This window comes from Parasteatoda tepidariorum, chromosome 8 (genome assembly GCF_043381705.1).
Source record: "Parasteatoda tepidariorum isolate YZ-2023 chromosome 8, CAS_Ptep_4.0, whole genome shotgun sequence".
NCBI lineage: Eukaryota > Metazoa > Arthropoda > Arachnida > Araneae > Theridiidae > Parasteatoda > Parasteatoda tepidariorum.
In genome coordinates, this window is record NC_092211.1 from 61,819,118 (window position 1) to 61,880,771 (window position 61,654).

At 29.6% G+C, this 61,654-nt stretch overlaps 2 protein-coding genes across 6 annotated transcripts; both read right to left on the reverse strand.

Moving 5' to 3' along the window:
* Positions 1-419: 419 nt before the first annotated feature.
* On the reverse strand, positions 420-33,670 carry LOC107447079 (calcium-activated chloride channel regulator 1). 2 transcript variants are annotated; one of them, XM_043052277.2, is made up of 14 exons: positions 33,358-33,670; positions 28,576-28,831; positions 27,115-27,259; positions 25,929-26,037; positions 25,419-25,549; positions 21,425-21,539; positions 20,431-20,655; positions 18,608-18,949; positions 17,342-17,545; positions 14,807-14,941; positions 13,422-13,566; positions 10,940-11,059; positions 8,799-8,993; positions 420-2,250 (listed from the first exon to the last, which is right to left on the reverse strand). In XM_043052277.2, the coding sequence occupies exons 1-14, from the start codon at positions 33,508-33,510 to the stop codon at positions 1,508-1,510; spliced, it is 3,018 nt and encodes a 1,005-aa protein (XP_042908211.1). In that variant the 5' UTR covers positions 33,511-33,670; the 3' UTR covers positions 420-1,507. The 2 variants fall into 2 exon arrangements, with proteins under 2 accessions (XP_042908211.1, XP_042908209.1); XM_043052275.2 differs by lacking the exon at positions 420-2,250 and adding an exon at positions 4,021-6,960.
* Positions 33,671-38,881: 5,211 nt separating this feature from the next.
* LOC107447082 (cyclic GMP-AMP synthase-like receptor) lies at positions 38,882-60,190 on the reverse strand. Of its 4 annotated transcripts, none has more exons than XM_043052282.2 (8): positions 60,057-60,190; positions 57,437-57,500; positions 50,196-50,516; positions 45,985-46,182; positions 45,662-45,826; positions 42,958-43,113; positions 41,135-41,266; positions 38,882-39,491 (listed from the first exon to the last, which is right to left on the reverse strand). In XM_043052282.2, the coding sequence occupies exons 2-8, from the start codon at positions 57,467-57,469 to the stop codon at positions 39,297-39,299; spliced, it is 1,200 nt and encodes a 399-aa protein (XP_042908216.1). In that variant the 5' UTR covers positions 57,470-57,500; positions 60,057-60,190; the 3' UTR covers positions 38,882-39,296. The 4 variants fall into 4 exon arrangements, with proteins under 4 accessions (XP_042908216.1, XP_042908222.1, XP_042908228.1 ...); XM_043052288.2 differs by lacking the exon at positions 60,057-60,190 and adding an exon at positions 59,574-59,910; XM_043052294.2 differs by lacking the exon at positions 42,958-43,113.
* Positions 60,191-61,654: the final 1,464 nt, after the last annotated feature.

The window sequence follows — 61,654 nt, forward strand, 5'->3', positions numbered from 1 at the left end:
CCAAAACTTTAGTGAGTTATGCCCTCAAAGCTAATAATAAAGATGAGAAAATGTGTCATTTTTATGAAACAAAATCAAGGTTGTAGTTATAAAAACCTGTGCGGTTTAAAGTGAATTGAAATAAGCTTAGAAATTTTTTTTATGTTAGTTGTGTAGGATGTTCTAATTAATTTTATGTTTTCAAGGCTGCAATTTGATCATATTTAAGAATAGCATGTTGTTTAATCTTAGTGCTATTTATATAACTCTTAATGTTATTTTTAATTATTTTTTGACTAAAAATTATCAGCCTTTTTTAAACAGTCATTTAATAAAAAAGTAATATAGTGGTAGAAAAATTGATGTATTGATTCTTATTTGTAATATCGTTATATAATTTTGACCATGTTTAGGAGACATGAATGTTAAGGAGGCAAATGTTTCATAAATAAATATAGAATCTTTATAAATATAGCTTTAAAAGTACTTGCTACTCAGGATACATTTTTCTAAAAAGTTATTTTTCTAAAATACATTTTTCAGTAACTAAAATTCAATTATAAATGCTTTAATGCATACATTAGAGAAAAACCAATGAGATTATTCTTATTACATGTATACAAAATGCTTATTTAGAAACTTGGTTAAGCATCATGAAATAATGATCTTACTAAATGTTTTCTTGATTAATTCTTTATGGTAAGTCCAATCTTCCTATTCAAAAGCAGTGCTTAGTAATACTATAATGTAATATGTAATAAAAAGTGTTCTTTTGCTTTCTTTAATCTATATTTTTGACATTTTTTTCAAACTTATTTAATATTGAACCTAATTCCAACTCTTGCTTAATTTCAAGAAATAAATGTTGAAATTGGATTAAATGCCTTAGATGTTTTCTTTTCTTGGCCCACTTATTAATTCTAATCAAGAGAAATGTATAGAATCATTCTTAAATTAGCCCAATCGCAAATAGAACGGTTCTGATTTGTATTTTTATAATTATATACTGTAAAAATTGTCTATCTGGTTTTGAAGACTTTTTTTTTTATCACAAGAGTTCAGAAATGTAAAAACTTCATTTTTGCCAAGTATTTTAAAAATATACATTATGGCGGTGCTTAGAAAATACCCTTTATGCTGATTAAAATGTAATGTGCTAAATGCATTTAAAAGCATCTTGCACACAACCTAAGTCTTTTTTCTACCGGATTGTTGTGCGTATATAGCACATTAATTTTTCTGATGTTTTTCACTGATTGAACTGCTGGAATTTTGACATCAGTTTCCTTTTTATGTGTACTGGAGCCCTTTATACTGATTAAAATCTAATGTGCTAAATGCATTTAGTAGCATCTTACACACAATCCAAGTCTTTCTCTACTGGATTATTGTGTTTATATGGCACATTAATTTGTCTGATGCTTTTCACGGATTGAACCGCTGGAATTCTGACATTAGTTTCCTTCTTATGTACTGGAGCCCTTTATACTGATTAAAGTTAAACATGCTATATGCATTTAGAAGCATCTTACTCACAACCCAAGTCTTTTTCTACTTGATTATTGCGTGTATATGGCACATTAATTTGTCTGATGTTTTTCACTGATTGAACTGCTGGGATTCTGACATTAGTTTCCTTTTTATGTACTGGAGCGTATATTACTTGTGAATTAGATGTATGTACGTTTTGCTCCGGCATATGTATTTCATCAGTAAATTCATAATTATCTATTTCTGTATTATCACTTGCACAATTTGATTGTTCTGCATTCATATCTTTATTCTCATGCGGATTTCTAATCGGAGCTTTATCTTCATGTGATTCAATGTGTTTGCGATACCTCCGGAAACAAAACAGCCATATGATCAGATTGATTATCAATAAAAGTATAAGTACTACGACACCTATCCCTCCTAGTATTCTATACCACTTGGTGTGCTCGTCGTTGTTTGGAATAATCAAATTCATTGTTGTTGCCTCTGTGAATATTTCTGTGATTGTATCTGTGGTTTCATTTTCATTGCCTATGAAAACTTGTATTATGTTTGAAAGTCTTCCCTTGTTTTTATGAGCATCTGATGCTCTGAGGGCAACAAAATGAATGCTCGCATTGTCAAGATCCATTAGTTTAAATTCTAGAGTCTCTTTTTCTCCAGCAAGTTGAGGAGTAAAGTTTTCAGGAAGTAGCAATATTTTCGGAGGATATTTTTGTAGCATATGTTCCTGTAGGTCTTTCCAGTCTTGTGAAATGTACACTTCATAACTTTCAGCTAGGAAGGAAGAAAAGTTACTTTCAGTTTATTTGGCTATTTTGGTTAATTATCTATAGTAATAAAATGAAGATGTATGTCTGTCCCTCTCCAAAACCATTTGAGCTAGCATCTTGAAATTTGGAGTGAAAGGGGTTATATTACCCCCTGATCCTAAAAATTGCTCAAAGATTTATATTAGATCGGTCAGGAGAGTCATTTAAAAAAAATGGAAATTTCTCATTGATTTAAAACCAGAGTCATTGATTCAAAGGGAATTCCCGACGATTTTAAAGATAGCGTCAGCGATATTTGCTTGCTTATAGCTCTCATTAATCAAAATCTCATTACTGCGCACGTACTTAGGTATGTAATTATTTTTCATTCGTTATGTCAGATAAACTCAATGATCAAGATTGAGCTTTGTTGCAAACGGGGACTACGTCACCGCATTAGTATTTCCTAAGTAATCTGAAACCACGTGAATTTTTTTTTATAATTGTGCTTTTGATAAGCATTTCTATAAAACTAAATTATTTAGCATAAATAACATTTGAAATAAGAAAATTAGTTATGTACTGAAAAGCAAAAATAATAGAAAAATTATACTAATTCATTTAGGAGAAGCGTTGTAAATCGCCATATTATTATTGACACCAATTAATTAATTTTGACAATTGGCACAATTTTAATTAATGCCAAATATACAAATGTAGGGGAAATTAATATATTTGGAACTTATTAAAACTTCTTCAATAGTGTGCAATTTTTATGTAGATACTCAGGAAAGGGGTAAATAGGGATAGGGATATTATAGAGATAGGGATAGCACTAAAAATTGTTTAATCAATTATTAATCAGTTTATAACCTTAACTGATTAACTTATTTTAATCAATTTATAACATTGCATTTATCCTGTTGAATCTTTTTTTTTAAATCCTATATCAGGATACAGAATATTTCAGTAATAATGTGTTTACTGTTATTATTTATATTACATTAATCATTATAAATTTTTGTTGCAAATTTCGAAAAATATACTACATGCTTTTATTTTTTGATTGAATAAAGAGAGCCAATGTATATCTCAAATCGATTTTAGTTAAAGATATCTTAAAATCATTTTATTTTTATATGATATGATAGATTAGGTATTTAGTGAGCTTGGTAGCAGAATTAATGCTACACGGTAGATTTGCTGCACTCGGATTTATTTTAATTTTTTAGACTAAATGAATTAATGCAAATATTTAATCATGGGCTTTGCAAATAAATCCTAGATTTTTTCTATTGTATGCGGATCAATAAAAAGGTTTCTGTATTGGGCTAGTGTGTAAACCAAAACTCTAGTTTACTATAAAGTAATAAGCGAAAGAACTAACAATACAAAAGAATTAAGTTGTGCGGCTTGTACAAACATAAAAATATATGAGGTATATTTATATGTTTTTTTTTTCATTCCCTAATTTTTTCATGTTCATGTATTATAATATAACTTGTTATTTTTTAAAGTTAACTGCATGTTGCAGTTTAAGTTTTTCACTTGAACGATTAAATTATTTTTAAAATTATTTTATTAGAAAAAAAAAATAAATAAATTTAAAAACTAGCAATAAAATTGCAATTATGGATAAAGGCAACAAATCAAGCAAAAATTCTTATTTTCAGTTTTCATTTCTCATTCTTTTGTTTTATTTCGTAAATGTTCACTAGATTTTAAATTGTATCAAAATTGACTGAAATTTGATGTGTTATTGTGCTTGTTTTCTAAATGAAAACACATAAATACGTATGTTCTATGTCTTTATTGGGCATATAAGAAGGCATATTAAGCGTATAACATACATGAATTTTGGCACAATAGTTTTTAAAAGACAGTTTATTTTTAGTAGATTTAACAAAAATTGTCATGCTTATTCTGTCATATACACACAATGCATTTATAATATATTCTAAAATAATGTAAAACAGAGATATTTAGTTGAAATGAAGTTTTACTTGCACAAATTACCTACACCTTTCTAACATGATCACGTTTACACGTTTAAAACATTTCAAAAATCACTACTAAAATAACTTCAAAAAAAAAAAAAAAAATTACTATTAGTGTGCATTTATACAGATATTGTTAGTGCATTTTCGTTGGTTAAATTCTGCTGCAGCTCAACATGTATGACACTTGGTGTGAGTTTTAAGGTCACTTGTACTTGTTATTGTTTTTTTTTTAAAGCATATTGTTTTGTTGTTTTTGATAAATGTTTTTATTGTTCTGATTTTAAATAATTTTGATTCGTTAAAATAACAGTAAATAATTATAAACTTGAATTATTTTTAACACAGTTACATTTTTTACACATTAATTATTTTTCTAAAAGAAAAATCATATTATGTCAAGCTGTTGGTCAATTTCCCCCTGAATTTACGTTTTCTTGAAAAATGGCGGTTACGGTGAAAAATAGTGAATCATTCTCGAGATAAATGGGTCGAAATAAAATTTTTACTTTATTTTACGCGTTAATAATCATGTTACAAACTCTCATATTAATGATCATCAGTATTTAATTTTTTTTTTAAATTTGTGAATATAATATCTAGATTGTATCATCCATTGTATTTGATCACCATCCTAATTTCTGAAGCTTAAAAATGAATTAATAAATAAAAAAATTCAAATTTGTAAATTTGCGTGCTGCACATAGCACTTAGAAAATTTATTAAATTTTTAATTATTTACTTAGGACAAACTTTAATTTAAAAATAAGATTAATGGTGTTCGATAAATGAATTAAGATAAAAACGATAGTATTAAACAATCAGTACAATGAATTTTGTTCTTTTGTATTTAAAGTAATGTTAGATTTTCTTAAAATGTTTGTAGGCATCATTACATAATAGTCACTTGACACGAGTTATTTTCATCCCAATTTACGCATTTTTTATTTTTAATATAACGTTGATAGTGTTGACATTTAACCCTCCCTTCAAACCTAAAAAGTGACTGGGACTAGGATCAGTGAAGTGTATTATTTGGTTATACTTATCATCTTATCAGTTAATCTAAATTCTAGTTATGCGTTAGTTTGGGATTTTATTTTATAAGCTAAATATTTCGATACGTGATTACAATACTTTAGACTAGTATCATCATCTTAATTAAATATTGATGTAAGTGAGTAAAATTACGTTGAATTTCTCAAAAATTAAATTATGTCAAGCGAACATACTATTGTTCGAAGGTTTTGGAAGCTCTTCAACTGGAGAATTTAATTTTTCATCGTTTTCGCTAAGTATTCTAGCAAATCTGGAAAGTGATCGAATCGTATTTATTGGCAAAGTAATTAATTTGAAATCTAGTTCTATGCTTTAGGATTTTATTTTATTTTCTATGCTTTTCGATGTGTGATACGAATACCTTGGATTAGTATCATCACCTTCACTTGTTGAATGTTGATTTAAGTCAGTAAAGTTACTTTGAATTTTCTTAAATCGAACTCTGCCAAGAGAATATACTATTGGCTTGTTATTACTGTTCGAAGGTTTTTGGGGCTCAGCTACTGGAGAATTCAGTTCTTCCTCGTGTTCATTAAATATTCTTGTAAATCTGGAAAGTGATCAAATTGTATTTATTGGCAAAGTAATTAATTTGAAACCTAGTTCTGTACTTTAGGATTTTGTTTTATTTGCTATGCTTTTCGATGTGTGATAAGAATTTCTTGGATTAGTATCATCACCTTCACTTGTTGAATGTTGATTTAAGTCAGTAAAGTTACTTTGAATTTTCTTAAATCAAACTCTGCCAAGAGAATATACTATTGGATTGTCATTACTGTTCGAAGGTTTTTGGGGCTCAGCCACTGGAGAATTCAGTTCTTCCCCGTTTTCGTTAAATATTCTTGCAAATCTGGCAAGTGATCGAGTAGTATTTACTGGCAAAGTATCAACTAATTTGAATCCCAGTTCTGTGTTACTTTGGGATATTGTTTTATCTGCTATGCTTTTCGATGTGTGATAAGAATACCTTGGACTAACATCATAACCTTCGTTTGTTGAATATTGATTTATGTCAGTAAAGTTGCGTAAAGAAACACTCAAGTCTGTTTCACTTTGATCTATAGATTGAGACTCCTGGTTACGAGCTAGGTTCATATTGTAAGCTATGTTCATATTGTAAGGTGGACGTAAAGAATTTTTTTTCGAAATTGTTTTTGGATCTTTCTTTTTTCTCATAAAGCAACAACAAATTATTATGTTGATCAATATAAACAACAGTAAAATTCCTCCTGCTGAAGACAAAATTATAATGAATTTTGTATCTGACAAAATCTCCTTCCAAGATCTGTCCGTCTTTGTATCGGGCGTTGAACTTATTAAAAATACTGTTGAACTATGCATATCTTCCGTGGATGTGACATTCACATCATCTGTAACGCTTTCATTATTCGTAACAGTTACTCCAGTACTTACTTCTGGGATAATTACTTTAGTCCCTTTCATAAAGACTTGAACAGTATTTGAAATTTTTGCCCTGTTACCACTGGCATCTTTTGCTCTTAGAGCTACGTAATAAAGAGCATCGTCATCGTTTCTTGGAAATTTAAATTGAAATATTTCTTTTCTCCCGCTGTTCTGGGGAGTTTGTGTCGTTTTTAAAGTCACGGTTTCTTCTGAATCGAAATACATATCCATTAGATTAGCTGGATGATTTGTTGCCTTAATTTCATATGCCGATGCTGAAAAATATTTAAAAGCTTTAAACTTCAAGAATACCTGTTCTTTAGTGACAATGAGATCACATTATGAAAACAATTTGCAAATTTAATTTATTAAATTTTGTGTATCCCTAAAAATATTAAAATGTTCTAAATGTTTCTAAAATGTTCGCTAAAAAATGCTCATATGAACAAATGCGAAATTTTTTAATTTTCATCGAAACTTTCTTTATATCCGGCTGAACTTTTTAATTTTTGAATAACTCTTGAGGCTTGTTGTTCAGATAAATATACCAAGACGTTTCTTGTATAATCATCAGCTTTTTTTCAACCCAGTAAATAAGGGAAAAAAATTAAATAAAGATTTCTAATTGACGATTTACAGAAAAACGTTACCGAAGCTGCATCAACAATGAAACAATTTGAAATCGATTGCCTAAACATTGCATTCTTTTTATCATGATTTTTTCCGTTTTCTTTTATAAATAAATTATAGTATGCAAAATAATTTTCCAGAGTGAATAATTTTACTCTTTAATTAATATATTTATAGAATTTGTGAACAATAAATTCTTTAGATTTGGAAAAATTGCCATTGCTAGAAGAAAATGGCATTGCTCCTGGAAGAATACGAAACGGACAAACGATAAATTCGATTATGGAGGCTTCTATGTGATAGATGTTAGTTTATATTCGATGATTGTGTCGTTTTGTTGAATTTTTATCAATCGTATTTAAGTGCATTTTTAAATTAATTGAATGTGGTGACAATCTATGTTAATGTATCCTAAATCAAAAGTTATACTTATATGAGAATGCAATGAACTTTTCCTCTTATTTGTTGTTGTTCTTCAAGACGATAGTATTTTTAAAAGTAAGTTACGTAAATTCTTTTTAAAATTTGTCTTCCTTACAAATTATTTTTAAAATATAGCATATGTAACATAAAACATAACATATAACAAATGTGTATAACGCGTGTAATACGTATTTAATGTTTTATAATATTGTGGAAACCTTAAAATTTTTTATCGTGCTTATATTATAAAACTTATCAGTAATAGGAAAATTGTTCTATAAAATCAATTATAAAACGTAACCAATTCATTAAGAGAAGAAATTTTGCACCAATGAACACAACAAATTGACTTCAAATTGACAAATCTGTATAAAAAATGCCTAGTGTTTAAAAATTACTTCGTGTTCTAAAAACAAAATGGCGGAGGCGATATTCCGTATCAAGTATTATATTGTGGAAACTTTAAAATATTTATTATGAGTTTAAACGTATCAAAAGTAATTTTTTTTCTTATCTGTGTTAGTTTTTAAAATTTATTCTCGACAGGAAAATTAATATATAAAATTAATTATAGAACAAAACCAATCATAGGTAAGAAATTTTTCGTACCTGAAATCGATTGGTGTTGTGGTTTGTGAAATATTGCTCTATTTGATGAAAAATCACGCGAAAGTTATACTTCAATTATACTATGCCTGTATAGCATGCTTGTTATGTACTGAGTGGTCCGTGGTAGCACAGCGGTTAGAGAATTGGATTTCGGTCCAGAAGGGCTAGGGTTCGATCTTCGACTCCGCTATGACGCACTGAGTACATGGAACATTTAGAGCAAAAATCCTTTCCTCTTAGGTCTATGCGTAAATTGAGGAAGTCGCTTCGGAAGTCGCACCTTTACCCTTGTGGTGCTCTTTTGTCAAACGAAAGGCTCACTTTCCTGACTCAATTTCTAAAAGCCGAATGGCTGGTGAGCCTGGCTTGTTCAAGTGTCATTAAAATCAACAATTGACTGGGAAAATGGTAATGGAGTAAATGGTTTAAAGAAATATACTTAGAAAATCACCTTTTCCAAAATCGTAATCATTTCCTGGTGCTGTCCATTGTAGAGTAACTGTGCTGTTGACGTGAATAATTTGAGATACTTTGAGATCTGCTACTCTGTTGGGAGGTAAAATGTCTACATCTGGAACCTTTGCTGTTACGCTAAATGAGCCAATGATTTTTCTTTGTGTCTTTTCAGGTTCGACATAGTTTTCTCCTGTTTCAAAAATTGAATGAAAAATTTTATTCCAAAGCAATTACTTTAACGTCATCAGACGCTTTTTATATCATGTCAACTTAATTTGACAGTATTCCAGGAAATGCACTCTCAGAAAAAATTTATTTAAAACATTTTGAAAAACAACCTTTTCATGGTAAAAAAAAGAAATAAATAAAAAAAGTAATAAATAAGAAAATAAATAACTAAATAATAAAAAAAGTAATAAATAAAATACTGCATGTAACTTATGAAAATCGTTCTTATAAAGTCTCTGCTAATTTTCCAGGGATTATGTTCATTTCAAATATTTTTAAAATGTGTTGCTAGAACTCTTATAAATTTTTTTTTATAGAAAGCAGATAATAAGTCGGTGGCTTATTTGGTGTTCTTATTGTTATTCGAAAACCACCGATTCTTCATCTTCTTTCTTTAAAAAAAATTATAAGAAATTCCAGCAAGACATTTTAGAATTATTTAAACTGAACACAATACCTTGAAAATTAGCCGAGACTATGTAAAAACTATTTTTATAAATTACTCGCAATATTTTATGTACTACTTTTCCGTGCTGACCCATAGAAAAGCTTTTTTTTTCAAGAACTTTTCAAAATTATTATATTGCTTATTATTTTGTGCTAGTATTCATTACGTTTTTGAGTTAAATATTGTACCTTATTTTTTTGCTCATAATCACTTTCAAAAGCACAAATATAAACAAAATAAACACGTGGTTTCAGATAACTTTAGAAACGCTAATTCGGTAACGTAGCACCGATTCACATATCAATCTCGTTGATGGCTGATCTTGGTAAAAATTAATTAAACATTAAAGAGCATATGATAAAATCTTAAATAGAATTGTTTACAATTTCATTTATAACAATAGCTAATGTTAAACTAAAGCGTTTTACAAACATTTCACACGAACGGAATATTTGAAATTTTTAAACGATTTTTCGTGTCGGATGCTAAAATTGCTCATCGGAGTCAATGACCTAAATTTCAGAACCCTAGCTCCAATGATTGTGGAATAATAAGAGATTCAAAATAACGTTTCGAGACAGGGGTAGACAAAATACTGAATAAATACAAAAGAAAAGTTGAAAAAAGATACAGCTTAGATTTGAAACATAATATTACTTTGAACCATAATAACGTACAAATTTGCTGCAATGTTCATGAAATATAAAACTGAACCGCTCTTCTATTCAAATATAACAGAAGTATGGAGAAATCAAGTTGAGAAAAGGGATTAAATTACATGATAATGAATGTTCAATTGGGCTCTTTATAAGGATTAAAGTTAATTTTAATGATAGTGATTCTACATGATCTAAAACTTCTAACAGTTTGTAGAACATATGAAATGCTTGATTTCTACAAGGGAAGTCTGAACAAGACTGCAAAAATTTTAAGGGAAGTAGGGCACATAATAAGGTATAAGAATCGCCTAGGAACTAATGACAGGAAATGTCATCGTACGTCGCTTAAGGCTCTTTCCTATTATGAACTGTTTCTTCGCGTGTCTTTGAAAAGGTACTTTTATTTTCCGAAATTATGTTAATTTCATGTTTTATATTAATTATTGTCGAAAATAGCATTTAAATTAGTTCATTATTAGATTTTTAATCCTAATTGAAAGGTTTGGCGAGCTTGTCAAGTTAGACTCCAAATCAGTAAGTTATGATTAAAAATCTAATACTGAACCAGTTTAAATAATGTTTTCGACACTAATCATAATTAAACACGAAACTAAGATAAATTAGATAAATAAAAGTACCTATTCACAGACACGCGAAGAAAAAGTTCACAATAAGACCAGGCCATTTTTTTAAATTGAATATTAGTCATATTTTTTGATTAAATCATAAAAAGCTTAAAATTTTTAAAACAAAATATCTTTTAATTATAAATTTTATCGATAAAAAATTATCGGTTTTTACCATTTTTTGAATTTGCAGGTCCTGCAATTTTTACTACGACTCCTACAGCATACGTTCCTTTTTCTTTGTATGATACAAAATATCGACTATAAATTCCATCACCAGATTTAACATCAGGATCTAAAAGTATTTAATTTTTTTAATATATTAATATACATATTAGAATAGTTTGTAACATTCCAATCTCTTCTAGATATTATCTTTTAAGTTGAAGATATTTATTTATACATTCTTTTATACAGCTTGTACTTACAATTACAAAATTCATTTACTGAAAGATAATTTTATGGATATTTTTTAAGGATTTATTATACTTCATTGTGCAGTAAAAATTTATTGCATTAATCATTTAATCCGAAATCTACAAACCAATTTAAATTAGTTAAGTAGTTCTTAAAAAATAACAATTTAATTTTTTAGAATATGAAATAAGATGAAGTCAATGCCTTATTTAAGCTACAAAATCTTACCTATACTTTTTATACATACGTTTAGGACATTCATTTAAAGCGTTTTTTTCGTTAAAACCGCAAGTAGGAGAAAAAGGGTTTCCTGAAATAGCGTTTATCAATACGATACTTTTGTGTTATTTGGAAATTAAATTTTCTACCAAACTTGCAGCTTCCTTACAAGACAACATAAGCAAAACAAATTTTCATTATTTAATTTTTTGAAAAAAAATTTCTTGGTGGAAAAATTATTAAATGGTGCCATTTAAAAAAAATACTTTCGAATCGATTGGCTTGGCTTTCAAATCGATTGGCTTTTGAATCGTTTGGCTTTCGAAACGATTGGCTCATTTCATATCTGAAATGAGATTATTACCCTATTTAAAATACTAGATATGAAATACTTTCGACCACCAGGTCTCTTTTTCGAGGAAAAATTCCAGTTTCTAGATTCGTAAATTGTCTTTTGAGACATTAAAAATTATAATAAGTTTAATAAGTACAATCGTATTAACAAATGTGGGTCGGTATAACAAAAGAAGTGCTCACAGAGCACTGATAATACTAAGTTCAAATCTTCGCGATGGCTGTTTATTTCGTTGACCACAGTGCTAGATTACTCACGGAATAAAATTCCATAGGCACCTGGTTAATCGTGAGTGATTTTGGTGGCTTTCTTTAGTAATCAAACCCAAATTCTGGAAAATGCCATTGGAAAAATATTCTCCTCTAAAATTCTAATATATGACGTGTAAGTTACCTTGTCTCCTGTGTTAAGTGTAAGACTACGGATTTGAAAATTTTAAAACACGCACTTTTCTGCGTTATGAAATGACTGTTCAACGACAGTAAGAGTGAAGAGTCAGTATAAAAAATTTACTATCACCGTCATGATAGACTTCTATCTTTATGGTGCTCAAAATTACCTCAGAACAACAGAAGCTGCAATTTACCTCCTTATGACTACGTTGACCAACACATCCTGGACTGCTTGGGTCATTCCAGGGACGATTTACACGCTGCTCCAGACAGTTGGAAGATCAGCCACAACAAAAACAACTATCACCGTGAATAATATTTTCAAAAAATTCTTTTTTTTCTCCATATACTGGAAAAGTTTTATTACTTGAAAAATTTTAACGCAACTTTGAAATTATTTTCCTTATAAGGCCAATTTCTAAGTAGTTTGATACAGAAATAATTATGTAATAAATAATTATTATTAACGTTGTAAAATAATAATAATTTTTAACGGTTCACAATCGTTATTTATTTAAAGTATAAGATTGGTGTTTAGATAAAATGTTGTTGTTATATGACTGTTGCTTTTGCATGACTGTTGTTTGAAATAAAATGCACGATACCTGTTAACGTACAAACCTATTTATTTATTTCTTGGCACCATAGTCCATTTTGAACTATGGCCTTTGTAACAGTTCCGCTCCTCATTTTTAATTTCTTATTTTCAAGCTCTGAAGGTCTCTCTCAGCCTCAACATCAATTCCTCTGTTTTCTCCATTTTCTTTGACCTTAACGATATTTTTGTGCATTGGCTGTCATCCATTCTCCAACGATTTGCCTTTTTCCAACTTTATATAATTTATTAGTTTCTTTTCTTTAAACAGAGTTTGGATTGCATGGCTGAATCGTTTCATCGCGAATCACATCACCCTCTCTGACTGGTCCCAAATGGCTTTCAAGATTTTACACTCAATGATAAATAACATTTTTTATGTTTTTGAATCAAGATCCAAATCCTTGAACCATAGATTACCGTTGGTCTGAACACAGACATATAAATCTTGAGTTTTGTTTTCCGTGTTAATATACACAATATGTGCCCCATTGTGGCACATCAAATTTAGCCTGCCTTATATTTTTTAAAAGACGAATATCAAATTTTTCTGCTAACATATAAATTACTAATGAATGTTTTCATTTTTAACAAAAATCATATTTTTATAAGAACAAAACACACTTACGTTAATGATGATTAAATTATTTGTTTTGTAATGTTAAAGTAAAATTCTCACCACCATTCCCGTTGTCTAGGAGCTCAACTTCTGTAGGTATATTCATGCCAGGTCCAGTAATTTGAGCAATTACTCGTACAGTATTTTCTTGATACGACCCTGAGATCTCTGCATAAATTATTAAAACATTTTGCCCTGGTGTGATCTGAAATGAGTAATTTTTTGTGGCTTCAGAGATGGTTGTGAAAAAGGAATAAAAGATATGCGAGACTGATGCGTTTTTAACAGCTCAAGAATAGCTAGTTAGGAAATTTAAATTTTTTTTTTGAAAAAGCGAAATTCTGCTTATTAACAAAAAAAAAAAAAAAAAAAAAAAAAAAAAAAAAAAANAAAAGAAAAGGAAAAAAAAAAAATTGGTAACACAACCGATTTCTTCCTGTGAGGCACATCATAAGGAGGGAGCACTCCGTAACAGGAAATATTCTCCATCTTAACTGATTACTTGTAACTCGCGAAGAAAAATACGTGATTAGGCCCACCCATGGGATTTAATTCACATGATTGTGCTTGGTACATTTCAGCAATGGAATGCCTGTAAGTGACGTTGCGTGGTTATCTCAATCCTGATTGGTTATTGAAACATGGCATTTGTTTACGCTGGCAACTGTTCTTCCCATTCTATTTCGAGTTAGTCAAGCCGTTCAATTATCAATTTTCTTAAGTGACACATTCTATATTCCTTCACAAAGATTTCAATTTTCTCACTATATATTTCTTACTTAACATAAAGACAGATACAGCTATAAGCGACGTCGCATGTGTGTGTCGAACCTGATTGGCTTCTGAATCGTGGCATAAACGAATGTCACAATTTACCCTCCACGACGTCGCTTGCAGGTATCCAATTGGTTCGCTTTTTAATCATGAACTGTTGTTTCATATGCCTTTGAACAGATACTTTTCTTTATCAAAATTACGAGTTTTTTTAAAAATTATTAAAAAATTGCATTTAAATAGTTTCTTTAGTGTTAGTTGTTTTTATCGTAATTTAATAATTTGGCGATGAACTTAACAAGCTCGCCAAATCATTCAATTATGATAAAAAAAAGCTATTTTTTTAAACTATTTGAATGCACTTTTCAAAAATATGTATTAAAAAGCATACAATTATCATAAAATTATTATATTTTATGTAAATAAAAGTATCAGTTCAAGAACATAATGACTAATACTATATGCAAAGGAAAGCACGCTTAGCTGCGTACGGTCTCTGGTTATTATGGTTACTGTGCAAATTCCCTACCTACCTATAAAGCTTTTACCCCTGGGACATAATATAACAATCTTTTAGAAGCAGCATGTTTCTTTCAGAAATAAATACAACATTAGTATTGTAACTGTTACAAAATTACCTATAATGGAAAATATTCGATATATTTACTTACAGTATATTGGTTTAACCATCCTTTCAAAGAAATGGCGTTTGTAGAAGACGAGAGTTTGTAAAGGATTGCTGAAGCAGAACAAACTGGATTATTGACACCATCTTTGACTTCGAATTTGTACGTCCACATTTTTGGCTTAAAATTAAGAAAAAATAAGTAATAAATAAATAAATAAATAAAGAATGAAGGAAATAAATAACTAAATAAAAAAAAATGTTACAAATGTTCTAATTTTGCTTCAAAAACAGATACCGAAAATTTATTACATAACTGATTTCTAGACTCTTTCTAGAATAGTTGGAAATACAATTTCGGAAGTAATTTTATTGAGTAATATATTTGTATATTGAGTATGGTTAGCACAAATGAATGATCCGATTTTAAATATTTATCTTTTCGAAATTAATACACATTTTACAATAAGAAATACATGATATTGTTTAAAATTCTAAATTTTTTGTCTCATACGTACAATGTGTGATCCTTTTGTTACATGACAAACATATAATTTATAATCAAGTTTTTTTCCACACATTTTGCAGTCATAACTTGTATTAGCATCAAACACAAAGTTACAGTTGAAGTCACTGTGGTTGGCCTAGCCATGAGTTATTGAGGTGCCTGGGTTACAGACTCTTAATCCTCCTTCTGATCATTTAAAGCAAAGGGCATGACTCAAATGAAGTTAGGCATATCAGTAGTGCAATTAAAAATAAGTTAGAAGTTTCTTCATAAAAATTTAAATTAATTGAAACAGTGAGTTAAATAAAAAAAAATAATGGTGAGTTCAGTTAAATGGCAATGGTATATTTAAAAGAGCTCCAATGTAAAAACAGAAGCATGAGAGAAATGAATAAGATAATAAAATATCCTTTTTTATATTTATATTAAAACATAATCGCTATGTAAAATATCCTGACTGTATTTTTTTTTTAGTTGAAATTAATCAGAAGGTGGCTGAGCAGGATGGTATATCGATTGACCATAAGTTCTTATTGGCTATTATTTGGCTATAGACTTGGCTTGTAGCAGTCCATTATTTTGTATTACTTAAGGTTATAATAAGTGAAAAATATCCTATTTTACATTTAAACAATTTATAGTTATGTAATACAGCTAGGTAAAATCTTCTAATCACCGCTCACTTGAAAACAATATTTTTTCAAATATCTACTTATTTGCAATTATTTAGATTTAAGAAAAGCAGTTTCATAGATGGAATGTCTTTAATTTGCAAAATCAATTGTTGATAAATTTTTGAGTGTGAATTTTCAAAAGACTTTTTTTTGGATTTTATATTTTGGTTAAGATAGATATAATTCCGATTGTCTAACAGATTTTTTTAAGCAACAATTAAACCGTTTTTTAAAATTAAAAATACCGAAATATATTTTTATTAGTAATTAGTAATATAGTTAAATAATTAGAAATATAGTTATTAGTGCGTATTAAAAAATATATATTCGAGAGACATCGGTGTCCCATCAGCTTCAAAGGGAGAAACTTTGTAGCCATCAGGGATTGATTAAAATGTTTACTGTCATCACTTATGGAGCTGCAGTATTGATTTGTCTTCTCTAGTTTGTTTGAATTTCAGTTCAAGATTTTCCCGTGGCGATACCATGGATGGTCATGAACTGATTGAAGCTAGTATTGTTATCATCCCCACATGATATTTGAGCACTCTAATTACTTAGAAAGTTATCGGGTTTCTTATGAACAATAAATTTCATTTGGAGATAGACAAATTTTGTTTATAGCGTTCAGGAAAAGATTCACGCTTGCTTTGTTGTCAGGTGCAAAGCTATAGTTGAGATTTTATTGCTTTAATTTGTCAGAAAATGGTCATAATGGACTGTGAAAATTTCACTGTCTCAAATATAAAGTTTTTCGTTATTGAATGCAGTAAATATTTCGTCAATTTTAAATTTCTTTAGCTAAGAGAAAATCAATATTGATTTTTCTTTCTTTCTTGTCCTTTATAAGATTCAATGCTATTTTCATAAAAAAAAGTTTAATATCACTTTTAAGGAACTGAAGAGATCTTTTTAAATGAAGGTAAAATGAAAATTTATATCATAGTAGTAAGCGTTTTTAAGTAAAACTAAGTATATGCAAAACTAAGTACTACAATTATTTTATAAAATATACATTCTAAATATATTTTTTAAAAAAATACTAATTTTGTACTCAACCATAATTTTTTTTAAAGAAATCTCGTCACCGAAAATGATTTTTTTTAAGACGTCGACTTAAAAATAATTCTATATAAGTTAGTTCACAACTGATAAAATAAACAAATACACTACTTTTCACTTATAAAGTTAGCATGTTGAGTCTTATTAAATAGGATTTTTTTTTAATTTAAAAAAAGTGCAGAGAGAATGGTGTTTTTTTTGGAAGGGGGAGAGGTTACAAATATGAAGCAGATTTAATTAGCTTAGTAACAAGTAAGGTTTAGTAAAGTATTTAGACATCACTAGTGAGGCTTAACTATTACAAATAAGTATAATATTACACATCTAGAAAACTTACCTCCACCTCATCTGTTAAATCAGTAACAGTTCCACATTTAAAAGTAGCTATGTATTCTTCATCCCAAGAAGAACAGTTGGGCTCACGAGTTATTTGACCTCTGAGGTCACAATGCATAATGTAAACTAACTTCCCTTTAGTAACAGATGGAGTAGAAAATGTATCTGTTATTGAAGAGACAGTTTTGTACGTCACTTCATGTACCTAAAATTTAAAAAAATAATGTTACAAATTTTTTAATAGTCATAAGAAAATATTATCACAGACTTACAATACATTTCATTAGGCTTTCTAAAACAGAACGGAGAAAAAATTGCTAGAAATCAATAACAATTTATGACGGTTTGGTATTGTGCTGAAATCGAAAGAGAACTGTTTTTGTTCAAAGTTTATTTTTTAAAAAAATGACTTTAAAATGTTATAGTCATGATAAGAAATTGTTTTTGATCCATTTTACTCTATTAGTTTAATCCACAAATTTTTTTTCGTAATATTAATTTTCATCAGCAACATTGTTTAATTTTGATTGTAATTTTGTTTTATCTTTCTATCTAATCCTGAAAAATAAAAACAGGGATGGTTAAGTTCATTAACGAACTTTTTACAATTTGTTTTTCGTTAAAACAAACCATTTACAAAATATTTCACCAAAACATGGAAATTTAAAAAAAAAAAAATTCCTGTGAAAACAGATTTTTTCACTAAAATATTCTACCTTGAAAATGGACTCATCATTTTATATTTTGTTTTAAAATCTTAAATGATGTTTCAAAACTACTAGCAATTGACTTACATTGCTTTATTTGTGTTGAAATTGCGGTGATAACCAGTTTCTCTTGTTATATTCACATTCTGAAAGTTATATAAGGCCACAGATTTACCTAAGACAAGAATCAGCCTTTTTTAAAAAAGATATTACTCAAATTGGACATAACACTGTCCCACTATTTCTAGACGGAGTCACCAAATTTTACCAATTTCGATGTGTTTTGAATTTTACTTTAACAATATTAATTAAAAAAAAGCTATTACTATTAGTCTGTCGTCTTGATCGCCGTAGAATGAAGTTATAAACTCAAGATTTTACATTTCATTATGTTACAGGTCAAGAGCACAAGAAAATAAATTAGTTGCATAAAAAAATCTGGTATTTGATATCCACTATTAGTTTTAGCTAAATGTTTGTAAACTTTGAAAGATACAGACGTGATATTTCAGAGAAATGTTTTTATTTCATTATAATTAATTGGTAAAGTATGCCCTTACCACTATAATTTTGTCATCTACTTCCAAAGGACTTTTGACCGCAGCAGAGAGGATGACATTCAGTTGTTCAAATAATAAAACATTTGGTACCAATCTGTCAGTAATCTCTGTTCGATAAGGTTTAGGCAATGAATGCAAAAACCCGCCAGTGGATCGCACTGCATTTACTAAATCAGTGGGCAAGACATCAGTTTCTGTATCTTCTATAAAAATTAGATGAAGTTGAACTTTCGGATAATTTTGTATTGTTTTCACGAGCTCTGATATTTTTTGACCAATGAGCGCACTTTCCCAAGCGATGAGGATGACTATTGGAGAAGGATGCGTTTTAAACTGTGATGCCTAAGAAACAGAAAAAAAGAAGATAAAATAAGATTTTATCCATAAAAGTATTTTTGAACTGAGACTAAGATTTTATTTATCACACTTAAAATTTGGAGGATGAAGAGTTTGAGAGTATGCATCTCCCTCATCAAATGGTACCCGGTCTTGATTCGAAAATCAAAAATTTTTTATGTATTTAATATATATATATATATANAGGCAAATTATGTTTCTCTTTTCTATTTTATATTTTTTCTTAAATAAATATTTATTTTCTAATATTATTTATGGCCAACTTTTTAAATTATCCAGTTTAATATTACCTTGCTCACATCCATTTTGGGCCCATCCTTGGTAACTAACAAATCAATGCACAGCATAACAAATCAGTTCAGCAATGCAGTAAGAACGGAAATTCCTTTAGTTACACTCAATTTGCGCTTTTTTTTTTCATATTTTGTAATCTAGCAATCTTATTGCGAAAATACTTTTAAATCGTTCTTAAAAAATTTCCCGTTCATGTAAGTACATCTGATTTCGCTACTCGCTTTATAGTTTTTGTTTTGTTTTATACTATTTTTTCTTTTTCTTATATTTTATTTTCTGTTTATTGCGTGTTATTTTTACTTATTGTGTTCTATTTTATTTGTAGTAATTTTTGTAAAAAAATTTTTTTGACTGCTCCTTGCACTATTGTATTAATATATTTTGCTTTGGCTATATTTATACAATATCAGAAAGCGCTCTTTTTTGCGGATATAATGGTGTGGGCTGATGAAAAGATTATATCTTTTATTTTCCGGTTTTTTTTCAAAAATTTTTTTCACCCCCCTTTTTTCAATCAGTTGTTTGTTATTTTTTTCATTAATTATTATTCCCCCCCCTTTTGCATATGTCTATAATTTTCCTTTGTTTTATATTCTTTTTGAACTTATATATAGATATATATATATACATATACAGGGCCCACTCTAAGGATTTCAAATTATTAGCCAAATATCAAAGGCTTTCGCTATCTTTCGAAAGTCTTCGCCAAACACAAATCTTATGATTAATTTTTTTCTCACAGAAAACTATTTTACGGTAGTTTATTTGAGGCTTATATTATTTGAACCCAATTCTAATTAGATATGCGATTCATCTACCGAAAATTACTGTTATCTGTTTAGAAAAATTTACTTTTACGTCATTTTGAGGATCGAGTTAAATTTTTTTTTATTTCCAGTAGAAAAAATCCTTTGACAAAACGCAATTTTATTCACCAAATTTACGATTTTTTCGCATTCTGCAAGGTGGTGAATAAATGCTTAGCGCAGGCCCTCTCTCTCTTTCGCTCTTTATATATATCGGATCTCGAGAATTACATATATAGGATTGAAAATAGTCACATTCAATATTTTTTAAAGCTATCCAATGATAACAAACTCGATCTTTCACCCCCTGTAACATATTTTATCGTGTTTTTACACTTTCTCATACTTTTTAAATCTTGAACTTACATTCAAAGCTCTTTGAATTCCACAAAGCAAGCATGCGTTTGTCTTTTTTGTTGTCACTACATGTGAATCCAAAGTTTCAAGCAGTTCATCGTAATCTTCGATGTTCAGGGTAACTGATTCTGAAACATCAGACGAGTCTGAAAACGTCACAAGATTCAGTGCTGATTTTACTGGCACTAGATTCCTTATGAAACGATAGAGAGAATATCGCAGTTCTTGAACAACCTACCGAAAAAAATAAATTAAAATATATGACTTTTGTGAATGTTGAATTGCCATATAATTACAGTAGAAATAGCTATACTTACTGATTCGTGACTTATGTAACTAATGATTGATTTTAACTATGTAAAATAATTTATTTAAATTGTATTAATTTTATTTAAAATAAATTAGTTAAATAAGCAAGAAATATATTTGAGGTATTGATTTTTTCTCATAAATTTGTACAGATTAAAAAAAATCTAATATATTTTGGTATACATAATGTTTTGTTTAAAAAAAACATAGGCTTAAACTGACAATTCTTGCATGCAGGGTTTATCTAATCAAAAAATAAATTTACTTGCTTTTATTAGAGTATGAAAATTTGCCTAGTTATATTGAGTCAACTCCATTTTGCTGACTTGCTATTTTTTTTATTGAAATGTTTCACACAGAAATATCGACAAACATATATCTTAAACATTCATAAAATCTAGAAAAATGTAAAAATTCATTGGCTCTGGTAAAAATATAATCACTATTAAAACAAACGTTAATAGCATAAAAATTGTTAGAATCCTAACTAAACAAGCAATAAAAATATACTTTCATTTATATTAAGTCATCATTATACATAGAACTTTCAAGTATGCGATGCAAAAGCTATCTTTTTACCAGTTAACCAGTGTGACAACTAACCCCAGTATTACCTATATACATATATTCATCAATAAGATATACTCTTTTTTATCTGATAAAATTTTAAAGTTTAATAAACTTTTCCTCTTACCAATGTAATATCTGATGATGCACTGTTTTGAACCGCAAATGTTAACTGAATATTTTCTTCTTTATAACACTTGAAAGTTGGACTTGGTGGAACAGTAAAATTACTAGGTGAATTTCTAAAAATATAAAACGTGCATCAGATCCTTTGTCTTGTGATTAACCTTTTGCTTACGGCTGGTACAATGAGTGGACCAAAATGACATGGCTTCATCATGCTAAGCATGGTAGGCAAAAGATTAATAATAAAAAATGCATTTTAAAATCAATTCTGAACAATGCAGAAGCAAATTTAGTTTTATAAATTTAATTCTAATCATTAAATTTTATTTCAATTACCTATTAAAATTTATTTTTAGTTCAATTATTAAACTTTATTTTTAGTTCAATTAACAAAATTTATTTTTAGTTCAATTATTAGAATTCATTTTTAATTCAATTAAAAAATTTTTTTTAATTCAATTATTAAAATTTATTTTTAATTCAATTAAAAAAATTTATTTTTAGTTCAATTATTAAAATTCATCTTTAGTTCAATTTATAAAATGTATTTTTAGTTCAATTATTAAAATTCATTTTTAGTTCAATTATTAAAATTTATTTTTAGTTCAATTAACAAAAATTATTTTTAGTTCAACTATTAAAATTTATTTTTAGTTCAATTATCAAAATTTATTTTTCATTCAATTATTAAAATTTAATTTTCGAAAAACAATTTAACAAGTGAAAGTAAATAACTCAATCCACTTCATACAATTCAATTAATTGTGCTTAACCTTTTAATTTCGACTGCTTTCACTTCAAGTATTTGCTTGCACATACTAATTACCCTCATTATATAACCTTATTTTATATAACCTTATTTTATGCAACCTTACTTTATACAACTAGAGTTTAGGAAATATAAACTTACAAAGATGCTCTATAAATCATGTTTTTAAATCATCGGGTTTTTAAAATTCCATTTTAAGAGTTTACCAGGATGAAGTTACAATGAAACCTGAGAAGTAGACTACTCGTATATATTGACCACCTGTCTAGGATGACCTCTAATATAAAAACCGAATTTATGCTACTAGTAAAAAATATTAAGGGCTTTTCTAACAAACAGTTCGTAAGCACATGGAACAAAATGAATTTTAAAAATGTTGAAATTAATATGATGTTAAGTTTTTATGTTCTCGTATGTTAAAAAAAATTATTTATTATAAATACATGACGTGCATCATAAAATCGGCATACTTTCACAGTAATATTTAATTTATGTAAGAAATTGAAATTTATTTTGGTACTTAATATAATTTCTATTTGATAAATAAAATTCACGTTAAAGAAGTTTAATTACATTTATATATATTTTAATTAATGTAATAAATGAAAAATATGAATAACATAATCTGAAAAATGATAAAAAAAAAACAGCGAAACATTATTTTCTGTAAGTGACCAATAAAACTGACCAATAAAGCAGCGAACAACAAGTATTCAACTTGCACTGGCTCTATTGTATTAAAAAGTTTCATTTTGTTTGGCATTATTAGACAAATTTATATCCAAATTATTATTGTTCTCCAATTCTAAAAAGTCGTAGAACTATTCGATCGATTTACCGCAATTTCTGTCTTTTATTTTAAATTACATACTTCAATGATAAAGAAAATTGTACTCCTTAAAACTCAGAATTTTTCGACATTATTAAATAAAATAATTAAAAATAATGAATAANGTGAAAGTAAATAACTCAATCCACTTCATACAATTCAGTCAATTGTGCTCAACCTTTTAATTTTCGACTGCTTTCACTTGAAGTATTTGTTTGCACCTACTAATTACCCTCATTATATAACCTTATTTTATGCAACCTTATTTTATACAACTAGAGTTTAGGAAATCTAAACTTTCAAAGATGCTCTATAAATTATTTTTTTTTTAATCGTCGTGATTTTAAAATTCCATTTTAAGAGTTTACGAGGATGAAGTTACAATGAAACCTGAGAAGTAGACTACTCGTATATGTTGACCACCTGTCTAGGATGACCTCTAAAATAAAAACCGAATTTATCCTACTGGTAAAAAATATTAAGGGCTTTTCTAACAAATAGTTCGTAAGCACATGCAACAAAATAAATTTTAGAAATGTTTAAATTAATATGATGTTAAGTTTCTATGTTCTCGTATGTTAAAAATTATTTTTCATTATAAATACATGACGTGCATCATAAAATCGGCATACTTTTTAAACTTATCACTGAAATATTTAATTTATGTAAGAAATTGAAATTCATTTTGGTAGTTAATATAATTTCTATTTGATAAATAAAATTCACGTTAAAGAAGTTTAATTACATTTATATATATTTTAATTAATGTAATAAATGAAAAATATGAATAACATAATCTGAAAAATGATAAAAAAAAAACAGCGAAACATTATTTTCTGTAAGTGACCAATAAAACTGACCAATAAAGCAGCGAACAACAAGTATTCAACTTGCACTGGCTCTATTGTATTAAAAAGTTTCATTTTGTTTGGCATTATTAGACAAATTTATATCCAAATTATTATTGTTCTCCAATTCTAAAAAGTCGTAGAACTATTCGATCGATTTACCGCAATTTCTGTCTTTTATTTTAAATTACATACTTCAATGATAAAGAAAATTGTACTCCTTAAAACTCAGAATTTTTCGACATTATTAAATAAAATAATTAAAAATAATGAATAATTATTAAAATAAGTTTTTACGAGAAATAATCTTCGGATAACTGAATATCAGAATATCCTTCAAAATTTTTTGGATATGCTTTAAAAGTTCTCAAGTTTTAGTGAAATACGCAAAAAGTACGATTGACATTGAGAGTTCAAATTTCGAATTGTGAGTACCCCGTATTTTGAGAATCAGAAATAATTTGTAGAAAAAAAGTATGTTTATTAAAAGAAAGTATTTTTTTTTGTTCATAATTTCGCAGCTTAAAATACATATTTGCTCTAATAAATTAGCATATTTGCGGTAATTTCTCAAACCATTGAGTGATATTCCGATCATTAGACCAAAAGTTATTCAAGTGTTCACTTTTTTATTTTGTACACTGTATATTTCCATAGGTGTAGGTTATTTAAAAACATATTAAATGTAATGCAGATGATATTTTCAGAAATTATTAGATGAGTCCTTGGAATTGATAACCGCACCTTGTATCAGTTTGGTAACTAAATTCCTGCCATTTTTTTTTTTTTAAATTTTAACTTTACGCATGTCGAATGTATTTGGTGTAATGGTTTAGATAATGAAAGCTTAGTTTTACTGGAATCTATGTTCTTTTTTGGAATTTTCTTAAAAATCTATGTTAACTTTATGATTTATGTTATTTTTTATGTTAATTTTTTTGATCTATGTTAATTTTCTGATTACTAAATTGGAATATCAAGTTAAGAAAAATGAGCCTTTTCGATCATTTCATTTTGCTTTTAAGTTAGTTTAGGTTCAGGAAGCTGCGCGTGAAATTCATGCTGTATATGGAAAGGGTGTCGTAGTTGAAAAAAATAGCCCGTGCTTGGGATGCAAAGTTTGAAAATTAAAAACTTAACCTCAAATATGCAATTCGTTCTTACCGTCCACTGAACAGTTGCCGAAATTCGCCAACAGCGACTGAACTGTCTTGGTAAAAAAATTCGCCCCAAAAGGTAAGGAAATTGGCAGAAAAAAATTTAATGCTCATGCACTTCAAATTCTTAGAAATTTTTTTTTTTTTAAAAATGGCTGGAACTAAATTGAAAACCCAATATAAAAAGCCTCTGACATAAGAACTTTTGGGGAGAAATAAAATTTGACGATTGAAAATTATCGAGTATGTGTTTTGATCATAAATTTCGTGCTGTTTACTTACTGTTCGTGCTGTTTAGGCTAAGAAAAGTTATTTACAGAGTGTTTATATGAAAAATATTGCAACTTTTTAATTTTTCGTTCATGATAAGCTATTTGTATCCATTTATTTACTTTCCATGCTTGAAATCATTTGAGTTCTCTATAACGGACCAAACTGTTTTTCCTTCACATAAATTATTGTGGAGTGTTGGCATCACCGGATTATGAGGAAAGCTCTCACTTCCATTGCAAAAGTGGCGTGCCTAAAATTTTAAAATGCAATATTTTAATGGGTTTATGCAACATTAAAACATAAATTATGAAACATACGCAACTTTAAAAAAATCTCAATCAGTTAAATATTAAATTTTTCAAAGTTAACAGTTAAAAAATCTATATAATTAACTAAAATGTTGAAAAATGTTGATAAAAAGTTGCTAATTGTCACTAAAAATAGTGTTTTTGCAATCACTTTGTAAATTTGATGCTTGTCAAAACACCTTTTTCTAAATTATAAGGAAACTAAATAAGTAAATTATTTGTAATTTTGGATTGATGCTTATACTTTACTCAGATAATTTCTAAACATGGTTACAATTCAGTAAAACTATGACATGCTTTGCAACTAAAAACAATATTTACCCCTGTATTGTTTATTTTGAACATTAGTGATGACTTTAAGTCTTCTTTAGGTACAAATTCATCTGGTAGTTTACAGCTCGATAACCCATCATCTTCAGACATTGTCGCGCTATGAAAATAAAGAAATAAAACATTTAAATAAGTATTAAATGCAAACATTTAACAAATTAATGTAAATCAATTTAGCACTTTCCCGTCTGACTAATTTCACAACAATCAAATAATAATCGACAATTTAGGCTATCGAGAGACCATGAAAATAGTCAAACTGATATGGCAAAAAAATGTGTTTAATTGAGATTTTTCATTTACTTCTAGAAATCAATAGAAGTATTATTTTATTATATTTTATGACGGATATTGAACAGTCAATCCAAGTTTGAGTTTACGGCTACGAATGTTCAACTCTGTAGCCTTGTAATTTTAAACCTAATCCAGAAGACAAGGGAATTCCTGGGTCAAGTATTGGGAGAGATTTTAATGGAATCAACCCACATTTGCGTCATATGTAGAGGAAAACAATGAAAACCTCTCTTGATTAGTCTGAAGACTCTAACCAATGATTCGTCTACCATTGAAGATATTTTACGTCAGTACTGTGGTCGGTGCAAGCCGGGCGCGGAATTCTTATCGACCAGCTATCGCTGGGATTCGAACACGGTTCACCTCATTGAGAGGAAAACACTCTATTCCCTACCACGGCTCTAATAAGCATCATTAAAAAGAAGGGAAAAAATAAAATTAACTCTTCTGAGATCTAGTGATTCACTACTGAAAGAGGCAGGACTAGAAACATCAAAAAATTCTTGATTGCTGAGGGAAACGGGGCGTTGAATGCGATTATTATAATTTTGTTTCATCTGGCAATCAAAATTGTTAAATGATTTTTACCACTTCTTCGTCAAGAGTGAGTTGACGGAATTCGATAGGATTCTTATTTATCCCTCGTTTAAGTACTAATTAGCGATCCTAATGTAAACATCTTTTAACTTCTTTTCTAACAAGGAATCAAAATATATATTAAAGGCGGTTATTACGTAACACCTTGTTTTTCCTTTAATTCCTTGACTATTCTAGAAAAGTATTTTAATTGGAGATAATTAATAATTGCCGATAATAATAATCATTTTCAGAATTGATGCGTCATTTCTCCAAAAATCACGTATAATTCTACAAAATACTTTACCTTGCTTCGATCTTTGCATTATAACAACCCACTGGCGACCAAATTTTATTTGGTGATAGATAACAGGCATCCTTTTTAAGAGGAGTTTCTTCAAATACACCATATCTGTAGGTAGACCACTCTTGTACAAACTGTATAGCTAGATCTGTAGATAGAAATTGTTTGAATTACGCTGAAAGTTTGAAACAATGAAAATGTTGTGAAATGATGGATTACAGCAATATATGTAACGGAGCAGAGTATTTTTTTATGAAATACAATTTGTAAAGAAAAGTAATTATAATAATATTAAATAAATAAATATACTCGTAATAACATCTTGTAACTATTACTTACGGTTATGGTTTTATGAATGGTTTAAAAGGTAACTTTCATTATGATTGTCTTAAAAGATACTAACTTAACTAAATAACGGAGTATATTTAAAAAGGAAAGAAAAAAAATAGTAACACTGTTTAACTATTATTCACGCGATATTCATCTTATGAAAATCTGAAGAAGAAATTCTTACTTCGAATATCTCAGAAGAGGGTTGTTTTATAGAATGATTCCATTCCGAATACAATTATTGTAAAATTACTCAACACGTTTCCGAGCATTAAAAAAAAGTCGTTTTTAATAATCGTAACAACCCACACGTGGAGGCTTTTACATCACAAAATGAAAGACATTTTAAAATTTGGGTAACTTCGGAAGATTTTATTTGTATTAATATACTGACGGAGAAAAAATCCAACTTCGAAGATTTGTAATTTTGACCTCGTAATTTTGTTATACAGCAAATTTTTATGTATAACAAAACTATTGTATTTTTTTGAAAAAAGTATACAATAGAGTTTTGGTGGTTAAGAAGCTAATCACAAGTATAATGCCGAAAGTATCAGATAAATATTAAAAATATAGATTACATTATCTTTTTAATCCTTAAAATAACGTTATCTCTACTTGTTTTGTTACTTGACAAAACAAGTAAAAATTTACTATATAACCTCCTGAGAATCAGAATCCAATATATAAGACAACATTTCAGACAATTTTATCACTTAAAAAATAGTTAAAAATTGTGTTTATGTTTATGAAGTGATTTTTTTAATGTAAAAATTACATTGGGATCAACCCTCGTTCATCAGAGGCTTTAATTACAATGTAAAATTTAAAAGAAAACGTAAGAAATATGATTCCAAATATCTTTTTCTGTAATTTTTTGGCTTATAAATATTTTTGTGGCGAAATATGCTATAAGAATATCCCACAACATACAAAAAATATTAAAAATTCACTATTTTTTATGTAAAAATTAATAACAAAAACTTAAATAAGTTTAAATAATCGAATTTTGTTTAAAATGTTCTCGCATTTATGATATTGCTTTCTTAAGATTACAATTTCTGCTGTTATTTCAAACACAGATCAGAGGAGCTTAAATGTCAATTTTCATTTTGAAACGGAAATTTTTTTTACCTTCAGTGTTTCCATCTGTCCAATTCAGTGGCATGTAAATGATATCTCCTTCTTGACCGCATCCTTTGCTATTTTGAGCTTGCAAAGCCCCAGGTAAGTCTGATATGAAGATATTTACTTTTTCTGGAGGTTCTTCTGCACGATCTGAGCAAAATCCTCCCACCCACTGAGGTGGAAGGATTATTATAAATTCTTTAAAATAGGCTCTCTTTTTTGATGCTTGGTATAAGAATTCTGATGATTTTCGCAAAACTTGCTAAAAATGGAAGAAAAAAAATTATTTCCTACTGGAATGTACTTATAGGATGTAATTGGGTACTTGATATTCAAGAAGAAGAAGAAGACGATCACTGAAATACAGACATCTGACCAATGACTTCACAGCTAGCTGGTTGTTTCAAACCAAGATCGCGTGTTAGTATTCTGGATATTCCTAGCTAAGGTCTAACTCAGTTTCTCTACATAAGTTGGGATGTAATCTACCGTGAAGTTAATTAAATACAGGGCCGTATCGCATATCGAATTCCTTAAAATATAATTCTTTCTTGTCTACGTCTTTTATTTAAATTTTATTTATTATTTGCTTATATATTTTATTGTAACCGTGATTATTTTTGTTTGGTTTATTTCGCAACTTCATTTTATAATTTGTTTATGTTCTAAGTGGTTTTGTACTCGTCTTTGTGTTAGGTACGAAATAAACCAAGTTTTCTTTGTGAAAGAATATGGAATGTGTCAAAAAGGAGAATTCATATGTGACTGTCTAAGCTTACTCGAAATAGAATAGAAAGGATAGTTGTTGAGTAAACAAATGCCACGTTTCAACAGCCAATCAGAATCGATACGCATACTGGCATCACTTGCAAGCAACTAATAGTATAGTTTATTGGAAAATACATAAAACTTTATTTTGTGTTGGTTGATAAAACAGAAAAAATATAATCAATACAATTTCGTTACAAAGCCAAAATTTTAAGAATACGATAATTTTTAATTATTGCAATAATTTGTGCATTTTTTGAAAAATTAATTCCACATTTTAAAAAATGTCAGATTTGATCTCTTGAAAGAGGTAGCACAAAATTTGAAGAAACAAGAATTTGCAATTTTGCTTTAAACTGTCGCATGTAGATGAAAGGAGACATTTGTTTTCATAACTAGATACTATGGAACGGGATAGCCTGGTAGGCAACGAGATGGGCTCACGTTTGTGAGAACGGGAGATCGACTGACAACTCCCCGTGTAGTAAATGGTGACTGGTGCTAGTTAAATATGTCAGGTCGCAAAGTCCTCCATGTTCCCATAAAATATTAAACCTCTGGGGGTATTGGATCGGAGATTGATCGTTCAAAATTACGATCTGTGAATGAATGAAGGGATGTATGAATGAGTCCGCCCTATAAACGGGTGTGATGCATGGGTGTGACAGAAGTCAAATTTTTGGCAATAGATGGCGCCACATAAAAAGAAGAACAATCGCACCTACAAATGCCAAAATGGCCAACGACAACAAAAACCAGATGCTACAAGTATAAAAGAACTGCATGTATATATGTTACCGTTAAAGTATGAAATCCGTTATTTTATAGAATACCTAGTTATTTCATAGAATAACGATCTGCAACCCGTCAAAGTGTGAAATAATCTATATCATATATCTCGCACGACAAATACATTTACCATTATTAGATTTATTATTATTCGAAGATTATGTTTCAAAAGATGAAGTTGAGCAGAAAATCTGCAAATTGTGTTTTAATAAACTTAATGTTCAAAGAGAAAGAGAATAATCAGAAAAAAGTTAAGAGATTCAAGCGAAAAAGATGAAATTAATGTCGGATAAATCTCATTCTGAAGCCTCTGTGGGGTTTACCGTCCGTGCCTGAAGTTGACAGAGGAAAAGGTGATACCAAATCTATTTTAGCTATCATCATAAAAATAACCGAAGAAGGAATTTTCCAATTGGGCACAAGAAACGGCCGCATAAAACAATTATTTTCCCGATCCCAGTTCAGCGTCTGCGAACAAAAATTAATTAAAATCGAAGAAGTATTGGATGTCGAAATATAGCTCCGGTCGAATGTTACAGCTCAAAGTTTAGGTACTGGTCTGGGATTTAAAAAATGTTCGTGTAAAACCCAGTGTGTCAATAAAAAACGTTTTTGTTTTAGAAATAATGTTCTTTGTAATACCGAGTGTCATTTTAGTAATCCTTGTTGTAACAAATGATTTCATGGTACGTTTCCAAAAATACCATTTATACGCTGCATAAATTAGATAAATTGTTTATTTTATACTTTAACTGTCTCTCATTAGTTAATTTATAGGAATACCTAGTTATTTCATAGAATAACTTTTTAAAGTGTCAAATTAATAACATATTACACACTTTAACGGACACGATCAGTTATTTCATGGAATAACTAGGTATTCTATGAAATAACTGCATTATATACTTTAACGGTAACATATATATATAAATTATTTTATATGGATAGATTAGATTTTGATGCGAGGAAAGTTTCGCTTCCTTTTTTTTCGCTGTATTCATTAAGCTTGGTTGAAGTGCACTATATTGCGTAATTATGTAAAATGCATCGGGTTCTATGTTACGTAATGCGTCTGTATACTTAACGCATTTGAAAAAAGTGGTTAGTAATATTAAATATTGAAAAAAAAAAATACGAAAAAACAAAACCCCTTCCTGAAAGTTTTTTGAAACTGAAAGAGTGTGTACGTTCTTAAAATAGTTGCATAATAGTATTTTTGCTGTTGTATTTGGTAGAAAAATTTCTGAATATAAATAATTTATAGCAACTTAAACAAATTATAAATTATTAAAAGCAAAGAAAAAGAAAACTTTAACGTCTGAAATGAAAAAATAGTAATAATACTATTTTATCAAACGTACTCTTGATGTGTGCTGCCATCAATAAAATTAAAAAAATAATAATATTTGCACTTAATTTGTGACAAATTTATGTCCGAAAAACAATTCATGTGTTAAAATAATTAAATTAAATGCCCTTAAAACGAACTCTGGGCATAAATAGGTTAATACGCTAAGAATAGGGTTAAAAAGTTTAATCAAACGAAAATTATATACCTATATACTTTATTTATGAAATTATATGATTTTAAGTAAGCAATAACCTTTTGGAACGATAAATCTTTTGCTAAAGGAAATCAAGTTTTATTATAAAATCAAGCTTGATATTATAAAAGAATTTTATTTAATCGCATTTTTTCAACTATCTAATTTCTAGTTAGTCATTAATTAGGAAAAAGAAGACTAAAATGATTATTTACCCATTATCAAACCGTAAGTAAATTCTATATTTTTAAACATTCAAATTTTGAAGAATTTAAACTGCTCTTGCAGGACCAAAGATAACTTTAATTAGTTTAAATATAAAGTATCGTTTAAAAGAGGGTTTGAGAATTTCAAGGTGATGGTAGATCTTTTTTGTTTAGTTCTGTGGCTTAGCAAGGTTTTTTATAATTATAGAAAAAAAAGGGGCAAATTGTCAAGATCAGAAAGAGGAATTCATTTTTTTTTCGGGTAAAAATAAAACACATCGAAATGTTTTTTCGTAACAAGTTATTTCACAATAATATAAATTGCCTAGCAATCTGGATTAAATATATAACCTTTTAGAAAAGTCAGAGAAATTTTTGAAACCCTTGCAAGACCTGAAAAATCCTTAATTTTTTAACACAGTCGGGGGGGGGTAATTTACAAGTTAGAGGAATCTTATATTTCTGAGGAAAAGAGAGAATGTTTCTTAAGACATTTTAAAACTTAATTTCTCTTAAGGCAAAAGAAGCATTTATGTCTCTTGTGCAATAATATTTTTCCAATTTCATCCTTTCGGATAAAAAAAAATTTCTTTGGATTTTATGTGTAATAAAGAGAATACATTAAGTTAGAATTATTATTTTTAATAAGTACAGATTTAGTAAAAACGAGTATTTATGTCTCCGATATTTATACATCATAAAAATTGGAATATAGAAAACTTTTCTAAAAACTGGAAAAACTTTTCAAATACGTATAAAAACAAATAAAATGCTAATCTACTTCGCTCACAAGACTTCACTTTTGTATTCTCTGTAATTTTCTTAATTTAATTATTTTTCTTAATTTATTTTATAGCAGATATATTATTAATTTTTTAAATGTAAATCTTCAATTTACAGTTTAAAATTTTCCTTTTAAGAAAAAGTCAAGAAGAAAGTGCAATATTGTTTAAACATGTGCTCTTAATAAAAGAGTTTATCTTAATGTAATCTTAATGTTAAGTTAATATTTTTCCAATCTTATGCTTCCGGGTAAAAAAAGAATTTCTTTGAAATACTGTGTGTATAAAAGCGAACAAATGAAGTTAAATTTATTTCTTTGATATGTTCGCATTTAGTAAGAAAGAGTATTTATGTATTGGATGTTATTAAACGTACATTACAAAAATTAGTATATAATTACTATTTATCTTAATGTTAAGTTAATATTTATCTGAACTTATAAATTGCAAAAACTGAACTTTGCAAAAAAGTTATTTTGGTTTTTATTTTTAGTATTGAAGTCTTTAAAACGTGGAATATCAGGAAAGTTTAATGAAGGGTTTTGTCAGACGCTATTAGGATTATAATTCACAAGTTGAATAAAACTAATTTTTAGTTAAAAAAATTTATGAAATTATGCACATCTTTCTTGTTTTTCAAAGTTAGAAAACGCCTTTTAATAAACACATTTAAAAATAATGGCGATGAAAAAAATTTACCTTAAGTTTTTCGAACTTGAATGAGGGTTCTTTAATGTGCTCAGAAAATGAAATTGCCACTCCCGTATAAGCGTTTTCTTCAATTAGTATGCTCCACACATTTGTAATGAAACATAAATATAGTACATTGAAAAATAATTTATAAAAGTACATCTTTTAGAAGCACAATTTCAACCAAATCCAAAAGTTTTAAAAAGAACATTTCGAAACATTTTAAATTATTATAAAAAAAACTCTCTTAGTTTATTGTGTTTTAAAAAGTAATTAGATGTTCCTTTCTAACTGAAAATCTGTGTATACATTTCAGGGATATGTGTAATAAAAAAAATGATAATAAAGTTTGTTGCCATGGCAACTGATATGAAATATCTGCTCAATGATAAAATAAGATTAACAGGTTAGCTAAAATAAAAATGAAGACATATATTATTCTTTTTTATATCTCCTTTTTTCTTTTTATCAAGTTTTATTGGGGTTGTTGATATCGTAAATATTTATTTATTCCTGTATTTTGTAAGATGGATAGTTCTTTACTTTTTTTTAGATTAGAAATGAACTCTTAGAATTTACCCAAAGGCCTCAGGGTAAATTTAGCTCAACCTATACTCTGTTTGCGGCTTATGGGTAAAAAGTGACCTACCGAGATTGCTTAAGTCTCCTTTACTGCTCTTCTTGAAAATTTTTCTTTTTCTCTTCTTGACAAATAAAATTGGCAATAAATAAAATTTTCGTCAGATTNTTATCGTTAATATCGTCAATAATGATAATGAATCTAGCGAAGATGATGAAGACAGTGATTATTAAAATCAACATATAAAAATCTCTCATACAGATGGACTAAAAGCTATCGAATGTACTATTGAATATATAGAACAACAAAAAGAGGCGACACCAGCCTTCCTGTTATCCCTAAAAAAGGCGAAGCATTACTACAGAAAAGCGCAAAAGTTACGTAGAACGAAAAACGATTAAGGACCTTTTTTAAGTAAAAACTATTTAATTCTCGTAAAGTATGCTTTTTAAATGTTTTTAAGTAAGCTTTTTAATTATAATATGAATTGTGTGTGGCATACTCGTATACATTTTGTATTTTTTAAATCTTTTACATTTATACCTTCTCTTTTTCTTTCCGTTTTTATACTCTTCGCTTTAACCGAGTTTTTCAGTTATCCGAGTTTGTTGCGGTCCCCATTAACTCGGATAATCGGGACTCTACTGTATTTTGTAAGATGTATAGTCCTTTACTTTTTTTTAGATTAGAAATGAACTCTTAGAATTTATTCAAAGGCCTCAGGGTAAATTTAGCTCAACCTATACTCAGTTTACGGCTTATGGGTAAAAAGTGACCTACCGAGATTGCTTAAGTCACCTTTACTGCTCTTCTTGAAAATTTTTCTTTTTCTCTTCTTGACAAATAAAATTGGCAATAAATAAAATTTTCGTCAGATTCTTTAATTATTATATTTTAAAATGTTTTTTGAATTTGATGCGTAATTTTAACTGCAATAGTTACGAAAATAGTTATGATATGAAATATAGTGTGATTTTTTTTTTACCATATCTGATGCATTCTGAAAGCTTAAATAAACGAAAATCAAATAAAAGTAAAATAAAATTCTCAAAAAATCAAATTTTTTTAAGTTTCTAAAAGGAAAAAAGTAATTAGATATTTCATGCCAAAAATGAAAAACGCTGAGCTCACCACTTTCGAAAAGCATGCGGTTATTTTAGGAGGTGATAGAAGTTTATTTGGAAAGTGATGCACCTCATGCTTTTAGGTTTTGTTTTCATAAAAATAAAACCATTTTAGTAAATGGTAGTGTCCCCTGAAACATAGCTATTGTCTAAATTAAATTTTATCATCAAGAATGGCACGACAACACTTTGAGAGCCTGGGCCTTCCTTAAAAGCTTTTCCCAATCTACTCTTCTCCCAGAAATTGATCTCCAGTTCTTCTCTTTCAGGATAACTATTATAACACTGGGTATATCCTCATTTACCCAGTTTTTACATTTCTTTTTTGGGTATTCCTCTTGGTCATTTTTTGGAGGGTGTCGTATTAAAAACTCACAAAGCTGTTGGCTGTGGACTCATTCTTATTAGCTGCCCCGACCATCTCATTCTATTAAATTTTATGGATATAATATCCTGTCTTGTAAAAATTTTGTAAATTTCGAATTTATATGTTTTTTTCCACATACTATTAGTATCATCGAGAGCACCACCAAAAATTGTTCTCATGACCTTCATTTCAACGATCTCTATTACCTTTTTTTTAATTTTTATTTATTTATCAAGATCCATGTCTCTGAAGCATGGGTCTAAACTCATTTGTTTAAATATCTTGTACAGAAAGATCTTTGTCCTTCTTTTCATTAAAAGCCATTTCAATAACAATTTTAAACCGAAGAAGCAGCGATTGGCTGAGATAATCTTCAATCGGACATAAAATACTTAATTTCCATTCGGAAGATTATTTTCCCCTCCCAAATAGATAGAACAATTTGCCAGATGTTATTCGTAATAGCAGTTACATTCTATTTTGGAAGTTCAGCGGGAATAGTATCTAGTCCTGCCGCTTTGTGACATTTCAGTTCATAAATATTGCATCGAACTTATTCTAGATTTGGAATGTTAACTTACATATCTTCCGTACTATTATAAGTCCGACTTATTTGACCCATGGAAGTTTAATAGGTTGTAAACATTTTCACCCTATTTATCCATAATTTTATTTCTTCCATTAACCATGTTTCCATTTTTATCCTTACGACATTTTTATCGTTGGTTTAAAGTCCTTTCTTCCCTCAATTGATGACCCGGTAGAAAGTTCTGCTTTCATACCTGATCCTAAGATATTCGATTTTGGTAAGTTGGCTCTCGTTGTGGATTTCCCATCCTTCTTTTAATAATTCTTTTTTTTTTTTTTTGAAATGCACTCTCATATTCGTCAACTTTCTGACCTTTTTTCTCTGCCTAACAAACTATTTGAAAATTGTTGTAGAATCTTTTGTATGTACCCATTTATTATTTACCTCACCACTATTCCCTTTTAAATTAAGCTCACTTGGTAGTTGAGTTTGGAATTTCCTGCTTATCTTAGAATTGTTTAGCTTCTCATAGTGAAGGAGAAATATTTTCCCTTATTTTGCAGATCACTAGATCAGTGAAAACTTTCAGAAGAATAATGATCACTAGATCATTGCTCCTCTAAAAATTTTCACATCCCGTAGATTTGAGTGATGTCTAGAACTAATTAGTTCTAGGTATCTCCCAACTAATAAGAACTAAATTTGTTTTACAGGTTTATATTTTTTAAACATACATAGGTATTTGCAGATAAATATCTATGTATACCCATACTTCGGTACAATATAGATAAATGTATATCAACCTTACTAAAAGAAGAAAAAAAGTGTTTTAAATCAACAATAGATGATGTCATATAATTAGCCATCACCGAGCAAATTGTAATAAGTAAATAATTAAATTTAATGATATAACTTAAAATAGTTAGTGGCCATATAGAGTTTTCTGCCATCTATTCGTATTACGTGGCATCAAGAAATTTACTTTCGACTCTGTGTTTAACTGGTATAATTTAAAAATTTGTACTATAAAGGTTTTCTGGAAATGTATGGATGTTTTTAGAAATTATAATCTCTGCTTACAAAGTCTCAAATGCAATCCGCATTGTAAAAAATGACGATAAACATCCGCCTGTTTTCAAATGACTATATGTCATACGAATCAAATCTAACGAACAAGTAAGGCTAATGCCTAATTACACTTGGCGAGGGATCCCAAAAAACCCGACCACTTTGCTTTTTTTAAATTCTTAACTTTAATATTTATTTTGAAATATGAAAGCGTGAATTATGTTTTTGATTTGCTGCTATTATGTTAATACTAAACAGTTTATTTATTTGTGTAAAGTTCATTTAGTTTACTCCTCTACGGGAGGGTGGGGTAAGACCAAGACCGAATATTGGTGTGAAACTGTGTACATCAATTCTGGCAAAACTAGTTTTGCCTTTTAACGAATAGACTCTGAATTATAGTCTGTTTTTGGAAAGAACTCTAATCGCTATTCACCTGGATCAATGGCGTTGACTATGGCTACGGGTTTAACTATTTCAAGTAGGCGTGTTAGGTTAATATTTGAGACATGTTTTGGCTCGGGTCGGCGAGAAAAAAAAAGAAGCTCCCCTCTTTGAATTTAGCAATTTCTTGCTTCCAAAGAGGCTTTGAACTTTGTGGCGAGGGGAGTTATTTCTATAGACAAACTATACATTCTGATAGGTAAGAAGGAGGCTCTACCACATTGGTATGCTGCTGTTGTTGAATTCATTCTGTCTGTGTACATATGTTTGTTTTACTGTGCCAATTCTCTAATATTTTTTTGTTTTCAAACTATCTGTATTTATTAGTCATTGAACTTATAAAAAATCTTCTGTAGTCCGGATTATTATAATTTGGCGCGTTTACTAAGGACTCATACCCTAACAAATAATAAGGATTAAGTCCAGTCGGGACATGGCTCTGTCAAGGAGTATACTTAGAGAAGGAAGGCTAGCTTCCATAAACATCTAAACCAAGGTTTAGTGCGGGCCCTGTTTGCAAAGGAAAAACCAATAACTTAGAGGCACAGGAGCTATTGCGGTTGGGAAAGTTTGTTTACTGTTTTTATTTATGATTAATATGTTGCTGTTCTTTTCTCGATTTATAAACAGTGCTTACAATTTATAAAGATATTTCTGTAAGAATTCAATTACATAATCTATGTTGATTATATCTGCTAGCACATTTTGAGTTAAAACGACAGAATCAACTATCAGGAGACAGAGGACCAAACCAACAACCGGTTCAGGTAACGTAGCTCCTGACTGTCATTTTGCTTCTTAAGAGCATGCGCTGAATGTTAGTACATATGATGTTCTGCTGAATGTTGCTCTCCCAGTAAGTTGTTTTTCTGGCATAGCATTCCGCACTACGCAGTTCCCTTCTCAATCATATTCGAAGCTCTGGACTTAGCTCTGGACTTAAAAAAAGAAAACTATAAAACAAAATGACCAAAAAGTGAAGTGTATGCTGAACCTATATAACAAAACAATTTTACATATAGATAAAAAAGAACTATATCTTTGATCGATGATTTTTCTGATGAAGACAAAACACAAATGCTGTTGATCTATTGCAATAATGTATTTTACAACAAAAAAAACAGGCGTATGTCTTGACATCCTTCACCATGTTAGGCGACGTAGACAAGAGGTTAAACACAACCTGCAACCTCATGTGTTTATTCTTTTGACAATAATTCTAAAAATATATATTAAAGGAGGTAAGTGCGAAACATCCTGCATTGAATGTATAAGCAGATTTATGATACAGAAAAAAGGACATTATCAGAATTGCTGTATGTATTTTTAAATAAAAAAAAGTCATTTCTATTGTTTTATAAGCCACTTATACTAATTTAAACTAACACAGCTAAGCTAGGAAGTACTGATTAGACAATAAATAAATATAAAACATTTTATTTTTACCTTTTATGAATGAAGTACAAATAACAAACAATATTCATATTAAGTAAATAAGAAAAAATTATTGTTGATTTATAGAAAAGTCTTTGGGTAAAATCAAGTGCTTTTTTAGAACTTAACCAACGCACAAAAGTTATGTAGAATAAGTACTTGATATTTATAAAATAAAAAAAAATATCCCTATAAATTAGGAAAATTATTTCCACACATTTCCAAATTAATTCTCCAATAAAAGTTCTGCATCATTTAATTTAAAGTAATAGGCGTTCAGAAATAACAACATTCGTTATTTTAAGGAGAAAATATTTGTATTATTAATCCTATTAAAAAAACTATTTCAAATTCAATCAAATTGATTTGTATGTAACTTTCTTAAAATTCGGATCTGAAGCTTCAGAATGAAGGTGCTTCTTGAAAAACATTCCTGAGAAACTCTGGGTTTTCTTTTATTTTTCTAATGAAATAACATAAACGATTGTGAATATTGCAAGCTTGGTCATCATTTATTTTTGCAAGCAAGTTGTATTCCTTGTTAAACAAATAAGCAATTTTCTTTTGAAAAACAGCAGTTTTCAGCTCTTGGAGTGCCTAAAATACAAATAAAATAATTAATATTAATACATTACTGTAATCTTTACAAGTATAAAATTTTTCAGTCAAATCAAGTTCAAACATAGTTTAAAATTAAAGTGAAATTTTTTTTCACTTATTTGCTCAACTTTAAAAATCTGGAAAAAGTATACACGGGGTGAAGTTTTATTAATCTGGGAATTATTTTGTGCCTTTCAAACATAAAAATAATGTACAGCGTAGTGGATTTATATAGATTTTACATTTGTGTAGTAGATTTGTATAGATTTGGTTTAGATTTTACAGCACATAGATATATTAAGTACTCTCAATGGGGAATTTATATAGAAGATTTAATATTATGCGTATTTTGAAAACTAGGTGCAGGACGCAAAAAATAAATATGTAGATATAAAAAAGGAATTACTCAGAATAACGTTTGATCTAATGATCGTATCTTCACATTTTAGAACTCGATTTTAATGATTTGATTGAATGACCTCAAGCATACTAATTAATTTGTACAAATGATATTTAAAGTTACAAAATCAGACGCAAAAAAGTTTTTTCTCTGAATATACATACTTTTTTATTTTATTTTTCATATGGATTTGGATTTCTGACTCTCAAAATATTAGGGGACGCCGCAATCTGAGAAATATAGTCACAATAGCTTGTCAGGAGAGCGGTCCAAAGTTTGGACTTATTATTGTTAATTTTATTTTATGAACATTTCGCAATATCTCGAAAAATTTTTAAGCGATTTGAAAATTTTTTGCGCCCAGAAATAAAATTAGTTTATTCCAAGATAATTCCATGCAAAAAATAACTATTAAAAATTATTCATTCTTATTTTATTTAGTAACAGTCGAAAATCATTTTAAGGAATGTAATTTTACATAGTAACAAAACTTGAGCAAAATTTGAAAAGATCGAAATCAGTCGAATAGTTTGTAAGAAATCCAATTTTAAATATCTAATTTTTTCAAAATTCAATTTCTTAAGAACTAGTCAACCGATTACGTTCAAATTTTGTATTTTACCATTTAAATTACTTTCCCTAAAATGAAGTAAAAATTTTTATATTTAAAAAATAAAAATAAAAAAAAATTCGGCTATTATTAAATAAATAAAAAATAGTTTTTAAAATTTTTTGTTTTTGCATAGAATTTTCTTTGAATAAACGAATTTTATAATTGTGTTCAAAATGTTTTCAATTATTTAAAAAAGTTCTCGAGATATGACGAAATACGCAAAAAGTAAAATCAACATTTAGGGATCTAAACTTTCGTCCGTTCTCTTGACCAAACTATCGGGGCCATATTTCCCAGATTGCGGCTGCCCCTATATTTTGGGGGTTATAAATTCAAATAAATCGAGAAAAAAAAAAGTCATGCTTATCCAGAGAAAGTAGGTTTTTGAGTCTTATTTCGACATTTAAAAAATTTTCCACACAAATTAATTAGTATATTTGAGGCCATTCGAGCCAAGAACATGAAGATTATAATTATACAATTATAAAATCAAAAGTAATTCAGTGTGATTTTTTCGACGCACTATAGATAAAAAATATAAATATTTTTCAATATGCAAGTATCATACAATTTATAAAAGGTATTAAAGTATTATAAGAGTTATAGAAGTGTAAATTTAAAAAATACATCAAGAAAGCGATTATCCATTTTATCTTCCTTCCAGTAGTCATCATCATTGTTTTCTATAACCATCCACATAACGACAGTTTTCAAGTAATAAGAGGCCAAAATCTTCCAGTCTTCCTTATCTCTCAGAAACTGAATAAAAATTATAATACAACACACTGTAACAGCAGAATTGAAAAATCAATGAACAAATCTACCTCATTTCTTTTGAATTTTTAATAATAAATAATTTTTGACTTGCATTAAGTTTTGAAAATAAATAGTATTCCTTAATCACCGCCTTTAACATATATTTTTAGAATCGTTGCCAACAATAAAGTAAGTTTCAATTATGCCTGGTTATGCATTTAGCGTTGTAAAAGCAAGAAAAATATTCTTTCCTACGCATTTTTACCTTAATCTAATTGAGATTTATAAAAAGTTGAGAAGATTACTAATTCGAATATTATAAAAGTTATTAATCAATGAAAGACTATTAAGTATTTGGAAAATTTTCATCTTACCGTTTTATTAAAATGGGGTTTTATGTCAGAGAGTTGAATTTACAGGTTTGGAGCAGTATTTAAACTAACTCCTAATTTCATTTTAATGTATGCATAAACTAAAAATGAATGAGCTAAAATTTGGTTGTTGTTGAAAAAAATAATAAATAAAAAATCGTGATAATAATCGTTGAGAACATTGAACAAACGTTGAATCATACTTCGACATTGTTGAAAGTTGGTTATTTTTGTTTGATGCGATAATGCTAAGGCAAAATTTAATAAAAGCATACCCTTGTCATGATTCATTCTATATATTATTGATACCAAAAAAAAAAAACTTTTTTTTAATCTTGCTTTTCTTTACAAGTATTTTAATTATATAATTTCATATAAATAACGAAATTCATTAATAAATAATGGTCAATTAATAGGATAAAAATTTAACTACATTTTTCGAAAATCAGAACTGGCTAAAAAAAGTATCAACTCTTGGAACCCTAGTGTTCTGCGGAACTCCATTTGGGTACCGCTGTTCTGGCGTATGTGCACTGTGCAGTCTAGTTATTCGAAAATCGTAAAAATTTGATCTTTTTTAAATTGAAATTTTGTTTAATTTTCTATTTTGTTTATGTGGATTTTTAAATGTATGAATAATTTCCTAAATAAAAATTTTTATAAATAAAATATTTTACAATTATTTATAAAACTGTTTATTTATAAAATTACTTATGCATGAAAAATCCACAAAAAAAATTAATCAAAATTTCAATTTGAAAAAAATCAAATTTTGACTATTTATTAAAATTTTATAATTTTATTTTTGATAAATTTCAGTAAAATTTTGATTAATTTTGAAAATTTTATTTACGATAAAATTTGATTCCTTCATCGATCAAATAAAACTAAATTCTACTAGTAGCGGGCAGAAAATTATTCAAATTCGTATCCTCCCTGAATACAGAGTTCCAGTTAAAATGTGAGAGCGAAATTAAGTAACAGAAATTTCCCTTGGAGATAATATTGCCATAAAATCCGTTACTAGCAGTCATGTAACTCTTTAAAAACTTATTTTTTGTTTTGTATCTGTTAGTTTGTTTACGTCGGAAAGTAGTCGAGGATAGTCGACAGTAGTCGAGGTTAGTCGAGTAGTCGATAGATGAAAAAATTTACTTGCTTTTAAGCAAAATGTCAAACTAAGAATTATAAATTAAAATGTTTCAAACTAAACTTTAATTTGTATAAGTATTATAATAAACTAAACTTATAACACTTCAGATTTAAACTTTAATTTGTTTTGTTTCTAATTGGAGTTTGCTAAAAGAAATGAAATAAAACAACCTTTAACAGCTTGATAACAGGTTTAACACAGCCTTTGTTATAAATGATTTTCTTTTCAGCTTTCGAAAAATGGGATCGCCACAAACGTTTCGCTTCCTTTTCATTTATTGGCATCTGTTTTCCAAAACTCGAATAAGGTTTAGGGACAAGATATGCCTGTAAGCATAAATTGCAAGAATGTTATTAATTTCTTTTTTGTTTTTCATAAAGGGTAATTAACGATCAATAATAATTTTAAAAAATTGATCCGCCAGTCTTTGCACCTATACTCATGGAAAAATATGTTTAAATTAGACCGATTATGTGACACTTTACACAGGTAACATTTAGTTTCTATCTGAGAGAAAGGGAGAGGGAGAGAGAGAGAGAGAGGGAGGAAGAGAGAGGGAGGGAGAGAGAGATGATGACGATGAGAATTTGGAACTATTTTTTTCAAGAGAATCTATTCGTCACATTTAACAAAATATTGTAAAAATTCAACATATAAATATAGGTAAAAAGAGTAATTACTTTGCTAAAGATTGTTATTTTCATAAAACCATCAATAACAAAATCAAGCTATAACGTTCCCAACTTAAAATAAGGACAGTTGATTCAGGATATTCTTCTTACATGGTTAACAATTATATTGCATTAAGAGACCCTAAATCTATTCAGACAGAAATCGGTTTGGCAAAGAAATCTGAAGTCACGAAAGCAGAATATATCAAATCTGAAAGATGCATTCTGAAAAAGGTGTGTTTCACGTTCCAGATTTAAGTAAAAAATTCTCGTCAGTTATTTCCATAACAGAAAATGATGGCGTAAAGAAAAATTGTTAAGGGTAATGTGGAAATTTCTAAAGATGGAAACGTTGTTTTCGAAGGCACAATAAATAATTTAAGGCAATAGGAAGTTAGAAAACTGGACGAAAAGATGCATTAGTCACCAGCGAAGAAAATAATGCAAATTCGAATGATAGAAAATTTAGAAATTTAAACACTGAGAGGAATAAATTAGTAAAACATTTCAACCGCGATAAATTTGAAAACTGATGAAATTAAAAATATTTCTAATCCTTGTGAAGTCTCTGTAAAGGCAAAGCAAATTAGACGTCCATTTTCAAGTGATCGAGAGTAACTAGGCCATTAGAGCTTATAAAAACGGTTTGTTGACTAATAGAACTTAGCACGTGGGGTATGAAGAAACATTTTGAAACATTTCTAGATGACTTCTCGCATTTTTTTATTGTTTATCGAACTAAAAATAAATCAAGGGAACGATAAATTGGAAGAACGATATTAAGGAGCAAAATGGTTGTCGAGTGTTTCAAAAATTCTCGTTGTGGTAATAGAGGTGAATGTGTATCAAAAGAATTTAAAAACTGTAGTAAATCAAGGGAAATTGATCTGGATTACACCATTCCATATTCTCTTCAATTAAATGGAAAGGCTGAACGCTTGTCTCCTGTATAGGACAAGAGCCTAATTATTTAACTTTGGCATTAAAGGAAGAAATGAGGGGAGCAGCTTTGTGGATTGCAGCTCTGTAGATTGCAGCATGTTTGTTATATTGAAATCTATCAAATGCAGTAAACATAACTCCAGCTGAAATGCAATTTAAGAAAAAACCTGGTTCAACCTGATAGTAAAGTCTGTGCAAAGAATTTGTGTAAATTAGAGAAACTATAAAGCTGAAGTACAAAACGCATATTTGTTGATTATGCGCTAAATGGTTATAGATTATGGAATGAAAAAAACATAAAAATAAGAATTTCTGGCGATATAGTACTTTGCGAACATGCAATATAAGTAATTCAAAAATCGAAGAAATTGAATCTCATGATGAGCATGTACACCTGATAATGATTGTAGAATGTGAATGAGAATGCTTTGGTAACACTGGTTTTAAGGGAAGAATTTAATTCTGAAGAATTAGGGGATAAAAGAGAAAGAAAACATTCGGCACGTTTATAAGATTTGTAAGTTCTTTTCAATTTTTGCAGTTAATAACAGTAACTAATACAGTTAATAACATGTTGAAAATCCATGTAAGGAAAGTTATTTAAAAGAAGGGCAAAAGTTGGAATTCTTTATTCAAAAGATGGTAATGATGATGAACTTCTTGCTTATTGTGCTTCTGACAAGTAGAATATTTTGCAGCAACGGAATGTTGTCGAAAAATAGTCTGCATTAAAACTAGGAGAAAAGAAATGATTGGAAAAAATTTCTGCAACTTACAATGTAGGTAAGGAAAAGTTTAATAAAAAATGGTGTTGTGAGCGAACAGAAAAAAAGATATAAATATGAGATTTCATTTCACAGAAGAAAAGGTTGATGAAGGTTTGATGAATATTAATTATTGTGCTCCGGCAATACACAAATATATCTGTACTAAAGTGCTTGGATCAATTAAGTTTAATGAATTTAACGATAAATCAGCAAAATTAGATTTTTTAAGCAAATTTTTTTTGTATAAAAAATTTAGCTGTTCAGATAAAATAAATTAAAACGTTAATAATTACAGAAGTGTGTTATAAAAATAATTATTAAAGTTTTAATTTTATAAAATAATGTTGTCGTAATGTTCTACAATAGTAAAAAGTAGAACAACCTAAAGTAAAATCTATTCTGCGTATGTTTATATGCGTAAATGGTATTTTATAAAATGTTTACCTACGAATAGTGTAAAGTAATCGTACTAAAATACGTTAAACAATACTTACCTCTAAAGTACTTCCTACTCGGTTTTTGACTTTGTCGTCAAGACTTGATTCGGGCAATTTAAGAAGACATTTCACAACTGGAACAAGATCAATATCTATTTCTGTGTCATCTGTTTTTGTTAATATTATGGTTCTGGCTGGCCCGGCTTCTTTCGTGCGTATCCTCTAAAATAATTGTAACTGTGAGACTAAAAAAATTGTAATTCTTTTACAATTCAGCTGGTCGTTCATCATCATTAAAGAGTTAGAATAGCACAAAAAATGATAAGTTTTAATGTATTTTTATTGCTAAATATTAAAAGAACTAATAGTAATAAACTTGCCTTTATAAAGAATGCTTTCCGGGTGTATGTTCTAAGAGCTTTGTCTACAACACTTTGAAGCCACTTTCGTACATTTTCTGGAACAAGATAACCACCATCAAATAAAGTTTTTGCAAGTTTAGGATATTTTTCTAAAGCAATTGTGCGGTCCTTCATGTAAATTTTAGCATAGCTTGGTGCTAGTGGTTGATGTACAACCTGAAAGAAATTATTTTAATAGAATAGACGAAATATTCAAAGTCAGTTTTTTGATATTCTTTGGTAATCAATTTTTATTTTATTTCATGAGAGGAGGAAAGGAATTATTAAAAGTATACATTGAGGTGACAAAATTCATGGGATAGCAATAATGCAAAAATACAGATACCAGTAGTATCGCATACAAAATGTATATATGTCTAGTGCACTGGCTGGTCTTATATATGTTTTCAGGTTATCCAGACTGTACTGAATGAACTGAGAATGTTTCTGATGTAATTAGGACCGCAAGGCGAGAACTAGCAGACTTCCAACGAAACATGGTCGTTGGAACTAGATTGATGGGACATTCCATTTCAGAAATAGTGAAGGAATTCAACGCTCCTAGATCCATAGTGTCAAGAGTGAGTCGAGAATACCTTATTTCATTGATAACCTCCCACCATGGACAACGTAATGGCTGACAGCCTGCATTTAATGATCGAAACTGCCATTGTAAGCCTAGAATATTGTCAATACTCATTATTGTAGAAAACAAATAAGCTTTCGTGAAAGAACCGCAAGCATCAATGAGGCAAGTGAAATGGACGTGTCCACTAGGAGACTGTGGCGAAATTTGGCTGTAAATAGAATATGGCAGCATGACCGATTCGAGAGCTTTTAGTAAAAGGACGACATTACGCCCAGTGTCTCACTTGGGCTCGTCACCATATTGGTTGGATCCTAGATGAATGGAAAAGTATAACTTGGTAACATGAGTCAAGATTTCAGCTGGTCAGAGTTCATGGGAAAGTTCGAATGTGGCACAGAACCCTATGAAGAGAAGGGCCCCATTTGTCAAAAAGGCTTTGCGCTATCTGGTGGTGGTTTCATGATGGTATGGGCTACTTTTTCCGGGTCCTATGGTCCAATTGCACCGATCATTACCTGCAAATGGGAAATGGTTATGTTCAGCTACTTTGAGACCACTTGCAGCTATTCGTGGACTTTCCAAAAAACCATTTAATTTTTATAGTTGACAATGGATCTTAATTATTTACGACTGGTGTGAAGAACATTCTGGATTATTATTGTAGAAAACAACGGATTCATTTCAGCGAATGATTTCACCGTTTAGATTCCCCGACATGAAACCGACTGAACATTTATGCGATATAATCGAGAGGTCAGTTCGTGTAAAAAATCCTGCACCCTCAACACTTTCGAAATTATGTATATTTATAGAAGCTGCATGGCTGAATATTCTTGCAAGAGACTTCCGATTATTTGTTGAGTCCATGTTATGTCGAGTTGCTGCATTTAATAGAGCTAAAGGAAGTCCGACAATGTGTTAGGAGGTATCCCATGACTTTTGTTACCTCAGTGTAAATGAAAGGGTTATTTTGATAGAAGAAACAAAGCAGTAGTTGTTACATTGGAATGCTGGGTATGAACAACTGAAATTCACAATTAATGGTTTTTCAAGGAATATGGCCAAAACAAAGCTACCGTACAGTGTTTCAACTACAAAGACATTGTAATAATCCAGTACAACTTATAGAAGATAACAACAAAAAACATACCTTTTGAAGAACAGAAGATCATCCTCGATTATTCTAAGAGGACAGATTTTTTTTTTAAAAACAGGAACATTAAAATAAAGAGTCACGTATTTGAAAGCTGTTAGTTTTTCTTTATTGGTTTCTTACGTTGAGGGAGTTGCACAACACTTATGAAAAACAATCTGACAGGGGTACAGTCATCAGGTGGAGAAGGGGGTTAGGAGCGACCGGTTTCTTTCCAAACATCTTTTTGTTTTGTTGTTTAGCAGAAAACCTTTGTTACGGGAAATGGTATGGTTGGTTATCTATGAAACATTTCTTTTCGAAAATCGGAATATCGTCACGTCCAACGGCACAGAGATTCACCGAACAACACTGGTTGTCTTAGCACAAGACTGGGATCATGAAGCACAGGAAAATGACAGCTTCATGTCGTTGAAAACCCTATCTCACGGGGGAGTGATGGAGTCGACCCCTTCTTCAATGTGGATGTCACCACACTGATAGAGATGTTGAATACCTCATTCTAGTTCCAGTAGTAAAATCATATGGTTTTATAACCAAATACTGATGTAACGTTAACTGATAAGAAGCATAAATGATGATTAAAAGTTAGTGGTTAAAAAAATGACAAAAATAGAAAATCCAAAAAATCAACTTGATGAAAAGGGTAAAGATGGCGCACGAGGATGCCATTTTTCCAACAAAAAGAATTCCCACCTCATCAAGGAGAGAAGGAAAAAATAAACTCCGTTAAGCGGAGGGCCGCAACCAGTTGACGATTAAATATCGAATGCACCGATCGCCTTGATGCTTGATATTCTTGTGAGCTCGGCATTTGGCCCGAAGGGCCACCAATCGTCATAATCTAGTTGACATAAGCTAAAAAGACATACATAAAAAACAGGAAAAATATACTAATAGAAAGAGGTTAGGAGCAAGCTCCATTTAAAAAATGATGATAATGAGCGCATTTACATGAAGCTGCTTGTCAAAAGTATAAGTGAAATAGCAAATAAGTAAACAAATAATTAAGATGAGCACAGTAATTATATACAGAGTTAGGGGATATTAACACTGGTAGAGGATACAGCTATGTACATAACTAGGACTAACAATGTGTATTTGGTGTTGCTCTGCTAGCACAGCGACCCGGCCGTCCCGGTAGTCACCGCTCGTGCCGGGTTGCACCGATCGCCTTTCACGCTCTCCCTTTTATCCTCTTGCTTAAAGTTAAAGTTAAATTACTTATTTTCAAAAAGTTGAGATGTTATCTCTATTATTTTACCAGCGTTACGGTTGTGACAAACTGACACTGGTCGAATCCTCATGGAAGATGAAAAGAAACCGCAAACAGCTGTTTTCCAAGAAAATGGGTAGGGCTGGAATGTGAACGGAATTTCAGGAAGAGAAAGTCCCCATTGCACTACAGATTAAGGGGCGAGTAAGAATTGTATCAGGAATTAAAGTAATGGATCAGGAAATATTTAAATTGTATCAGAAATTAACAAATTTGGATAAGGATTTTAAATAAGACTTGTGATTCAATAAAAAAAACTGTGACTCGCTGTCACAGTAGTATTGATTGTCAGTTCGTTCCTGATTTCAACGAGATAAATTTAAACAACTGAAATGCTGCTTGTGGGTAATAGTAATATTGAATTGATGCTAGGGCGATCAATAATGTCAGATTGTCAACAGGATTAAAGTAAGTTCTAATATATTTTATACAATAAATACTGTTTCGGATCTTCAAATTTCGTCATGACTTTCACACCACACTGGAACAAGGGATAACAATATTACCGGCATGTCCTATGTGATGTAATTAAGTGCAAGAAATAAGTTAACGTTGTTGTTGTTGTTGTTAATTTACGTCGCACTAGAGCTGCACAATGGGCTATTGGCGACGGTCTGGGAAACATGCCGGAGGATGATCCGAAGACATGCCATCACAATTTTGATCCTCTGCGGAGGGGATGGCACCCCCGCTTCGGTAGCCCGACGACCTGCGCGCGAAGTCGAGCACTTTACGGTAGCACAGTTTAACGAGGACCAATACCGCACACCCTCGGTCCCTACGCAGACTGATCCAAGTGGTCACCCACCCGCACACTGACCGTAGCCAGTGATGCTTGACTTCGGTGATCTGCTGAGAACCGTGTCTTAACGATCAGTCCACTGCGGGATAGAAAGAAGTTAACAAAACGAAGGAAGTGCAAAAACTCTTAAGAGGAGAAATTTCGGTATTTCAAAGCAGGAGATATGATGTGCTCATGAAGATTTACACAAAAAGCGGAAAATGGAGGGCTGACAAGGTAGTGCAGTATACTAGGTAGTGCAGTGTCGCTAGGTACTTTCGTAAGACTTATTATGGAAAAGAAATAAAAAAATATTACTAGACCGAAACCAAATAGAGGTAACATTTTTCATGTTTTTAGATACTGTATGTTATAAATGTTTGAAACTTACTTCAAATTCTGATTCTTCAAAAGGTGGTTTCAAAATCAAATTAATGTCAAATTCATCAGGCGTGGAAACGCGGAGATTCAGGTAATAGCTACCTTCGTAACTAAGTTCTTTGAACAAAAGGTTAAACAGTTCATCAACTTCTTTTAGTTCATCTATAAAACTTCTCAAGAACTCCTTTAGAATTTCATTGTTTTCTTTTTCTTCTTTCTTATCCAACTTGATCCCTCTTAAAACTTCTTTACATATAGTAACCCCAGGTTGTTTTAATTTTTGAGCTTCAAGAACCCATTTATCTTGCTCCTCAAAGGAGTCTGATTCTTCCTAAAATTTATAAAAAAAAATATGCCCATGTATTTCGATTTCATTATACTATTATAGTATGTGAAGAGAGCAAAATGAAAAATGAAATACACTAAATAATTTTTCTAATGATCAGATTTTCACTCATCAGAACTCAATCTTCTAGGTCCCGACGTCAAATATGCTAATGAGTGCAGACGATATGTTAAGTTACAAAATCAGACAAAAAAAACGTGCTTTCTTTGAATAAACATGATCTTTCTAAGCCGAAATCGGTTTTTGGACCCTCTAAACGTGGGGATTAGCCGTGATCTGAAAATATGGTCCTAATAGTTTGGTCAGTACAGCTGTCGAAACTTTCGACCCCGTTTAATGTTAATTTTACTTTTTGCGTCTTGAGAACTTTTTAAGTGAATCGAAAGAATTTTTATCACACAATTTTGAAATGCATCTATCCGAAAATAATTCCATGTGCAATATATATATATATATACTTTTGTTGGACTTTTTATACTTTTAGAATCCTCTTCAAATGTGAAATTTTTTTTTCACATTTGAATTTAGTAGTACGTAATGAAAAAAAAAAACGATACTTTTGAAATAGTGCTAAAAGCTACTGAGAAATAGCGTTATTAGTTCTAGGCTTGTCAGTGTGGAAATGTGACAGTGATTCCACAATCCGAACGAAGAATGCTCTTACTCTGAGTGAAGTCGTTTGCCTTTGTGTTGAACAGTGCGAATTATTTTGTTTTGTTTCGTTTATCATCAATGAATTAAAAAATATATGCTAAGATCAGGATTATAGCTAAAATTTTTATTCAGAGGAGGAGGGGCACCCGCTTTTTACAGATGTGCTATCTCACCATTGGTAATTAAAATCAGCAAAAAATAATTTTCAAAAGCAAAAAATAATTTTCAAAAGTTATACTATTATTTTCTTTAATAGTGGTCGAAAAAACATTGAAATAGTATGGTATAAAATTTTTTACTCAATTTAAAGAATGCAATTCTAAATGGCAAAATACTAAATCGATCGAATAGTTCTTGAGAAATCAAAATTTAAATCTATGATATTTTTAAAATTCGATGACTCAGAAACTATTCGTGCGATAGCTCCAATTTTTACATTCTGCAATTTAAAATCGTGTTCTTTAAAATGATGCAAAAAATCGCATTCATTAAAATTCTAATTTTTTTCCGTCACTTAAAATAATAAATATTTTTTAAAAATTACATTTTCTGTGGATTACTTTTGGATAAAAGAATTTTATAATTGTGCGCAACGGTTGTGGCAAAATGAGCAAAAAGTGATAATGGCATGAAGATGTCTAAACTAAAGCCCGAGATTACTTAGTTAAGTAGCGTAATGTGATTGGCTGTCGCCGATCACATGTCGTCTCATGACGCCAATAAACAGTCGCCATTTTGTTGAATGGTTTGTGCAGAGAAGTATCTTTGCACTCGATCTTTTATTTATATTTTCGCTTTTCTTTTTATTTTATTTGTTTCATACTCTTAAATTAATAATGAGAGGTGGTTGTGCATTCGGCGGCTCCAATAAGTCAAAATTAGGTTTTAAATTATATCACTTACCTGTTGAAGATCGCAATAAAGAACGATGGAAAGTATGGCTGCATAGAATTTTTAATAATGTTTAAAGTACTATTTGTGTTGACTTTAAACAGATAGTTTTATTAGTCACAATCAGGTATTTGCAAATTTTAATCTTTTTATTTCTATTTTGAAAATATTTTTAGTGTATCCGGATACTATTCATTGTACATTTGAGTTGGGTAACTTTATCTATATGTTGGAGTTGGCTCTCTCTATTATAAACTTGGTCTGTTTATGGTCTGTCTCTTCCTTAAAATTAAAATTTTGAAAATTAATGTTTTTATTGCTTTTCAAAATTATTTATTGGTCTATTTTTGGTTACCAACGGCGATGACGAGAGGGAAGGAAGGTCCCTCAGGCACTGCAAAAATTTTCAGCTGGTGTGGCCACTCCAAGTGGACCCAGGAAAGAGAAAAGTCCCAAAACTCTCTTCTAAACATTCCTTGGAATCGGAAGAAGAATTAAAGTTTCGATTGTCTGTTAATGCTATTTCAATGATCAGTCGCGAAGCGAAGCAAACAAAACTAATTTTTTCTCTTTGATGTTCTTTTTATGACAGCTCCATTCCTTTACATAATGGCAGTGTGCTCTTCGGTTACTTTTTCTTTTCTTTTGATTTTTATTTACATATTTGAAAGGAGCATTTTATTAATCCTGCGAAGGTTCGCATCAGGTCTTAATATCCATCTCTGCTTCTAATGGTGGCAATCGTGTGAGCAGAACAAACAGGCACAGGACTTTAAAAGGAGCAAATTAATTTTATTTAATCATTATGTGATGATGGACGAGAGAGAGAGTGTGTCACAAACTCGTCGTGCTGCTCCATAAAAGTTAGGGAAAATCTTGCAAGGAAAATTCGCAAAATGTTTGGTGGAATAAGGGAAATCTTAGTAATTGCAATTGGCTTATTTTATAGGTCTCGCGATTCCCACAAAGAGCAATGGGAAGATATCTTACTTTTAATATAAATGCATACTTGAACCAAAAATAGATGAAAGGACAGGATGTGAATTTAAAAGTATGAGAAAGCGTTTAGTTCTGAATAATAAATCATGAAAAAGATTTGCAGAAAAGGAATAACATAAAAAGATTAATTGAAGCTTCTTATGTTATGTTACATATATCGTTCATGGCTTGCAATAGCAGCACAACCCAAAAAAATCGAGTTTTGAGATAAGTGGGTTTAAAGTTTTCATTGCTAAGCAAAATGAGTAAGAAATGCTTTCGCTTGCTTTAACGAAGATTACCTTCAAGTTGAATTATGAGTTGTGCCACTATTGCTGCTGAAAAGAATGTGTATTNTATATATATACAGTCAAACCCCGCTATAGTGAACCTTCAAGGGACCGAAATTTCTGTTGACTATAACCGGGAGTTCACTATATCCATTACGCAGGCAGTTTCACTAATGGTTCCTAAACTCCTCCCTTTTGTTACATTACATTCAAATAAATGACTGAAAAATATTATGTAGTAGCAAAAAATTTGTTATTTTTTTATTACTCTTCGTCTTGCGTACAAAAAAAAATTAGTAATCTCTAGTTGATGAGCAATTCTCAACATCAGATATGGAAACACTTCCCGACTCTCAGATAATTTTTCCTGAATTTCTGTTATTCTGCTCTTTAAACCAGTCTAACCTGTCATTTTAGCATAAAATAGCTCATAAAAGCAGTCTCATAAAATCACTTACAAGGGAGACTAGGGAAGTGTGACTCCCCAATTTTGAAATAAACTAGTGGGGTGTATGCCTTATGAGGAATAATTTTAGGGGGCAACATTCGTTTCGGCCCATGGAAGGTCCTATGAGAGATAAAAAATAATTCAATATATAGAAAAATTGATATTTTATTACTTCAATGCAGACTATTAGCTATTGTAATTATCTCATACTCCAATTAATTTTGCGGTACTTTCACGTACTATATAATGCATATTTATTGTCAAAATTGATTTCGAAAATTTTATATACCTGTAGTTTTTCAGAAAAACCTGTTAGGTTAATTTTAAAAAAAAATTAGCATAAATATTTTTTTTCAAAATTTTTTTAAAATTAATTGGAGTATGTAATTGCAAATTAATTAATTAATAATTAATTAAAAATTAATTAATAATTAATTAATTAGATAATTAATTAGCCAATTAATTAATCAATTAATTGGAGTATGAGATAATTACACCAACTAATAGTCTGCATTGAAGTAATAAAATACCGATTTTTCTATATATTGAATTATTTTTTATCTCTCACAGGATCTTCTATGGGCCGAAACGAATGTTGCCCCCTAAAATTATTCCTCATAAGGCATACATCCCACTAGTTCATTTCAAAATTGGCGAGTCAGACTTCCCTAGTCTCCCTTGTTAGCAAATTCATCGACATTTGTTTAGATACTGGAGACAGCTTCTTTGAATGCTGAACCACTTCAGTAATGCTTCTTCAACATCCTTGTGATCTGCTTTTCTCAACTTTTTTCTGGCATCTAAATTTATTTCATGAGCAGAGATTATAACTGCCTATTTTTTCATATGTTACAAACTGCAGATTTGGATAGTTTATATTCTCTGCAAATATCAGCTTGATTGCACCCATTTTCAATTTTTCTGATTCTGCCCATTTTATCATCAATGAAGAACGTTTTACGTTTACTGCTTGCCACAGTTAAATTTGAGAAACTTGTTTGCAGGCTTTTTTAAACTGAAATGGGAACAAAAAGGAGTTGAAATGAGGGCTTTATCAACACATATTAGAGTTGACCAATAATGACTCATTCCCTCTGACAGAAAATTCATATTGATCCCACTGACAACTTACAGGTGAACCATCATCTGCCTGGGTTGAAAACATCTACTTGGTTTGTTTAGGGATGGGAAACTGAGATAAAAGAAGCAAACAGGAAAAAATGCTTATCGCTACATTCCCTTCGATAGATGGTTTTAAAAATCGGTGTATGTATTCATTTTGAAGTAGAAATTTCAACAAAAAAATCAGTCGAAGACAGAAAAATGTTCATTAATCCAACTTCCTCCCTTTTTTGGTTCACTATATTCACAAAAAATAACATTATACGTGTATAGCAAGGCACGGGACCGAACATTTCGTTCACTATATCCGGGAGTTCACTATAACCCATGTTCACTATAGCGGGGTTTGACTGTATATATATACAGTGGTGGCCAAAAAGTGTAGAAATTTTTTGAAAGTTTCATGTTTTTCAACTTTGTGTGCTTGTAGAATTTAATAATAAATACAGTATTAAAATATCTGGATTACAAAAAAAGTTATGCAACTAATAGTAAGATCTATCTTAGATTTGCATTTTTTTAAAGTTAAACTTACACAATCAATACTTAGTAGGATAACCCTTATTTTTTAAGACAGTTTCACAGCGTTTTTTCATCGAGTGAACGAGTGTTTGGAGTTCATCTTTCGTAATCACATGGTGCCAAGAATTAACTATAGCTTCAATAAGTTGTCTTTTATTGGATGGACGTTTTTTTTCGTACAAGAATTCTGAAACGTCGCCACAAATTTTCAATTGGATTGAGATCAGGGCTGTTTCCTGGCCATGGTAATATATCTATGCCTTTATTTTGAAACCATGCTTTGCATACTTTTGATGTGTGGTATGGAGCTGAATCCTGCTGAAAAATAAATAGTGCGCTGTTGGGGAAGAGTCCCCTGATGGAAGGTATCAATTTTGGTTTCAGGACAGTTTCGATGTATTTTTTGGCATTTAGGATGCCATCAATTACTTGAATTCGGCCCGCACCATGACATTTGTTGGATTTTTTGTAGTCGCTTCAATGAAATCAGGATGAAGTGCTTCACCTACTCTACGTCTCACGTATTTTCTACCATCACTACCAAAGAGCGATATTTTACTCCAATCGCTCCAGATTACTTGCTTTCATTGATTTTCTGACCATTTAATGAAAGATCATACAGTACAGTACAGAAAATCAATGGAAGCAAGTAATCTGGAGCTTCTAAAATATCGCTCTTTGGTAGTGATGATAGAAAATACGGGAGACGTAGAGTAGGTGAAGCACTTCATCCTGATTTCATTGAAGCGACTACAAAAAACCCAACAAATGTCATGATTTGGGCATGCATGTCTGCAGATGGTGTGGGCCGAATTCAAGTAATTGATGACATCCTGAATGCCAAAAAATACATCGAAACTGTCCTGAAACCAAAATTGATACCAGGGATCTCTTCCCCAACAACGCACCATTTATTTTTCAACAGGATTCAGCTCCATGCTACACAGCAAAAGTATGCAAAGCATGGTTTCAAAAGAAAGTTGAAAAACATGAAACTTTCAAAAAATGTCCACACTTTTGGCCACCATTGTATGTATTAGATAACAGTTATTTTTTTCAAAAAAGCATAAAAATTGATAAATAAAATAGCTGAAATTTGCTTACCCCGGTGAAAGGAAGAAGTACCATTATATATTTTAACTAAAATATTTTTTCGATTTTGTCATTTGTATGTAAAATTTTTATTAAGAATTCATTTTAAATATAACTAATTGTACTTAAGGTTTTAGTAATATTTTTTTTGTAAAAGATCAAATAACAATTAGTATTGATTAAGAAGGAAAAATTTGAACTATTGAGAAAAATGAACTTTTTATTTGAACACTGTTAATAATGTCCATTATGATTTAAATCTCCAAATCATACCACCCCTTTAACCTCATAAAAAACCAACTGCGAAAATTTCAATGAGTTAAAAAAAGTTATAGCAAATTACGAAAGACGAAATGAGAAAGTTTTAACTTATAGATAAGGTATTCTTTTCACTGAATAGAAAAAAGGAAAAAAACATACAATTTCGGAGAGAAAAAAAATTATAGAATAAATAGTATTTATTTATGTTACCTTCAAGAATATGAAAGTAATGATCAATAAAAAGTTGCGTTTCAGAATAGAAACTCCGCATTTCTACGTTGAGAGCTTAGTCACCAAGATGGCGGCGTGTCGCTACTTAATCTACGTACTCAGAGCTTTAGTCTGAACAGAGTGCAGCTACTCCCTATAATTTGAAGGTAAATAATCCGAATTCATCGGGAAAAAAAGTTTTTCTTAAGGGAGAATACGTCTTTGTGTCTGATTTCGTGACTTAAAACACAGTCTGCACTAATTGATTAGCTATTTTAAGGTGAAGCATTCCATCCATCAAAATTGAGTATTAGTGCGTGAAAATCCGATAATTTGATCTTAGGTTATTTAGAGTGTTCACTTTCTTTTGCGTATCGAACATTTTTAAAATTAACTCCTCAGTTATAAATGTATCAGATAATAAAATTATTTCTTACTTCTTCTATCTCTTCACTCCAATTCGACCCCATTACGAATTCTGCAATATTTTAATTGTGTATCCTGTAAATAAGTCAATTTTTTTTTTATTATGGTTAAAAAATAATTTAACAAAAATAAATAAATAAATAAAATAAAATGTACATTGAAAACATTAAAATTGTAAATTCATCTAATTAAGTGGCAACCTTAAAGGAGAAATATAAATAGAGTTTGCCCATCATGATAGTTTTTGTCCTCAGAATAAAACCGTGTGATTGGAGGGTAAATCAAGAAAGAAAGTTTCCACCACCCGTTTCTCTTTGTTATTTTAATGGTAGAAAAATCGGTGCAGGAATTCTTAAAATGTGGTGGTTTACTCAGCTGCATTTGGTTGTACAGAAGAATTTGATAAAGAGATATCTTATACATTTCATAGGTAAGTAAATTTTTCCCTATTACATTTTTTTTAATTTACTATAAAAATGAACTTCAAACAAGTGAATATTTTCTTCGAAACATCATATTAATGCTGATTATTCCATTTTATTCATACCAAACTCAAAACTTATGCTTTTAAAGTATCTACCAAATAAATATTAACAAATCGGAGCAGAAAGTAACCATGAAGTAATGATTATATAAAGTTATTAGTTTTTATTTTCATCAATAATACATATTTTTTTGTTTAAATTTTAGTGCTAAAATAAAGCAGGCGTAGTGCGTTTAGTCTTAACTCCTTCGTTTAGTTTTATTGCATTTTTTCACTCCATTTAATGTTTTTGAAAGAAATTCTTCAGTATTTTTTTAGTTTCAGCAACTTTCGTTGAATTAATTTTACTTATGAAAATATAATTGCTAGCAGAAAATAGGGGTTCTGAAAGATTGTTACAAAACTATTTGATATATAGTGCAAGGTTTGTTTAAGACTTAAATGTAAGTTCTTTGATTAAAAAAAAGAAGTATTACAATTGGAAGTATATTCTTAAAATTGAAAGATCGTCAGATCTTTTTAAACTGAAATCGTTTACTCTTTTTTTTATTTATTTATTAAATTTTTTTTAACAAATAGGGATATTAAAGCTGGTTAATCTTATCATAGCATTGATGTTAAATTGAAATAAAACCGGAAAGCTTCAACAGTGAATCGAATTTTTTGAAAAGTTTTTTACGCTATTTTATATTCCCAATTTCTATAGTATTTATTACTAGTCCCGAAGAAGAAGAAATATTACTCTGTAAAAAAATGTGTATGCCAGTACTATTGTTGAATATATAAAAGATTAAAGCTTAAACGCTTTTTTTTATGTATTTCAATGTCGATAAATCAACAAAAACAATTAATGTATACATGGATGTTTACAAAATAAATTCAGATTTTTCTGAAAATTACCGAATCAAATTGTAATTCCTTCATTTTTTGAAAATTTAATCAATTATACAGAGTTTTTACATATTAAAAATTAAAACTCTGAAATAATTTCTAATCTAGTAAATTATTGTCGAAAAATGATACAATTTTTTGTTCCGCTAATCTTCGAAAGCTCTGTCATCTCTTGAAAAGAAGATTTCTTGCTAAATAATATCCTCTTTTTTTGAAAACTGCTGTGAGTTTGCAACAGTTACTCATTACGCCAAGTTTAGCTTAACTTTATCCAGTGCTCTCCATGTTTATTCTGAAATTTGAGCAAAATATTAATGTGATATTTTTCATCACACATTATTTTCCACTGCCTTATTTCTCTATGCAAGCTGCAAGCTGACGGTGATATCTTTCGGGCTTAAATGTTTCCAGAATTTTCGCGATGTCAACAAACGGATGTGTTCGTTAGAAAAGTTTTTAGTAAATTCTTTGTTTATAAATATAAGCTCTGAAAGCTTAAATAGAATATAAAAAAAAGTTAAAACAAAATTTAGTTTTGAAAAAAAAAAATTCTTTTGCAATAATACAAAAATGCCAGTTACATAAAAATTTCAACGTTGAATTTTCTGCTGCTCACGAAGATTTTTTTTCTTTGTTTGAACGACAGCATAATTTTAAGGTTTTTTCTCTAAATTTAGAACAAGGTGCACAAAAATCAGTACCAAAGAAATAATAATTATTGAAATAGCGAATTAATCATTTAAAAAGATACGAAATAGAAACATAACACCTACCTTTAATATTCAACACAAAATAATTTCTAATATCTCTCCCTTATTTTATACTTAAGTAAACGTTTCGTTTTTAACAAAAGATAAAATTTATCTTAGAGAGTTTTAAGATAAGAGAATTTAATTGTGTGAAATTATAATCGCGAAAGCAGTTGTCCATTATTTTAACTTCAGTTAAGAAAAGAAACCTTTATTTTATCATGTAAACGTATTACCATTTAAGAAATGACAGTTTTTATAAAATGATTATGATAAATTTAAAGTAATATTATTCTAAAATTATAAATGTAGAGAAATAAAATGAGAAGGCATCGAACGCTCGGCTTGAATGACAACTGTCGTCGGAATCAACTGCAGCTGGATAAGCAACTGCGGACAACAGCCAACAGAGCATTGAAATCAGCAAAGATTACGATTTCGCGGAGAAATTAATCTCTGTAATTAAAAAAATTAGATAATTTGTATAATATAAAATCTAAATCTTACAAAGAGTAAAAACAATCTGTGGTTGCAGATTGAAATGTCATTTTCCCCCTCTAAAGCACTGGTCGACAATAGCAGATAAAGTTATAAGAACGAGCTACAAAATCAAAATAAATATTTGTTTACGTAATTAACGCATGCGCAATGCAAGATAATGTCTGCGTTGGAACGGCTGTTTAAAGAAACCATGCCTTTACTTTATACTCAACTAAACGTTTCGTTTTTAACAAAGGATAAATTTAATCTTAGAGACTTTTAACATACAAGAATTTACATGTGTGAAATTATAATCGCGAAAGTAGTAGTCCATCGTTTAAACTTCAGTTAAGTATAGAAACCTTTATTTAACACGCAATGGAAAAATTATCTGGCTCCATTTAAAAGATGACAGTTTTTATGAAATAAATATGATAAATTTGAAGTAATATTATTCTAAAATTATATTAAATGCTAAAATATTTTTTTTTAATCTGTTAAAATTTATTTTGAATTTTGTGATAAATAAAAACTTAGTTGTAAATATGTTGCAAGTAAATGTCTTTTAAATTAAAAAAAAATTATATTTAAGTAATAAATAATTATTATGTGTTTTGTGAAATTTTTCATACGCAACAAAATTCTAAATGTGGAAATAAATGAACCATTCCTGAAATTAGAGAAAAATTTATAGAAAATCGAAAATTTGATATTGTTGGGATCTTCCATGTAATTCCACTGGCGCTAGTATCGAGGTTGTGATGTAACTGCAACTGTGTTTACATTGTATGTTTCAGTTTCGATTTCCAGTATGTTCTTTTGTTGATGTGTTCTACGTACGTATTGTGAATAAAGTTATTGTTATGTTATAAGTTATCAATATTCGTGCTATTATTGTCAATCATCCTAAATACATATCCCATGCCTTATAATAAACGGTCACAACAGTTTTGGCGACGAGGAGAAAAATAAGAAGAAATAATCAATAGAATTTCAAGATCGTTCAAAAACGAAACTTCAAAATGGATGAAATTTCAAAACGGAAGTGTTTCAAGTAATTGAATTCAGGTACTGTAATTAATTTAAATTTTCAACTATTTTTTCAAACTTTCAATAAATAAATAATGAATGCTGAACAATTCCAAACATTTATTGCTGCATTTAATCAGCAACAACAAGCAATGATAGCACAAATTGAAAAACATTTTTCAAAACAACAGTCTATTGATTCATCAGTAAATCTTGTTAATGTGTGTCGTTCCTAACCGGATTGACTGTGTTTGTGAGAGGCATCTTGTCTATTGATTGATAACGTTTAAAAACAGGCAAAACAAAACATTTATTTTAAATAAAAAACAACAAAAAACAAAACAAAACACAGCGTTCCAAAGATATTTCAAAAAGCCAATTCAACGATATTTTCAGTTCTCTCTTTTTTCTCTTGCCATACTCAGAGTAACCTACATATTCTGAATACTTTTGGTGGCGCAAACTAATTGGAGTTAGTGTTTGCCGCAACATTCTCCCCACTTGAGTTTTATGTAGGAGAAAACTCAACACAATAAATTACAAAAAAAATACTAAAATTATGGCAGACATACAATTGTTATGTTATAAAATTTAAA

What these genes read in the sequence shown, in the direction of transcription:
- LOC107447082 (XM_043052282.2), bottom strand. Translation starts at nt 57,469, where the DNA reads ATGGGGTCGAATTGGAGTGAAGAGATAGAAGAA. An exon ending in GGAAAGCATTCTTTATAAAG is followed by an intron (nt 45,827 to 45,984) that starts GCAAGTTTATTA and finishes CAATTATTTTAG; the next exon opens with AGGATACGCACGAAAGAAGC. An exon ending in CTGTTATCAAGCTGTTAAAG is followed by an intron (nt 41,267 to 42,957) that starts GTTGTTTTATTT and finishes ATTTTTATTCAG; the next exon opens with TTTCTGAGAGATAAGGAAGA.
- LOC107447079 (XM_043052275.2), bottom strand. Translation starts at nt 33,510, where the DNA reads ATGTACTTTTATAAATTATTTTTCAATGTACTATATTTATGTTTCATT. An exon ending in AATGCAAAGATCGAAGCAAG is followed by an intron (nt 26,038 to 27,114) that starts GTAAAGTATTTT and finishes TTATTTTCATAG; the next exon opens with CGCGACAATGTCTGAAGATG. An exon ending in ATTTAACAGATGAGGTGGAG is followed by an intron (nt 14,942 to 17,341) that starts GTAAGTTTTCTA and finishes CTTAATTTTAAG; the next exon opens with CCAAAAATGTGGACGTACAA.